The sequence below is a fragment of the Cibotium barometz genome, chromosome 30, assembly GCF_041138505.1.
Source record: "Cibotium barometz isolate CiBa-2024 chromosome 30, ASM4113850v1, whole genome shotgun sequence".
NCBI lineage: Eukaryota > Viridiplantae > Streptophyta > Polypodiopsida > Cyatheales > Cibotiaceae > Cibotium > Cibotium barometz.
Window position 1 is genome coordinate 10764877 of NC_141075.1, and position 68560 is coordinate 10833436.

The following is a 68560-nucleotide window of genomic DNA, read 5'->3' on the forward strand; positions in this document are numbered from 1 at the left end:
TCCATAGCACCAAAGGATCAACACAAGACAACTTTCAATACAATGTGGGGGAGATTTGCATACAAGGTTATGCCCTTCGGCCTCACCAATGCCCTAGCAACATTTCAACGGTTGATGCAAGGACTATCTGTGTGCACACTCTCGATGGGTGACAGCGTGGAGGTGGAGCTTAACAAGCGAGCTTGGAGGCCTCAAGGCACTTAAGTTCGAAGCATTGGTAAGTGCCCTATGACAGTTGTGATCTATTGCTCATCCTTTAGGTGAATGCATTGAGTTCCCTCTTGGAGGTGTGGTAGCCCATAACAGACACCCACATGCACATACATGGCTACATAAGGTACTCCTACATGGCGTGAAGTCGTCGATGATTCCTCTCCCATAGCATGGAGATTTATCCTCTTAGACACAAGTTATTGTTTGAGCACATGTGGGGATTCCAAGACATATGGGATGGTTGTCTTTTTTGCATAGGCATTCTCGGTACGAGCCAAGTATGCACGTGCTGCATCCCTCGGTCTCATGTGCAACTCTTGAGCAATCATTGCCATTGCATGATTCCAAGACATATGGGATGGTTGCCTTTTTTTCATAGGCATCCTCGGTACAAGCCAACAAGTATGCACGTGCTGCATCCCTCGGTCTCATGTGCAACTCTTGAGCAATCATTGCCATTGCATGATCCATATAAGATTTAGCTTTCTTGGCTTTCAAACGGTCATGTACCAATGGATCCTCGCAGCGGTAGAGATTCAATTCTTCTTGTTGTACATGGAGAAGAGCTTGCATACGAGGAAGTTTAGTCCTCAAGACTATGGACTTTTCTTCTTGCATCTTCTCTTTGCCATGGGACGACTGTCCCACATATTCATGTTTCCTATTGTGCAGCACGAGTTTACTCATCCTATAAAGCATTGGAGGCATGCATTTCATTGTCCCCGCCTCTTGTGCTAGCTTCTCCACAATTCACTGTATGTCTATCCATAGTGTTCACGCTAATCGTTGGAGGCATGCATTTCATTGTCCCCGCCTCTTGTGCTAGCTTCTCCACAATTCACTGTATGTCTATCCATAGTGTTGTAAGTGTAGAGATAGCTAGTGTCCATGCTAATCGTCTTTCATGATAGAAGTGAAAGAGAACCGTATGTCTATCCATAGTGTTCACGCTAATCGTCTTTCATGATAGAAGTGAAAGAGAACCGTATGCTCTGATACCAATGTAACTTGGTTGAACACAATGCTAATCAATACTCTTAAATACACTAAGATTTGATGGACACATGCTCAATACAAGGAGTAATTTTCTGAATTGACAAGAGACACACAATGAGCCGGAACAATCAGACCCTCCCTCAAATAAAGTATATGGATCTTGGGAGAATCAAGTACATAGTATCATGGGAATTTCTGACCAGATTTCCATACCAATGCATATGAATACGATATTGCAAATAAGTGGTTGTCGGTGTAGACTTGCAACTCACACTACCCTCTTAAGTGCCCATGTTCCCTACCATCTACTCTCTATTGTTCCACCAACACATGGTAGCAACAATTTGCAAGAGAGCACAGACAAGAGAAAAAACTACACAGGGTATGTGATCTTGTAATCCGGTTCCTCCCTCCTGCTACTTGCTTCCATATTTAAGCAGTCTTCACAATGGAAGTGCTTGGAGTGTTGAAATCTTCGATTTGTCACAATTCTTCGTGTCTTCAAGAGGATGAAGAGAACCCTGGGAAAGATTCTCCTATGGTTCAACTTAAGAAAGGAGGGTTGAAATTAGGATTTTCAGTAAAAGACCAAAAATTACAGCAAGAAAGAGAACTGTTTTGCTGAATTTCAGTCTCATTGGGAGTGTGTACAAGAGTGATTAGCACCTGGAAACACTCTTGGAAGCTTGGGAAACACCTTAGCAAACTTGGATATGGAGTTAGGAAGGAGAAAGTCCAAAAAATACAGCCCAAAAGTCCTCATGAAGGAGGCGCCTTCTTTTAGAGAGAGGGAAGAGTGAGATGGTGAGTTGTCCACTCTTGGTGGTAGCAGGCAGGTGCTTTGTGGAGCAAGCTAGAACAGACACATGGTTGGTTACTTCCTTTGTACAAAGGGAATAAGGTATGGGCGGTGGACATTGGGTTTTGTCCACCTCCGGACATCAGTGTGTGAACACCGGGCTGGTCATAATTTATAACTAGATTTTGGTCGCTCAAAACTTAATGAAGTTATAAATTAATGCTAACTCACTAATAAATTAGTGATTACACACTCACTTATAAATTAGTGCTAACTTCTAAGGCTAGGTTTATAACTAATACTTACCACCTGTCACATGCCACATAACCATGTCAACAGACAGTTTCATACGCACGGCTCACGGGTGGGCGTCCCCTTACCCAAAACTACACATAGGTTGCGTCAAGCAAGCATGAAAATAGCATGCAATTTCAATTGCAAGCAAGCACATAAAGATACTATGCAATGTAGCATTAGTATGGACAATCCCCGTTCATGAGACTATAGCAAAATAGATGTGCTCCAGGCAAGTACATGAGGTACTAAACCCAATGGAACACCAATCCACCAAGCATTTCTGGCATGTACACAGAGGCACAACTCCTAATGGAAAGCCAAGTCCACAGTATCACATGAGTGGCATCAAACCCGGGCATATACAATTGCCATGGACACTAGTCCAATGTACATACATGATGAGAAAGCACGGGTGGACCAATTAGGTGGCTAAATGGTGACATTGGCCGTTCCGGCTGAGTGTGGTGTTTTTTTAATATTCTTCTTCTGTTGTGTCTTCATGCTCTGTTTGGTATTTGAAGTGTTGGTCTATTATTGTTTCGGGTCTCCCTTAGCTTGTGATAGTGGTATCAGAGCAAAGGCTTTCTTGAAAGCAAGAGGCTTCCTTTCAACAATGAGAAAGAGGAAGGATCAGAAGTGGGGACCACACTAACCAACAATTTTGCTACTGAGCTTATGGAAGCAATCATCAGCATGAGGAGTAGAGCTTGTGACAATGGTATCATAGCAAAGGCTTTCTCGGAAGCAAGAGGCTTTCTTCCAGCAAGAGAAAGAGGAAAGATTAGAAGTGGGGACCACACTGACCAACAGTTTTGCTATTGAGCTTATGGCAGCAGTCATGAGCTTGAGGAGTAGACAGTTTGGTCTAAGGATTTATGGATTCACATATTTTATCCTCAGAATATGGAGTTGGTGTTATGTGCCCGAGGTCAGCACTCTTTCTGTATGGATTATTGTGGATTGTAAATCAAGTTTACGAGCAAGCTATATGGAGCTATATCTCAAGATACCTTATGTGTATGCTAAGATAATATTTCTTTTGGCTTCACGACGAACCTGGAAAAGATAAAAGCTAAGTATACTTTTGAGTTTTTCAAAGTTGGTGCTTTTTGCAAATTTTTGTTAGTGTTTTTGGACACTTAACCTTTGTATACCCATACAAGGAGAATTGTGTAGTAGAGTGAACTTGAGCCCACCTCTCCTCCAAGTTGTGCGGTCAGAGTACCAACACGGAGCGCATGTGGTAGAGTGAACTTGAACCCACCTCTTCTCCAAAGTGTATGCTCTGTGAGTACGAACACGGAGTGCATGTGGTAGAGTGGACATGACGCCTTGTTGGTAGGGGATTGATGTTTATGCCCAAGAATCATGTGATCTAACATCTCGTTGGCACGGGACTGTGTCTGCGCCAACTGTGGATGGATGCATTCATGGAAGGGTGGTAACCCTGGTGAGTGAATTCTGTGCATTCATGGAAGGGTGGTAACCCTGGTGAGTGAATTCTGTGAACTCATGGAAGGGTGGTAACCTTGGTGAGTGTCACATGAACTCATGCAAGGGTAGTTGCCTCGTTGAGTGAAGCCTTGTGGAAGGGGAAACCCTGGCAAGGATGTATGGTTTCATGGAAGGGTTGTTGCCTTGGTGAACCATATGGCTTGGGCATGCGTATGAAACATAGGGGGGTGGTGCCCTTATGCAGTCCAATGGCATGGCAAGATGTGGTAACCTTGGTGAGTGTCACATGAACTCATGCAAGGGTAGTTGCCTCGTTGAGTGAAGCCTTGTGGAAGGGGAAACCCTGGCAAGGATGTATGGTTTCATGGAAGGGTTGTTGCCTTGGTGAACCATATGGCTTGGGCATGCGTATGAAACATAGGGGGGTGGTGCCCTTATGCAGTCCAATGGCATGGCAAGATGTTTTGTGGCTATGTATTCCGCTTACTTTTTTCTTTTGCAGGTACTTAAAGCTATTTATGGATTTATGCATAGTTGTTAGGTACGAAATGAAGGTACGAAAAAATGGTACCGGTACGGGACTTTTAAATTTTGAAAAATAAGTTTGATTGAGGTACGATCCACTTGAAAAAACACTTGAAAAAAAGATATTTATACACATTTAGAGATGCAAAGTCTAGAGAAGTTGTAATTTGTCATATGACATAAACTAGTATAAAAACTCAAGATTCATGAACAATAAACACTGAACATGCCATAAATAAGAGTCGTGGCCCACGGCCTACAATAGGAAATACAAAAAAGTGTGTTGTGACCACTGACTAGTCACAAGTCTAGACTCTAGAGTCTAAAGTATAGACTCTAGTCCTCCTCCTTAGAGAAATGACTAAGAGAAGGAATGCCCTCGCTAGAGGTGCTTCCATCATCAGAGGCCAACCCAAAACTGCCCTCGCTAAGGACATTGCTCTTATCATCGTACTCGGGCTCTCTGATGCCTGCAATAGGAGCATCCTCTTCTTCAGCAAAACAAGTGCTAAAGTGCTCCTCGAAATCGAGCCAGAGCAACGTCTCACATATGTAGCCACCGGGGTCGAAGTAGGGCGCCGAATAGTGCACCCGCGACCTCCTACTTGTGTGCCACCTCTAGCTACGTGACCTCTACGAGTACGAGAAACTCGACGGTCAAATCTCCTCTAGCTCCCTATAGAGATCGGCATATATAGCCTCCTCATCTGGATCTCGCCCCTTGTGGAGTGTCCACACTCTCAAAGCAATGGTGTGCATCTCATGGTAGGTGATACCATGCCATTCACCATGGGATGGCCCCACCTCCGCAATGGCCTTCACCATTTTGTGCCATTGTGGAACCTTGAGCACATTGATGAAGGAGAGATTGCAATCTATCACCGTGCGTGCAATCTCCTCATTCGCGGCTTTCATCTTCGCCTTCACATAGGTGAGGTTGTTAATGTTTGCACCGATGGCGGTTTGCCTCAAAACCGGAGAGCTCTCCTCCCTTGGTTTGTTTGATTGGAAGTTGGAACCACCTGAGACAGAGCCGGAGCCGGATGGGATGGGCAAAGGAGTCACGGATGCGGAGGTACCGAACATGAAAGCTCCCCCACGTCCACCCTTGCCTTGGTTGCGGATGAGTGAGTACTTCTTCACTATACCATCTGCAATTTCTTCGGGAATCTCCTTGCACGGCGCCACTTCCCCACCAAGCTTGGACACGTGCAAGGAGCCTTGTGATGCTACTTGTGTAACCCTTCCTGCAAAAGTTACACGTCCATTTCCATGACCCCGAATTACCGGTAGGTTTCTCACCGGTGGTGGTGTATAAGGCAAAAGACTCATGCTTTTCCTTTCCTTCGGACCTCATTGCCAAAGTGGCAAAGTCTAAAGAGAGAGAGCTTGAGAGAGGGAAAGAGAGATTGAGAGAGAGATAGATAGAGCCTAGAGGGAGAGGCTAGAGCCTCAGCTCTAGGTACTAGTAGGTAGTAGGCCTTGAAAGAGAGAGAGAGCTTGGGAGATAGATAGAGCCTTGGGAGATAGATATCTTGGCAACATTGCAAGCTTGCCACTTGTCAGCCTCTGGTTGGTTACACTTACTAAACAAAGGATCACATCTCAAATCACTCCTTTTGCTTCGTCCATTTTAGTTTGTGCTTCTTTCATGTTAATGTGTTTGTTGTGCTAGTTGAATGTGCTACCTCTTGATCTTCACACCCGATTTTCGGGTGGGGAACCATCTTGGATATCATTATGGGGGGAGGGATCGGTTGCGACCCTTGGCATTGAGATTTATTGAAGGCATGTCATCCACTCGAAGAGTCTTGGGCAAGGGTTTAGACGGGGAATAATCACAATCCATCCTGGGACGAAGGCGCGCCAAGTGAGCGCGTATCTTGTCATCCATTTGATGCACTCTGTCCGAGCGCGAGAGTATGCATACTTTGAACTCCATCGATCACAATGGAGGTACTTGTAAGAAGGGGGAGAGGTACTGCGACTAAATTATGCATGAACACAAAAAGCGGCACCTCTAGGCTGGAGACCACCTCCTCGTCCTGGTCTTTGTGGCCTGAGCCTCCAAGCTCCATCCTAGCCAATGACCATAGATGGGTGAGTATGTCGGTGATGCGAATGTCGTGAAGATGGTGGGAGAGCTCAACTGTGGTGGCAGCCATCGACTCCGAGTCCCACTCCGTCTCTGGGACTGCACTCAAGGGGAAAGAGAAGATCATTGCGCCATTCTCTGGTGTAGAGCGTCTGGAGTGGTGAAAAACCACACATCCAAATAGGAGCTACTGTCTCCTCAAACATCCCTTCCGCTGGAAGACATCAGAAGAAACTATAATCCATAGGCTCCCTCTCCTTCCTACACGACGCCTCTTTTCATCCTTAAATCCCTCCCGATTCATGATGTGTCATTAGTCCCGTGGCTAAGCTCCCCCCCTGTCGGTTCGCCCTTCCCCCCTCTCCGCCAACCCTTCCCTCCCCCCTCTCCGCCTACGTGTGCACATCATGAATCAAGAGATCCCTCCTGATTCATGATGTGTCATTTAGTCCCGTGGCTCCCCTCCACCCCTACCCCCCCGGACTATGGCCTACCTGCGCAATTCCTTGCGCTCTCAACTCTCACGTCTCCCTTTCTTCACTCCCTCTCCTTCCTATGCGACGCCTATTTTCATCCTTGGATCCCTCCTGATTCATGATGTGTCATTTAGTCCCGTGGCTAAGCTACTACCGGTTCGCCCTTCCCCCCTCACTCCCTCTCCGATGCCCTTTTTCATCCTTAGATCCCTCCTGATTCATGATGTGTCATTTAGTCCCGTGGCTAAGCTCCCCCCCATTCTGCCGATTCGCCCTTCCCCCCTCTCCGCCTACGTGTGCACCTCCCCTCCTATCCCTACTTGCCTGTGCAATTCCTTGTGCTCTCAACTCCTGCCTCCCCCTTTCTTCACTCCCTCTCCTTCCTGCGCTGCTACGCCACCCCCCCTTCTTCGCTGCGTTTTCCCCACCTCTTTCTCTCCACCTACGCATCCCCCCATTGCCCCCCCCCTCGCTACTGGTTCGCCCTTCCCCCCTCTCCTCCAACCCTTCCCTCCCCACTCTCCGCCTACGTGTGCACCTCCCCTGCCTGCGCGCACCCCCACTTTCTACCAACATGCTCCCCCTCCCGTTACCTCTCCTCCATAGTCTTCAGGCAGATATCTCAGTTCCTCTAACCCATTTCCTTCTTCCCCTCCATAGTCTTCAGGCAGATATCTCAGTTCTTGGGGTTGGTTGTTCTCTCGGCAAGTCTCGGCTTTTTTTGACCCCAAAAGGACTCCATGGCAGCCACTCTGTCATCCCCGACCGAGGCCAGTGTTACTTGCTTATCCTTTTCGGAAGTGGACCTTCAGCTCCTCGCTACAACTATTGCATCATTTAGAGGCCTCTACTCTGGTAGGCAAGCTTGTCGGTAGCCGCCCAGCGCGAGGACAACTCAGAGATCTTTTGCAGGTGAGTCTCATTGGTGGGCCTGTGAAGATCATAGACATTCATCCTCTGGTACGCGGTTACTATCAGGTTGAGTTCGACTTGCCCGTGCCATCAGATCGAGTCATGCACTTTTGAGCCTGATGCACTACGTACGGCCCAAGCCTTCTTTGCATGATGGCAGCATGGCTTCGACCCTGTGTCTGACCCTCTGGCTAGTGTGTTGGGCTTCCCAACAATGACAGTCTACTTACCAAGCCCTCGAAAGGAATACCTTCCTCTTCTCCTGGTGATTGGTGGCGCTATCGAGAGAGTGATGGAATGCCCCCCCCCAACTGCTACCTCCTCGACCCTCGCACAGACAACCCTTTGCATTTGTGTTGCCTCGCCAGATTCAATGCCTCATGTTATATCTATTCCATGCCTTCAGGGCAACCCCATCATTCAGCGTGTGGGGTATTCAGGCCTTCCAAGCCAATGCTTCATGGGAGATCTAACGAGAGCTTGCCCTAAGCATTAGTTTAGGAGACTGCCTCATGTGGTTCCCTCCCCTAGTTTCTCATTCAGATCCTCACTATGAGGTAGAGAAAGGCAGGTTCTCACCAGTGGAGCACCAGGTCCCGCGACTGCGCACAACCCAGCTACCAAAGAGTGGCAGACAGTTGGCCCACACCTGGGCCGCTAGCCAACCACCAAAGCTGAGCGCCGCCACTGCGTGCGCCAGGCTAGCAGAGTTCAGGAGGATTCCGTTCTGCTGCTGTCAGAGAACCGTTTTGAGCGTTTATCACAGCACTGTAACACGCGGAAGCTCTGGAAGTCTTCTTTGAGCCCTAAACACTCTTGGAAAACCATTTGATGCAAAAATGCAGATATAGAGAGAGAGTAGAGAGAGAGAGAGAGATGTGGTGGAAATTCAGTATATTGATATGGTACAAAAAGGTACCCCTACTACAGCCATAGGCTGCCTTGTACAAAAGGTGGTGAACACCCAAAATCCTGTCCTAAACTAGGACCCTAAAGATCCACTCCATAAAGGAATGAATGACTCAATCTATGAGCACCCTTGCCTTTTTATATGGGTCTTGGACACCACTTATGCTGGTCGACTGCTGGTCGGCCAGTCATAAGTGCATTAAATGCTTTAACGCAGCCCCGATTGGATCTCCTCCTTGAGCATGATGCGCCTGCTGCTACCCCTGTTTTCTGGTTCAGCCGACCACTTCCATGAGCAGCCGACAGCCTTGTGTGCAGCCAGCAACACCTGTCCTGCAAAAACAGTCGACAGCCATCTGATCTTCAGCTTGCTCTCCACGCCTGTCTCCAGTCTACACTACCAAAAGTGCTCTGTGCTCTATCATCCTGGTTCTACTTGGTTCATACTCTTTATCTGGCTGCCTCTTCTGGATTTAGCCCTGAAAATGTCCATGGCATCTATGATGCACATGACAAGCACCCACCTGTTGGACGACACCCCCCCAGTCTCACGAAGTGAGTCCCTTTGGCCCCTCTGGTTTGGCAATCGATTCCCCGTCGTGATTCGTCTCCCAGCTCTCAGTGTCCAATGAGGTCGATAGACCCCACTGAGCCCTTGGCGAGCCTCTCCCAATAGCTTTCCTCTCCAATGGATCACTCCTAGTCGCGCCCCTCTCTGGCCTCTCTGCGTCCCTGCCTCCTCCCTCGCCTCCTTAATCCTTATCCTCGGCTCTTCCCACAGCAATTCCTTCTGCCCCGTCGTCCTCATCAAAGCCCCTCCTCCCTCCGCCTCTCTAGAGCACTCCATTCGACCCCCAGCAATCCCAACCCGGAGAGGAGATAGCCGGCAAGTTCTATTCGCCGTTTGATACACCGTTTTTCTAAGCCGGGACGCGAGAGTTGAGAGCGCAAGGAATTGCGCAGGTAGGCCACAGTCCGTGGGGGGTGGGGGGGAGCTCAGCCACGGGACTAAATGACACATCATGAATCAGGAGGGATCTAAGGCTGAAAAGAGGCGTCACGATCTTGCCTAATTTGGACCGTCGGATTTCCGTCGGGCAAGTGAACTAGGGGTGAACTCAGGGTGAACTAAGAGTGAACTTAGGAGGGGTGAACTCAGGGTATACCATGGGGATTTTTGGGACGTAGGAAATTTTCGAGGGGTTGAGCTCAATGCAAAAGAGGATTCAAACTTGAAACTAGCTGCTCTTTGTCGGTGGAGAACAAGCAACAGCGTTTGCTACTATTCACCTTACTGCTCCATTGTTCAAAGTAGTGGCTTGGAAAAAATAGAGGAATCTGCAACCTAGGAGAAGAGTCAAGAGTTTACATATGATATTGTAGTACCACGGTTAAAGGACAGTCACGTTTCTGCAATGAACTCCTCATCTTGCAGAATTGCTTGAAGGGCTTGGTTCGGATGTAGATGCTCGAAGGTACTTTAAGATGCGCTTCTTACTCACACGTGTAGTATCAACATCCCACTGGCTAAAAAGTTAGCTCCAAGATGGTAGTTTCTATGCAAACCTCAGATAGAGGTACGGGTCCACTGAAGGGACTCTAACTTCGGTACGCAAGGAACTCCTCATCTTGCAGAATTGCTTGAAGGGCTGTGTTCAGATGTAGATGCTCAGAGGTACATTTTAAGATGGGGTTAGAGTCTCTCTTACTGACACGTGTAGTATTAGCATCCCACTGGCTAAAAAGTCAGCTGCAAGATGGTAGTTTCTATGCAAACCTCAGGTAGAGGAGGTACGGGTCCACTGAAGGGGCTCTAATTCAGTATGCAAGGAGCTAAGGAGCGGAAGAACATGACAGCAAGCCCCCTCAAGATTCTCAGGGTTTTTAGGAAGCTAACAGCATAGTCAAGCATGCACAAGCTTCTCCCTTTGTACACCTTTGAAGATCACTTGCTCTAATACGTAAAAGATGGGCTGTTTTTACTGTGTTCATCGACACCCATCGTACAGTGTCCAATTTCTAAGTGTACACTAGAAAGCAGATTTTAGTGAACATGCGAGCCTTCAAGGTAAATTCTTGTTCCCACCCTTGAATTTGATAGGCATGAAAGATGTTATAGCAAACCAGAAAGGCAATTTGCTTCGTAATGTTTGGAGTCATGGTAGGCCTTTGTGGGGTGTCTTCATTTCTAGGGAAGAGCAAGATGATTTGAACATAGAAAGAGTTGTACAACTTGTTCAATGAAAAGCTCTTGGGAGCGGGGCCCTCTGTTCATTTCTAGGGAAGAGCAAGATGATTCGAACATAGAAAGAGTTGTACGACTTGTTCAATGAAAAGCTCTTGGGAGTGGGCTCTGTTGTTAATAACCTCACTAAGAATCCAAGTCAGATGACACAGGAGCAAGCCTTAGGCACTGTTGGTGCTCATGCTGCAGTGGACATAGTCCCTCACTCATAGCTAGCAGAAGATTTTGAGACAGGCTACCTTAAAACTTTGGTGTTTATCATTGAGGATTGCCACAATCTATACATGAACCACATTGTTGAGTCGATGCTAGATTGATGACTTGGGATGATTTTTATTTGTGAATGCTACAAAGGGTGTAAGAAACACTCTCCGGATTGGCTCTGATTGCATTTGTAAATAAAAATCATCCTGAGCCATCAATCTAGTGGCACCTTTTGCTAGCATCGACTCGGCAATGTGGTGCATGTAGAGATTGCGGTGATCCTCACTGATAAACACCAAAGTTCTGAGGTAGCCTACCACAAGATCTTCTGCTAGTTGTTAGTGAGGGGCTATGTCCACTGTAGCATGAGTACCCACAATGCCTAAGGCTTGCTGCTGTGTCATCTGACTTGGATTCTTAGTGAGGTTATGAACAAGAGAGCCCCCTCCCAAGAGCTTTTCACTGAGCAAGTTGTACAACTCTTTCTATGTTGGAATCATCTTGCTCTGCCCTATAGAAATGAAGGCACCCCACAAAGGCCTACCATGACTGAAAACATTATGAAGCAAATTGCCTTTTTGGTTTGCTATAACATCTTTCATGCCTATCAATCCTCTCTCTAGACTGACTCTGAAGGGGAGAGAAGAGAGCTCGTCGCTCAGATTATAATTCTACTGGCTATGGATTCTCTTGTCCAGATTGAGAGATCTTTCACGTACACCAGGATTGTTTATGTGAAACACTATCTGACCTCCCTTTTTGGCGATCGACAATGCTTTGGTGATCTACCAATTGAACTTTGCAAGGGATTGCTATTTTTCAATAGCTTTGTCGCTGTTGTTCCATCACAGTTAGATCTTGCTTTACTATTTGAAAGGGCTGCTGAGATTATCTACAAAAATAATGCAGAAGGGGTGGATTTGGTACTACCTATTTTGTTGCCCTCTACCCTAGAAAACTGTGAATTGACAGAGAAGAAGATGTCAGCTTTAACATTTCAAAAAATCATGAATTGGGCATCTGACAATGATCCAACAATTATGGGTGTAATGCTCAAGGCACATAAGGCAACCCGAATTTTGCTTGATTATGCTTTGATGTCTTTGTATAACATGTATCATGTAGCTAGGCTCAAAAAGCCATCATTTGGACAGGAGGCAAAGAAAAAAGAGTCCAAGAGTGCTCACATTATTGAAATGAGATTGCACTCTAATGTCTTTCCTCACATTATTGAAATGAGATTGCACTCTAATGTCTTTCCATGCATTTCTTCTATAGACATAATGGGTGTATTAAAGCAAATGTTGCAAGAAAGGTCGACCCAATTAAATTCTCAGGTGACTCCAATGATTAGAAATACCTAAAGGAGAAAGGGAAAACATAAAAGGCGAAGAGGTCAGTGAGTATGAGATTCACTACAGTTCAAAAAGTGTGTATTTGAGGCAAACAACGTCATGTGCTTTGGAAAGGCACCACTTTTTGGTTTGTGCGAGTTCAACATGCTGAGTTGAGGATTGCAGTCTGCAGAGCAGAGACAACGGAATGAAGTTTGTTGTGATCTTCTTCATACGTTGTTTAATGCATCAGATATGGAATGAGAGTACCGATCAGACTGGTTGGGGTCAAGGAAAAAGTGGATATAAATGTTTTTGGCCAAGCAATCAAATGATCCGATCAACAAGACTTGATATTTTATTCATGAAAGAAGTTATATTACATCTGCGTGACAAACTCTTACAGTTGTGATACCACCACAGAACCAACTCGTCAATTAAAGACCAAAAATCCCAGTAACCAACGAACCCTTTTTTCAAAGTTTACAAGGTTTATACTTTTCTAAGGTCTTGGCAACATTGCAAGCTTGCCACTTGTCAGCCTGTGGTTGGTTACACTTACTAAACAAAGGATCACATCTCGAATCACTCCTTTTGCTGCTTCCATTTTAGTTTTTGATTTCATCTTTAGAGAGGTCAAGCATCAGGAAGGCCACATGTATGGTTTCAATGGTAACTTATCCAGTGGTGAGGGCTTGCTCAAGGGATCGGTACACGAGTTGGAGCATTTTGTCTGGTTGTTTTGGGTGTTGACCATGTGGCATAGCCAAGGATTTGTTGCCAACACTCCATGCTAGATGAGGGTCTCCATTGCTTGTAAGCCCTAGTGGATAAGAGCTTATGTGAGAGTAGGCGAGGCTTGGAGGCACCCTGAGTTCGAGGAAGTGTTCCTCCTTGGTAGAGTTCCGAGTTGGCATTTAAATGGCACTGTGTGGCAGATTGGAGACTACAAGGTGGTAGTCGATGGCATAGACAAAGGTGGGATCCAAGAAAGAGATGTTTTGGTCATAGAAGACGAGGGAGCGACCTGAGAGATGTCAATGTGTGAGCGAGGATGGTAAGGTTGGAGTTTAGATATTCATGGACAAAAATATGTTGAATTGGAGGAGGTAGAGGGAAAGGGTGCAAGTGATAAGGGTAAGAGTATGCGGGTGATAAGGATAAGGGTATCTATGGGGGAACAACTCCTTGTTGGGTGTCAAGATCGGCCACCAAAGAGAGGAGTGTTAGAGTTGCACAATGCAGAAGCAAAACATAAGAGAGAGGGAGAGATAGCAAAGAGAGAGAGATGTTAGAAAACGATCAACTTGAATTATAGCAAGAGGTTTACACAAGGCTTGTACACTCGCCAATAGATGGGTGGAGACAATCATGTGCTGAGAATGAATGTATACAACAAGAGGGGAGAGGAGCCGTTATATAGGGAAGCCTTTAATAAAGTGCCAACTCTTATAGAAGACCTAGTTCCCACAGAGCACATAAGAATTGGAGTCACTTTCTTGATCTTTGTCCTTGCTCTTCTTCTATGATGATGAAGAATTGTCCTTGACCGTGGCTTTGTCCTTCTTCTTGGACAAACAATCCTTTGCCAAGTGATCTTTTTTCCACAAGCACCGGCTCTGAAATTTGTTCTTCATTGTAGCAAGTGCCTGGTCCTGACCATTAAGAGACACCTTGACTTTACCTTCCTGTTAGACGAGGATGGACTCTTCTTCCGAGAGAAGGGAGTTGAGGTCATCAAAACTCAGCTTGCCTTCTGTGACCTTGCACTGCAAAGCCCGAGAAACCACATAGTACTCCAGAGAGGATTAGTGCAGCTAACTGAGTAGAGGATAAAGCAACATCCATTGCTAGTAAATCTGGTCATGGATGACCTTGGTCATCATAAGAAACGACTACATAGAACTGCCGGTTGAAAACACAAGACTAAAGAGCTGACATATCCAAAGCAATAGTCTACCTTCCGCAAGCAAGCCTTTGAACTCTTTGAATCTCAGTACTCCAGGACCAATCTCCAACACTCTCCAATAGCACGAACCACTAAAACCTTTAAGCACCCCCTCAGAAATCTGAGGTAGAAAAGGGACTGGACAGTAGCAAGCAGGACCACAATCCACTGGGAAGCACCTAACGGGAGGGAGGGTAGTCGGGGAAGAAGCGGAACCAACAATGCCACTTATCAAGCAACACCACACGTAAACAAAACACCTTCCACTGCTGTCCTTTTTGTTCCAAGAAACAGCCCAAGCATTTTCAGTTGCCCGCCTGCCGCTACTCTGCTGCTCAGAGAGGTTGGCACTTTATTAAAGGCTTCCCTGTATAAAGGCTCCTCTCTCCCGTTCATTCTCAATGCATGATTGTCTCCACCCATCTGTTCGTGCTAAAATTCAAGTTGATTCTCTCCCCTTATATAAGATCCAGTTCCCACATAACACGAGTGCACATATTTTAAGGAGGTTGAGCTTCTTTTCGTCCGATCCTTTCAAGGGGGTTTCATCCAAGGCGGTGGTCTCTAGCTGTGTGACTTCCATGTGGGCCTCAAAAATAGTGTGGTCCTGGCGAATGAGCTCTTGGTAAGCTGTATCCTTGTTGGTCCATTTGGCGAGGGCATCCGGTAGAGGCCTTCGTTACTTCTTTGATTGGGGCAGCTTCCTCTATTCTGGCTTTCTGGACTGCATTTATGAGCTTTGTCTTTTTTGCTGCATGGGCTGACTCCTTGGCTTTTTCTAACTCTTTGTAGTGGAGCAGAAGGGCATCCATTTCTTGGCGACGGGAGGTGGTGAGTGCTTCTTTAGCGCTCTTGGATAGCTTCAGTGGCTATAAGTTGGAGCTCAAGCTTATGAGCTCCCCCCTTGGCATGTTGGAGTTCATCTTCCAACTGGGCAATCTTGGCTTGCACCTCATGAAATAGTTGCTGAAGGCGGTGATGGTCCCAAGCACTCTTGGATGCGGTCATTGCCGCTTTCGAGTTCCTCATGTTGGCAGGGCATGTACTAGTTGGAGGTGTTGGCCACATGGTTGAGGAGCTCAACCCAGTGGTGAGCTTCCAACATCGGCATCTTATGCGGTGAGGTCGGAGAGGAACCAATCAATGACTTGTTTGAGGGTTTGGTGAATATAATCTTGGGAGGGGCCATGAGAGAGAGAGGGCTTCCTGATGCAGAAGCAGTTGAAGAAGGTAGAATGTTGCAGAAGGTGTGTAAGGAGGGTGAAGCTTGCTCATGGGCACCTTGTGTGATCTCGGGTTGGGCTTTAGGAGCTTCAATTGAGGGTGTTCTAATGTGAAGAGGGGACTCCCACCCATGAACTGGTATCATTTCTACCCGTGTTGTTGTTTCGTGTGTTTATAACTTTGCACGTCCACACTCATTAAAAGTGGGTGGATATTTTATCAGTGTGCCCATGGCCCTTAAAGAAGGGAGTCTCTTTTTGTTTGGTGGGAGTGTGATGGGCACCCTACACCTAGACACAAGCCACTTATGGAAGTTGCCAAGTGTTTGGGTGGATGCCAGCCATGTGTCACATGGTTGGTGCATGGGCCCAACGACCCCACACGTCCCCCCCTCTCTCTCTGAACAAGTGATCTATAGTCAACCGTCTCTTGCACATGTGAAGCTCTCAGTTGCTAGCATCAACACCTCATTTGGGGTCGTACTCCAACTGGATCACAAATCCATCGATGCTGTCATCATCGCCATCGCTTGGCCGCCCTGCTGTGTTGCCCACTATACGGACAGCCATATATTGCGGCTAGCTGTCGTACAGGCCATACAGTGCACGTTATCGTCTCACGCTTGCCATTGCTACCTGTTGGGGATCAAGAGCATTGCCAGCCTCAACACTAAAGGGCACGGGACACTGGGGAAGCCAAAGATTTGGGATCGAGGGTGGGAAAGTGGGGGGACGCTGGCGGCTTCAATCTGGGCCGTCGGATGCAGTGAACTCGGGTAGCAACTGGTGAACTCGGGTTTCGGCTGAGCTGGCGCCCCAAATCGAAATTTAAAATAAACTCAATAGCCACGTTGGCTTGACGTGGAGGGCAGGCTTCTCCAGCGTGGCTTGCAAAAGGACGCCACGGGGGAAAGCCCTGCATGCAGGGGTACCCGTATACCAGAAACCTTCTCAAAGATTTGATTTTGCCCAGGCTTCTCTCTGCGTTTTTCTCTACACGCTTTGCTGCGATTGCAGGCTTGGCTCCGCGACGACGCTGTGCTTTTGCATGGGTGATCTTCTAAGCTAGAATCAAAGGCTCTTCATCAAGCTAGCCATCAAGCTGTAAAGGTTTTTCCTGCTTGTTGGTATTGCAACAAGCACCCAGCAACGCCTTCTAAGGTGTATGGTTCTTCATCAAGCCTGCAACACAATTTTATAGAAGCATGGCACCAAGTGCAAGCCGAGTGCATAGGAGGAAGAAGGCTGCCATAGGAAGCAAAACAGGTGGCAACGAAGGTCAAGCAATGGAGTTTCTAGAGTCTACACAACTTGACAAACGAAGAAGTCCTCGACTAAAGGAAAAGCAAGCATCACCGCAATCGCCCTCCCCACAAAACTTGGATGCTGCATCAGGGGAAATCTTGCCCCCACATAGCCTCAATAAGAGGCCCAAAAAAAAGTTGGAAACCATGCTCATGAAGCCTACAACCTCAATGCAGGAAAACGCGGGCCCATCTAATGTTAAAGGGGAAGGGATGGCTGAGGGGACAGATCAGATTTTGCCATATGCCATTGTACGATTGCCAGATGGGAGGGTTGGGCGCCAATGTCGTGCAAGTGACACTTGCCCCCTTGCTAAATCTTTCATAGAAAAGAGAAAGAGTATGATTGGGCACTTAAAGCTTGCTCATGGGTTAGATGTTGATATTCCCAAGCTGCCACTTGGTCGTCCTCCGAAGAGCAACTTAGTAGCTCGTGGTTTCCCACACCCGTATGCTCAGAGGTGGAAGAGACAGGCATACGAAAGATCGCAAGATAAAGAAAGAAAGTTTCAGATCAATCGACAAAAGTATGAGCATTCTCAATACATGCAGGCTGAGCGCGCATGGGATAACCTTTGTAGTCAGTTCAAGAACAAATCAAAAGAGGACTTCATAGCAAGCTGGGTGAAAGATAAGATGGACAAGTACATGTCAACAGCAGAGGCTCGAGTTGCCAAAATCCAGGCTCGGATAGATGAGAATATCTCCAAAGAGGTAAGCTTTGCTGCATCTAGAAGCTAAAAGGTTTAATTTTGAAGTGTTTTCATCTCATGAAGATGTGTTTTCAACTAAAGGATACCCATCATGTGTGCCCTTCTCGCTCTACTCTCAAGGATGCATTTATTAAATGCTTGCGTTAGGCCTTATGGTTAGTTATGGATGGGCCTGGGGGTGGAGAGCTATCACCAAGGAGTTGGTTTCCCCTTTTTGAGTCTCCTAGATGTACTTAAGAGAAGTTAATGCCCTGATTTTTTTAGGTTCTTTTGTTGTCAACAAAATGTAAGAATGTATGATAGTGGAGTAGCTGGGACGATCTTACAAGGCAAACACACACATAAGACTCTTTGTTTATGAAAGGCATAAGTATCGAACAGTTGGAGCAGAAAGGAAAGGTGCAATGTGCTCAAATATCGTGCGAGTTCTCGCTTGAATGTGGATCAGTGGTGTGCCGTTGCTCACACAATTTCTGCTTCAAGTTTTTGAGCCGTCTTTTACCTTGCCAATCTGCCCAAGAATGGGTTTTAGAGATTTAGCCTACCCAACAGTTGTGCAATGCACGATCTATAAGCTCTACTCCTTAAGTCAGAATGTAACGTAGCTTTGTATTCAGGATTGTATCTAGTGGAAAGTGTAGCAACCTTAAAAGAGTGCCACCTGAAGCTCGTTAACTTGTTTTCCATCTTATGAATCATGCTTCTTGAACATGTGTTTTTATCTTATGAAGAATTTACGCTTTCTTATACTGAGAATGATTTGTGTAACTACAATTTATCATTTCTTCAATTCACAAGTCATGACTTTCTTGCAAATATTAGAGCTCATTTGATGTGTTAATTTGACATGTTGTGCAATGTTCTCTTGTGGGCTTATCCATTTCAAAAGGCTGAACTGAGTTGTTGGGCTGCTTTCGTTAATTTGCCTTCTTCTTTCTTCAGCTGGCAGTAGGGCAAGGGGTAGAATGAAAGCCAAATAAAGTGTATCCATAAATTGGGCAAGCTGGACAAAATCCACTGTGAAACAAAGTATGTTTGAGTTGCATGTATGCGTGTGAGCGAGTGTGTGTGTGTGTGTGGGGGGGGGGAGGGGGGGGCGGGGTGGGGGGGGTTGAGTCAAACTTATATGTCAAGAACAACCCAAGTTGCTCCTACACTCTGAGCTTCCATGCCAGTTGCCCCCTTGGTAGCAGATGAAGTCATGATGTGCAATGTGTTTACTCTTGAATTAATTGTTCTTGAATTAGATTACAATTTATATGTATTCTTGGTCATATACACGGTCGAAGTCTATGGCTATTTCCCAAGTTCACATACAACACGCATGGTTTCCTTGCTGCAGGCCAAGTTTATTCACCACATGTCAACTTCACTTCTTACATTTTTGAGATCACTTGGCATGGCTGTATTTGCAGGATTTCGTAACCCATGAGGTTGTTGGGCTTACAACTATGGATGGCTATTATTTATTGCAGGATTTTGGAACCCATGAGGGTGTTGGGCCGTGTGCGGATACAACAAAGAAGCACAACACTAAGAAGAACGTAAGCTTTGTCATATTTTTCATTCATCCCCTCGTTCTGATTCATATCTCTATTTCACTAACATGGCTGCCTTGAAAGTGCCTAGCCATTCTCTCACGGTCTTCCCCTACAATATGTTCAAGTCCTTTCCATTGCCTAATTTCCATGGTCTACTCGCAGCATGCCAAGTTTATTAACCTGATGCAGGTTTACTTGTTGCATGCAGAGTTCACTCACAGCTTGCTAAGTTTATTAACTAGATGCATGTTTTCTTGTTCAATGCAAAGTTCACTCACAGCTTGCCAAGTTCTCTCCCTGCAGCACTAACATGACTCCATAGTTGCATGCAAGGGTTGGTAAGCAAATTGCAATGAATGCACATGCAATGTGTCTACTAGTCATTGCCCAAGTTGACATACACCTCACACCTTTTGTTTGTTGCAGGATTCTGGAACCCATGAGAGTGTTGGACCATGCGCGAATACAAGAAAGAAGGACAACACTCAAAAGAACGTAAGCTTTCCAATATCCTTCACTCATCCCCTCGTTTTGAGTCATGTTTGTGATGTTGAAAGTGCCTAGCGATGCTCATGTGGGCTTCTTGGCATAAGTAAGTATGCGAATTCACGAGTGCAAAGATTGTTTGTAACTATGCATGGATATTATTTGTTGCAGGATTCTGAAACCCATGAGAGTGTTGGGCCATGTGTGGATACAAAAAAGGAGGACAACACTAAAAACAATGTAAGCTTTCAAAGTTTGCTAAGTTCTCTCTCTACATCACTAACATGGCTCCATAGTTGCATGCAAGGGTTGGTGAATAGTTTGCATGCAATCAATGCACGTGTAATGTGTCTACTAGCTCACACCTTGCTAATTTCATTCACATCATGCCAAGTTTATTCACATCATGCCAAGTTTCTTTGCTGCTGCCAAGTTCACATACAACTCACATGCCCTATAGTTTGAGATCATTTGGGCATGCTGCAGGATTCTGGAACACATGAGGGTGTTGGGTCACGTGTGGATACAGAAAAGAACACCACCACTAAGAATGTAAGCCTTCTAATCTTGCTAAGTTCTCTATCTACTTCATTAACATGGCTCCATGGTTGCATGCAACGGTTGGTGAACAGTTTGCATGCAATCAATGCACGTGCAATGTTTCTACTAGCTCACAACATTATCGTCTTCCTTAGTGTCCTCACACTTATCCCTTCCTTGCTAGTTCATTCACATCATGCCAAGTTCATTCACATCATGCCAAGTTTCTTTGGTACTGCCAAGTTCACATACAAATCACTACATGCCCTTTAGTTTGAGAACAACACTAAGAAGAACGTAAGTCTTCTAATCTAACATGGCTTCATAGTTGCATGTAAGGGTCGGTGAACAGTTGGCAATGTGTCTACTAGCCATTGTCCACGACTCACACCTTGCCAAGTTCATTCACATCATGCCAAGTTCATTCACATCATGCCAAGTTTCTTTGCTGATGTCAAGTTCACATACATAACACTACATGCCCTACAGCTTGAGATCATTTGGACATGCTTCTTGTTTGTTGCAGGATTCTAATTCTGGAACCCATGAGGTTAAGCCATGCGCGAATACAAGAAAGAAGAACAACACTCAAAATAACGTAAGCTTTTCAATCTCCTTCACTTATGCCCTCGTTCCGAGTCATGTTTGTGGTGCAAAGATTGCATACAACTATGCATGGCTATTGCATGGAGGGTGTTGGGCTATGCATGGATACAAAAAAGAACAACACTAAGATTAACGTAAGCTTACATTCTTCTTAGTTTGCTGCCAAGTTTGCTTACATTCAATCTTAGTGTTGTGTAGTTGTTGCATGCAAAGTTTAGTCACAGCTTACCAAGTTTATTAACTTGATGCATGTTTTCTTGCTGCATGCAAAGTTCACTCATAGCTTGTCAAGTTTCTTTGCTGTTGCCAAGTTCACAAGTTCACTCACTACATGCGTGGCCTTTGAGATCATTTGGCCCATGCTTCTTGTTTGCCGCAGGATTTTGATTCCGAAACCCATGAGGTTGGGCCATGCACGAATACAAGAAAGAAGAGTAACACTCAAAATAAGGTAAGATTTCTAATCTCCTTCACTTATCCCCTCGTTTCGAGTCATGTTTGTGGTGCAAAGATTGCATACAACTATGCATGGCTATTACTTGCTGCAGGATTCTGGAACCGGTGAGGGTGTTGGGCCATGTGTGGATATAAAAAAGAAGAATACTAAGAAGAACGTAAGCTTACATTCTTCTTAGTTTGCTGCCAAGTTTGCTTACATTCAATCTTAGTGTTGTCTAGTTGTTGCATGCAAAGTTCAGTCATCACAGCTTACCAAGTTTATTAACTTGATGCATGTTTTCTTGCTGCATGCAAAGTTCACTCATAGCTTGTCAAGTTTCTTTGCTGTTGCCAAGTTCACAAGTTCACTCACTACATGCCCACACTTTGAGATCATTTGGCCCATGCTTCTTGTTTGCTGCAGGATTTTGATTCCGGAACCCATGAGGTTGGGCCATGCACGAATACAAGAAAGAAGAGTAACACTCAAAATAAGGTAAGATTTCTAATCTCCTTCACTTATCCCCTCATTTCGAGTCATGTTTGTGGTGCAAAGATTGCATACAACTATGCATGGCTATTACTTGCTGCAGGATTCTGGAACCGGTGAGGGTGTTGGGCCATGTGTGGATATAAAAAAGAAGAACACTAAGAAGAACGTAAGCTTTCTAATATTTTTCATTCATCTCCTTGCTCTGAGTCACATCATCTTGGTTTCCCACTAGTTTGTTCAAGTCCTTGCCGCTGCCTAACATGGCTCCATACACCTCACACTTTGAGATCATTTGGGCCATGGCCATCTTCTTGTTTGTTGCAGGATTCCGGAACCCATGAGAGTGTTAGGCCATGCGTGAATACAAGAAAGAAGGACAACACTCAAAAGAACGTAAGAGATTCTAATATCCTTTATGCCGAGTTGTTAAAGCTTTTCATGTTCTTCTACATTGTTGGTTCACTCTTCTCTTTACTTGCATGGGCCCTGTTCTTGTTTGTTGCAGGATTCCGGAGCCCATGAGGGTGTTGGGCCATGCGTGAATACAAGAAAGAAGGACAACACTCAAAAGAACGTAAGAGATTCCAATATCCTTTATGCCGAGTTGTTAAAGCTTTTCATGTTGCTGCCTACATTGTTAGTTCACTCTTCTCTTTACTTGCATGGGCCAGGTAAGTGCAGCTAATTCAACCCTGGAGTTTGTTATGTCCTAAAGGGACTCAATGGGTGAATGCATTGTTTTCTTGCCATTGTGTAGGTGTTTGAGGTTTCAAGGAAAAAGTTGCCTATTAGGACTTCTCGTGCAAAGCAAAGTAGCAATGAAGAAACACCGATTATTGTATCATCGCCGACTTTTTCTGAAGCATACAACAATATGGAATTTATATTCGAGATCTCCAACATGCAGGTTATTGTTACAGAGAAAGGGGAGGGGAGGTTGGTAGCAACAAGGGGCAATGTTGCGAGATCTAGGTAAGAGGCTCTACACGATTGACAGTTTATCAAAACCATGTATTGTCATGATAGTCTCAGCTTGTGTGGTTTGCTGCATTTTTTTTTGTTTGGCTTTTGCCTTGCAGGTTAGCTTCCGGGGCTGACATTGACTTTGTTTCCATGAGATCCAAAACCTTTGTGCGCGTAGATGATAGCTTTTTGAGGGAAATGTTTGTTAATGAGGCATCCACTAGGACCATGACCTTGTTTGGGATGTAAGTGTATCACTTTAAACATTTTAGTGCACTTACATGGATGCACTTTCATTCCCTCCTTGCATGCACAGGTTGATGGAGAACAAGTTGCCATTGGACATTCTTGAGAAGGTGTTTTGGGCTGATTCTTTGTGGTATTCTATGTCACGTAAGTGCGTGGAGAATTTCCTCACCCGCTTCTTCGAGAAAATGGATATGTCAGCCATTCAATTATGTTTCTTTCCCGTTGTATGCAGGTGTGTGTGGTCACTTCATTGGTAAAGAATTTTGGCTATGCTTTTTTACATACCACTTGGCACTCAAATTTGTGCGCTTTTAATGGCTGGCTATTGTGTGCAATAGGAATCATTGGTCTCTCTTTACCCTGTATGTTAACAAGAACGAGGAGGTGCCCCTTTTAAAAGGGAACAAAAGCTATTTGTTATACATGGATTCATTGGGACTAATAAATCCAGAGGAGTGCTTGGATAGTTTGTTCATGTAAATTGAAATTCTCTTCCATGTTGGTTTTGTTCATGTATACTCATACAATGCATGACACATGACATGGTTCTGGTTTGGATTGATTACAGTGCTCTAAAATGCTTGGCACCGCATGTGGCTGATTCAACCCTTCAAGGTGCTTTGTTCAACCCCGAGACAGAGCTGAAACTAAAAATCGTTAAGGTGAAGGTGACGTTGATTTGTTGGTAGCAGCAAGTTGAATTTGTTATGAATGTTCTACATGCTGAATGTTGGTGTTACATGTGCATCATTTGGGGCAGGTACCGCAATAGGACAATAGCACAGATTGTGGCTTCTATGTGATGGCGTTTATGAGATACCTCATTGCCGGTATATTGCAAAACAATGTAGACAAGAATTGGGTAAGTGCTTGCTTCGTGTTACGTCTTTGCTGCTTCAAGAAGAACATGCAAGCTCATTTACGCTTACAGCTTTGCTTTTTTTCAGCTCACAGATCAGTGGTTTCAACATGAAGATGTATGCACGCTTAGGATGGAGCTTCACACATGGTGCATGAGTGTTTTGGAAGAACTGTGACACGTCTACTATCTTGAGCAGCAGTGACATCCGAGCAAGAAGCATGTAGATGCAGGACCAGCCATGTGATTTTGGAGCACTGTAGGAGCGACAACCTCGCACCAGCGATGTGATTTTGGAGCAGTGTAACATGGCTTATCGGTGGGTGGCAAACTTATGACGCGGAGTCCTGCACGAGCGACAAGCATGTAGATGCTTTTTGGAGCAGCAACCTCTATTTTTGGCACCAGCTATGCGATTTGAAGCGGTGTTTTTGGCTTGTCGTGGGCAACACACTTCTTATGAACATCTTTATAAACATATTTGGCATCTAAGGATGTTTTGTATCAGCCAATTCACATGAAATACATGATATTTTTTAGCTTCTCAATATAATTTGTTTTGGTTCCGATGTAAATTGTCTATCAACAAATATGCTTCCGTTGGTTCCTTTTTCAACTTTGCTATTTGGTGTTTAGTTTAGTTCCGCAACATGATGGTTCTTGTTGATGCTCTTGTACTGGAAGCTCTTCATGTTGAATTTGAATCAGATTCTCCGCTGCTCTAGATAAGCCCCATATCTTGGCCCAAGTAGCGAGAAGATCGAGTATAATGACACTCCAACATGCATTGTAAGGAGCCAAAGTGCTTCCACGTTTTGGATATGGTCTCTGTTTGTAGATTGTGTGGGACGTGTAAACTCTCAAGCTAGTCCTGGTGCACATAGAGAGAGAGAGAGAGAGAGAGAGAGAGAGATATAGAGAGAGATCTTGCTCTACCGATGCAGCCATAAAAGTATATGATGAGAGAGAGAGAGAGAGAGAGAGAGAGAGAGAGAGATCTTGCTCTACCGATGCAGCCATAAAAGTATATGATCACTTTTTTACCTTCTAATATCAAGCTATTAGTAAAATGATCTTAATCTTTTTATAGTATTGAAAGTGTTCATAATTTGGGTGACAAAAAGATTAACATGGGACCAAATAACTTCTGCTCTTGGGACCAAATAACTTCTCTAGTTAGGTCAAAAGTTGGAATCCCATCAGCAAGTTTAGCAAAAGGGAACGTCGTGTGCATGCACATGGACATGCTAATCCCTATGCTTATCCTTGATTTGCAGCAGCAGATAAAAGACTTGATTCTAGAGCTTCATTAGCTGTCATAGGCATGGAAGGTATTGTGGTGGACCAGGTCTCTGTCGGCCAGCAGATGGAACATTGACATGATGGGATACCACCGGAGATTATTGCTAGTATCACGTCGTTGCATATCCGGAAGACTAGATGCTCAGAGGCCTTTAAGGGTATTTGTTTATGACACTCAATGTATTTGCAGTATATGGAGTGACATCGTTTATACTCTTTTGGCCACCTGGGCCCGTATACAGGGACATGGTGTCACGTGCACCCCGCACTTGGGTGGCATGGTGACATGACAGTTCCAGAAATTGCATGTTTTGGTTAGTGATGTGAACTGTGCATTTTGTGATCTCCAGTCCAGGGACAAGTCGCCACTTGCCATCAGGGTAGGCCAGGCTAAGTACATGCAGTAACCGCGCACAGTTGTTAGCCCACTTGGAGTTGATGCATGTAGAATGTTTAGGATGCTTATTATGTAGAATGTTTAGGATGCTTATTAGGCAAGTGCCATGCACCAGACACAGGTAAATGGGCCACAGGCAATCACAGCTGGGCAGCCCATCTGGGACAGATTTGGAGGTGTTTGGACAGGTCTGGAGCAGTCGGGCAGGTCGTACAGCAGGGAAACCAGGCGGACCAGCAGAAGGGGCAGAAAATTTACCTATTTAAAGGCCACACCTCTTCTCAACCAAGGCATCTGATTCTTAGCTTGGAGACAGGTCCAGAGAGCAATAGCAGCAACATCTAGTCTAGGTATACATGCTTATTTTCAGCTCGGCAGGGAGGAAGTTATCTCAGGTCAAGGATATTTCAGCTTCATAATAAAGCTCCATACAATGAAAGGTGGGGGCCCTTCAGCGGGTATTGGGACCCAATGTTGTCTGGTTTTTACACACCACAGTATGCACAATCCAGCTATGTATGTATAATGCTTCCACATGTGACATTGTATCAGAGCAGAGGAAGCTATGTTGCATGAGAAATGAGTATCAAGGCTTCTGCGTGTGAAATTGTAGAGCAAGGCCATGTTGCACAAGACATTAGTATCAAAATATCAAAGCATCAGGTTCGCCCTAAGGCACATCAAAGCTAGGATTCGTCCTAAGACATGCTAGAGCCATGGGCCGCCTGGAATACAGTTCATCCCAAGGCAGTTCGGAGCTAAGGTCAGCTCAAAGCAAGGGATCTTCTTCGGACAGTCAAGAGCAAAGGATATCAGTCAAGCTCAGTAACATTGGGTGCATCAACATTGGTATCAACAGATGTGTGTAGTCCAGTCAGTATCAAGAAGACGAAATTTTGTTGGAGAAGCATCATTGATGCCTTGATGGAGCTCCAGAGGTTGCAGATGAAAGGGATGGTACTTTGGACGCATTTTAACTAGTCTGCAGCAGTTGAGCAGCTTGAAGGTTGGTAACAGGTCATACAGCAGGCTGGCCAGGCTGATAAGCAGAAGGGTGCAGAAAATTGCCCTATTTAAAGGCCCTGCCTCTTCCCAGCCAAGGCATTAGATTTCCAGCCACCCAACATTAGCAAGAGCATCGGCATGGCATCAATCCAAGACATTAGCACTCTTCTTCAAGTTAGATGGACGCAGGCAAGTGTTTTGCCTGAGACCCCGAAAAAATAGGCTATTCTAGAGCCCTGCCTTGTACACAAACTCTGCACAGTCTTGTAACCCACTTGGAGTCGACATACGTATAGATGCTTAGGATGCTTACTAGGCCAAGTGTCAAGCATTGGACATTGCAAGTAGATAGCACACATGCAAGACACCTAAGCCTGGCAGTTGGGCAGCCTTGTGGACAGATCTGGACGCATTTTGACTAGTCTGGAGCAGTTGAGCAACTGGTCAGGCAGCTGTAGATTGGTAACAGGTCGTACAGCAGGCAGGCCAAGCTGATAAGTAGGGTGCAGAAAATTGCCCTACTTAAAGGCCCTGCCTCTTCCCAGCCAAGGCATTAGATTTCCAGCCACCAAGCATCAGCAGGAGCATCAGCATGGCATCAATCCAAGACATTAGCACTCTTCTTCAAGGTAGATGGACGCAGGCAAGTGTTTTGCCTGAGACCCCAAAAAAATAGGGTATTCTAGAGCCCTGCCTTGTACACAGCTGTTCTGGCAAGACCTATTCCGAGCAGCAAGATCCAGCCTATTGTACATGCTAACTCCACACAGTCTTGTAACCCACTTGGAGTTGACATACGTATAGATGTTTAGGACGCTTTCTAGGTCAAGTGTAAAGCATTGGACATTGCAAGTAGATAGCACACAGGATTGTAACCCACTTGGAGTTGACATATGTATAGATGTTTAGGATGCTTACTAGGCCAAGTGTAAAGCATTGGACTATGCAAGTAGATAGCACACAGGCAAGACACCTAAGCTTGGCAGTTGGGCAGCCTTGTAGGGACAGATTTGGACGCATTTTGACTAGCCTATTGTACATGTGCAAACTCCAAACAGTCTTGGTGTCAAGCATTGGACATTGCAAGTAGATAGCACACAGGCAAGACACCTAAGCCTGGCAGTTGGGAAGCCGTGTAGGGACAGATCTGGATGCATTTTGACTAGTCTGGAGGGTTGAGCAGCTGGTCGGGCAGCTGTAGGTTGGGTAACGTGTCATACAGCCGGCTGGCCATCCCCTACAATAGCATAACAACTGAACAGTTGGAACTACTACCTCTTGACATGTCAGTCATGAAATGAGTTGATGTGACAGATCAATACAGTGACCATGCGACATAATATGCAGGGAAAGCCACAACACTCATACGCCAAGCATAAAAGTTTCATAGCTGATTATCAAAACTCCCTCTTCCATCCACCCTCTCCCAACGAGAACCAGGCCTCCCGCTCTTGATCCCACCTGTTGCAAATAAACTGACTTCTGCTGCAGGGTCTCGTGGTACCAAAACCACCAGCTTTTGAAATAACTAATGTCTGTCTGTCAACCCAAGTAAAACTAAGTTCTAACCCACATTGTGTACCCATGCAAAAAGTATATACAGTTTTAAGAGCACACAAAAAAAGAGAGAAGCTCGGACAAGATTGCATGAATCTAGTCTTGCATTACATGCCCAAGGGCTGTATAAATCAGCTATGGTCAAAAAACATAACACAAATTGAGCGTCGTTTTCTTGACTGATCCATAATGAGCAGACACATATGGTTTTTGGAGCAGCAAGTTATATCAAGCTATACTGAACATGAATTCCCTTCACAGAAACAACATACATACAAATTTACAAAACATTGAGTCTCCAGCTGATCCAAAATAAGCATATACATTTGGTTTTTAGAGCAGCAGGTTATACCAAAATGGACAAAAAATCTCCTCACTCGTTCCAAAATGATATAATGTACAAGTTGAATACATCTGCATTATTAATATACAAGTATTATCCTTTGCTCGGATGCAAGGACCTTCTCGAGTACTGAACCATTAGATAAATGCATAGTGAAGTGCCTCTCCTCATCTTCAAGTGACCCATACATACATGAGATGAGTAGTCCCTTTTCAATGCAAAGGTTGTTGTAGAGGTTAACAGCTCGGTTAATAAGAGGAGCCTCTGAACCAACTGGGGCATGTCTACTTGAAAGGGGAAGGAGCGCGTGGCATGTATGGCACGAGTGACTTTGTATAGGATCAACTAGGAGAGTTTTACTACAGCAATGGTGACAAAATATGCGAGGTCTCTTGTCAAACCGCACCCGACTCCTGCCACGTTGATGCTTACGTCTCAAGACCCCTGTCATACAAGCACGTTTTGTTGGAGGCGAGCAGGCTATCTCTTGATCACATACGGTTGTAGCTACTTCATGCGGTCTCCCGTGACCAAGCCGAGTAAGCGTAACATGAGCTTGGATTTGTTTGATGGACCCCCTCATTGGCAAATCAATCTCCTTTGGGATAATCAAAGCTGAAATATTATTCTGTGAGATGCTCAATTGCTGGAGTATTGCTTCTTTCAACTTGGTGTCACATGCTGATAGATTCTCTTCCAAAACATGTAGAACCCTTTTCATGTCTTGAATTGTTACCATATTATAGTAGTGATGTGTGTGAACACACTTAGGACCGCCGGGGCACTTTTTCCCTCACTAGGAGGTTTTTTCCCCCGTGCATTGTATATACGCCCATTATCTTCTAGGGCTTGTTATCTTTCATTTTTGGCACTCATAATACACTACTGTGTTGTGCTCAAGCTTCCTCATCTTCTTGAAGTCGTGTGTGCATTCCTGCAACCCTAATTCCAACAATTGGTATCAGAGCAGGCTTCCTCCTCCCGGGCAGCATCACCGGCACCTGCCGCTTCATCTCCTCCGATTGCAACGAGGTTTCACGAGCGTCTGCAGGTTAGTATATGCTGTGGGCGAGCCCGTAGGGCTCGGTCGTTTCAGAATTTTGATCTGAAGTCATTTCGCCCTCCGTTTTTGCATTCCAAGTACTGCGCAGGCAAAATCGTCCTGCTGTGCAGATTTTCTGTCAAGATTAAAATCTGCAGGACAGGTGCCCATTCGTCTGTTTTGGGCTGTGCTATATAGCACAGGTCGATTTTATACAGGTTTACCTCTTGCAGACAGCATTTACATCTAGTAGTACAGTCATTGGCCATGGCTGACAACAATGATGTATTCCGCATGTTGGCTGCTGAGGATAAGTTGGATGGCACCAACTATCCATTGTGGGCATATATGATGCGACATGTATTGGTAGCAAAGGGGTTATGGAATATTGTGCAGGGTATTGATGCACGTCCTATTGTGGCTGGGAATGCTGCAAACACATCAGAAACAGGTACTGTTGATGATGGTGCAGGCACAAGTGCTGTAGCAGCTGTTCGAGAACCACCACTTTCAGCAGAGCAGATTCGTTGGGATGGTAGAGATGCGCAGGCTCATGCCTTGATTGCGCTGTCTGTCAAACGTACCATTATCCCACATATTCGCTCCTGCAGGACTTCTAAGGATGCTTGGGATGTACTTGCCACATTGTATCAGGCAAGAAATGAGGCTCGTGTTGCTTACCTCCGAAAACAGTTGGAGAATGAGCATATGAACGAAGGTGATTCTATGGATAGCTTTTTGACAAAGATCAAGGATTTCAAAGAGCAGCTCATTTCTGCAGATGAAATCCTGTCAGACAGTTCACTTGTGCAGACTGTTTTGAATGGTCTACCAGATTCTTATCAGGGTTTTGCTTCCACTCTTCGCTTGATGATGAAAGGCAATCCCAATGCCTTATCATTTGAGGAGTTAGTTTCTGTTTTGCTGCAAGAAGACCAGTCAAGGCAAAACAGGAATAATATGCGTGTCGCAGATCAAGCTTTCGGTGCTAGTCAGAGAAGCGGGAAAGGTAAAGCTGGCTTTTCTTCTAGTAAGCAGAAATCTGCAAATGCTGCGCAACCAAAGAAGGAAGACAAAGATGAGAAGAAGGGTGACAAACAGAAGACATTTTGCAAGTACTGTAAGGGAAATGATCATGTCATCAAAGCGTGTCCTAAGCTGGCTGCGAAAGAGGCTAAGAAGAAAGAGGCTGGTATGGCTGTTGCAGATGCCTCTCCTTCTAACAATGAATCTGCTAATGTTGTGCTAGATACAGAATGGGCATTCAATGCGCAGTGCAGTTATGACCCATCTTTGCATGACACATGTATGTCTGCAGTAGATTCAGATGTATGGTACTTTGACAGTGGTGCCACTAAGCATATCACCTCGCAGCGCAGTTTATTCACTTTCCTTGAGTCTGCTCCCACAGGGAATACTGTCACTTGTGCCAATAACTCCTCTTATCCCGTTAAAGGAGTTGGACAGATTGTGCTGAATGTTGCAAATGGCAACACCTTTACACTTTTTGATGCATTGTATGTGCCAGGGATCAAAAAGAATCTGCTGTCAGTCTCCGCATTTGCCAAAACAGGTTTGGTTGTAAAATTTGTGGATGACAGATGTACTGTTCATGATCTCTCTTGTGGTGACATCATTGTAGCATCTGGTTCACTATGTCGAGGGCTGTATAAGCTCAATATGGATGGCAAATGTGTAGAGGATTCAGCATGTGCTATTATGGATACGCAGGCTATTTCAAATGCAAAACTGTGGCATGCACGTTTTGGTCATCTGAATTTTGCAAGTTTGCTGCGCCTGCAGAAATCTGAAATGGTGTCTTCTTTGCCTAAGCTTGAGGCACCTGTCAAGCATGTTTGTGAGGGCTGCATATTGGGTAAAATGCAGCGTGCTTCCTTTCCCAAAGATGGATCAGTGAGAGCTGAACGCAGATTGCAGCTTGTTCACAGTGATGTTTGTGGACCCATGCAAACTCCATCATTTGGAAACTACCTTTACTTCGTGACTTTCATTGATGATTTTACCAGGCATGCATGGGTATATCCTTTGAAGGCAAAGTCCGAAGTGTTTTTGTGCTTCAAACAGTTTTTGGTTATGGCTGAAAATGTGTCAGAAAGTAAGATGGGCACCCTCCGTTCAGATCGAGGGGGGGAGTATATGTCTTCAGAATTTAATGCATTTCTGGCTGAGCGTGGGATAAAACACCAATGTACAGTGCCGTATACACCACAGCAAAATGGTGTGGCTGAGAGAAAAAACAGGTCTCTCATGGAAATGGCAAGATGTATGGTTAAGAGTCAAAGTCTACCACATGGTTTTTGGCTTGAGGCTGTCATGTGTGCCACTTATGTACTAAACAGGTGTCCCACCAAAGCATTACAGGTTGTCACTCCATATGAGGCTTGGCATGGCCGCAAGCCATCTGTTGGCCATTTACGTGTTTTTGGTTGCCTGGCATATGCATTAGTGCCTGTGCAACATCGCAGAAAATTGGATGACAAAGCTGTCAAATGTATTTTTGTTGGATATAGTGCTGAGAGCAAAGGCTATCGTTTGTATCATCCACAGACAAAGCGCATTTTGGTTAGCCGTGATGTTGTATTTGTGGAAGATGCAGTTCAGCCCTTGGTTTCATGTACTAAGGAGACAGATATCAGCTCACGTGATGTCTATGATACATTGTTGCCTCTTTTCAGTGGTGCACAGTCAAGTGCAATACCTCATGAGGCAGTTTTTCAGCCTATGCAGGTTTTAAATGATGGCACAGATCAGCCTATATCTGATGCAGATGTGCATGATGCACTTGAGGATGAGAGACAAGAGATTGAGGGCTCTAGGAATATGCCTAGATGGCTGGTGCAGACTTTGCGTGACAGCAAGTTGGATGCCCCTTTGTCTAGTCGCACTCGTTCTGGCTCTCATGGTGCCTCTTATGCGTCAGATTGTTATGCATTGGCTGTTTCTAGTATGTGCGATGAAAGTGAGCCTGTTTCATTTGATGAGGCACAAAGTTCAGAAAATTGGATGGCTGCTATGCAAGCAGAATACGATGCTATTATGAAGAATGGTACATGGTCTTTATGTGACTTGCCCCCTGGCAAGAAGGCCATTGGCACTAAGTGGGTATACAAATTGAAGCGTAAGCCTGATGGCACAGTGGATCGCCATAAGGCTAGGCTTGTTGCAAAAGGTTATGCTCAAGAGAAGGGCATTGATTTTGATGAGACTTTTGCTCCCACATGTCGTATGACCACTGTTCGTGGCATCTGTGCATTAGCAGCTCATAACGTGTGGATGGTGTACATCTAATCATTGCTCTCTATGTCGATGACATGCTGCTCACAGGACCAAATGAGAGTCATATTGCTGATTTTAAGGCTGATTTGAATGCCTCTTTTGAGATGTCAGATTTGGGGCATTTGCATCATTATTTGGGGATACAATTTAAGCAGTGTGATGGAGGTATTGCTTTGTGTCAGACAAAGTATATTGAAACATTGTTGCGGAGATTTGGCCTTGAAGACTGCAAGCCTATTGCTACTCCAATGGAGACAGGTTTGAAGTTGAGTCTTCATGATGCTGGAGATCACTTTGATGTCACACTCTATCAGACAGCTGTTGGTTGCCTCATTTATGTATGCATTACGAGGCCAGACATTCAGTTTGCAGTCTCACAGGTGAGCAGATTTATGCATAGCCCAGGCATTAAGCATTGGCAGGCAGTGAAGCGTATCTTTCGCTATTTGAGTGGTACTCGGCATCTTGGGTTGTTTTATCCCAAGGGGGGATCATTGCCGCCAGATTTACATGCTTTTTCAGATTCTGACTGGGCTGGTTGTTATGACACACGCGTGTCCACGAGTGGTTTTTGCTTCATGCTTGGAAGCTCATGCATATCATGGTTGAGCAAGAAGCAGCCTACTGTGGCCACTTCTAGTTGTGAAGCTGAGTACAGGGCAGCTTTCACAGCTACGGTTGAGTGTGTGTGGCTCAGACGCCTTATGGCTGATTTGGGTGTTGGGCAGCCATCTGCCACCACCATCTTCACTGACAGTCAGAGCGCATTGGCAGTTGCGCGGAACCCAGTGTTCCATGCTCGTACGAAGCACATTGAGGTGCACTACCATTATGTCAGGGAGAGACTCTCTGCAGGAGAGATCAGTTTGGCTTATGTGCCAACACAGGATAACCTTGCAGACCTTTTCACAAAGGCTCTGCCTCGTGAGAAGTTCGAAGCTTTTCGCAAAGCTTTGGGCTTACTCCCTTTTGTGGATTCGTCCACATAGCTAGACACTTCCCTATACATGAGTGCTAGCTCTTGTTCACCGCATCACTCCAGGGGGGATTTGTTACCATATTATAGTAGTGATGTGTGTGAACACACTTAGGACCGCCGGGGCACTTTTTCCCTCACTAGGAGGTTTTTTCCCCCGTGCATTGTATATACGCCCATTATCTTCTAGGGCTTGTTATCTTTCATTTTTGGCACTCATAATACACTACTGTGTTGTGCTCAAGCTTCCTCATCTTCTTGAAGTCGTGTGTGCATTCCTGCAACCCTAATTCCAACATGAATGCAGCAAGCTATCTGCTCATTGATGTTGACAACCTTGCACTCACCACTCTTTATGTTATCTGGCATGTCCTGCTCACTTAGCCCAACATCAATGTCCTCGTCCATTTGACTTAGAGAATGAAGACTATCAAGGACAGGGAAAATGGCATGTAGATGTGGAAAATGATGTTGAATTATTAGGCGGATTCCATAAAGATGCTTACAATCAGATCCCCAACTTGGACAATCGCAATAGTTGGACTGAACACTGACATGATACCATTGCGAAGATGAAGACATACTCAAGATTTTGAATAGCAAAGTGGACTCATCAATCACTTGAAGGGTGGACGAACTAGCCTCAAATCTTCTCAAGATTTCTTCACCTGCTGCTAATCTGGACGTATGACTCTTGCTTGATCCATGAATACTAAAACGTTGAGAATCAGCTGAAAAGTACGTAAAGCTGGTTAGTATCACGACACCTTTTCTTCATGAGTGTCAAGCAACAAAGGGGGGACAAGCCACAAGAGAAAAAAAGAGGTCATTACCTATTTCTTGTTTGTTCTTAAAGAACTCAAGTAGCGTTCCGCCGATGTAAGTGCCCGTTAGAGAATCCCCTGCAATAGCATGTAACAGAACTAGAATTGATCTATTTATCTTTGCATCAAGAAGAGTGTACTTGATGTATTGCCAGAGCCTCTCGACCAAGTTTGTTGTATCCACATTTCCATGTGAAAATAGACGCCCAAACTTTGGCCACCTTCTCCGCCACATGCATGTGGTGGCACACCATCCATTCGAGATGTATCGTTGAACATTGATATACGCTGAATATCTCTGCAAGAGCTCTTGGTATCTCTCTTCAAATGCCTCTTCACTTGCCATTTGCATTAGATTTGACAAGGAACTATACACATCATCTCGCTTCTCTTTTGGAACCTACACAGCCAAAATAAAATGAATATACATACCACCTGATAATGATATGCACAATAGAATGGATCTAGCTTTTAAAAGGTGACTTACTTGCGGTAGGAGGTTCTCTACCCATGCCTTCTTAACATGAAACCAGCATAGCAAGACATGGCATGCAATTTGGTGTCGTCTCCCTTCTTCATCTTGTGTCCAGCAATAGGGGTCTACATCAACAATCTTCATAATGGCTTCCAACTCTTGCTGGTTTTTGTCGATGATAATAGCCGTCGGACGAACTCCATGCAACCTTGTGAAGATCATCTTGAAGGTCAACTCCAAGGCTACACTTTCTTGGTTAGTGCCGATGTCATTAGTGCATAGCATGAGCCATATTGGAATACCCATGCCATTTTGGTTGGGCAAAACTGCAGCATACAGGGGCAAACCAAAGACATTTGTCTTGAATGTGCTATCTACTGCCCAAGTGTTGTGTCGTGAGAAACGAAGAGCAATTTGTAGCATCCACTCATCTTGAATGATGAGGACAAAGGGTCGTTTACTTTCATCAGAGGCTTGTGGGTTATAAGGTTGAACATAAAGAACCTACAAAGAAATCATGATGAATAAAGAGGCAAGAATAGGGGAAAGAGCTTCAAACATAAAGAACGTTGGCTGTAAGGTTGAACATAAAGAACCTTGTTCTGTTCTTGCAAACGAAGAGCCTCTCCAAACATCGCAACCCAATCATTGTTTGTACATCTTCCTACAAGGATAGAGAGGCAGATTAGAAGTATAAAACAACCAAAAGTTACAAGGAGAATTGTTGGTAAAGCAAAGCAAAGTACCTTGTGTGCGCATTTGATATGACATCATTTGCACCTCTTTTGGTATCATGAAGAAGCGAAAGATTACACGATCTAATGGCAAGGCATTCTGTATGTGAAATCTTTCTTTTGATGTAGACATTTTTGCCACATGACGACATGTCCCTACGTCGAACAAGTCATCCATGCAACAAGCAATCACACGTGGGTGCACGGGCAAGTAATAGAGGTCAACACGTGAGCCTGGTATATGTCCCTCGTGAACATCATGAACTAGCATGGTCACCTTCTCTGTGTCATGAGAGTGCTGCAAGACCACCTTAAAGGGACACCCACACCTCTTGGACCTCCGCAATCTTCTCTTGTTAGCACCTCTCCGAGCAATACTTCCTGCCCTATGGCACATGTACTCTTGCACCCACTTGGATGGTCCATGCTTCTTTGTGGATCGAAGTAATACTAGCTTTGTTTGGTGCTTGATCATGATGTTGGTCAACTCTTGATTGACTTGAGACTTAGTTGTGACAATTGTTGATGCTGGAGCTATGGTCTTTTTGCTCGTAGGGGTCTGTTCCCCGACCTCAGTAAGCAGGCAGCCGCAAGCGATAATCCTATCTTTCACATAGTCAAGAGAAATTCCATGCCTCCTCTTGTCGGTGCACCATTCTGCCTTGATTGCATTGATAGTGGCATTCACACCATGATGAACACCATGCTCAAGAGGACGATGGGCTGCCATGACAATACGCTCCCAATCTTCAATGTATGCTATTTTCAATCCTGTTGATTTCGAACATAGGCAAAGGTGAAGCGGGCTGAAACAAAGCTCTTCTCTTATTCTTTTCCACCTCTTCAAATCCAACAAGTCTCTTGCATCGTGTGCTTTTAATGTTGGAAGCGTCACTGTGAGAGCTCCTCTAAGATCTTTCTCCATTAAGGAGAAGCTCTTCTCATCGAAAGAGAAAAAAAAGCTTGATGTATATGTAAATGGATCCAATGCCCCCCATGAATCAAGCCTAGGTGTACTCCATGAACTTGGAAAAACACCCTCATTATCATCTTGGAAGAGGTCACATACATCTGCGTCGTCACTTGATGTAGTGTCACTACTTGTTGTATTATCTAAATACTCATCCAATATGAACTGATTTGTGTCATTGGATGCATTCCAATCAGCCTCATTTGATGCATTCCAATTAGCCTGCCATGGCACCGCGAAGTCACTTGTGTCACTCGTTGGATTCCAATCAACCTGCTATTGAAGTCCAAGTTAGATAGGCAGAGAGAGGTAGGACATGTTCTTAAAACAAGTTTTTGCATCGTTTGCTAATTTTATTATGGCTATGAAAACAATGTAGGGCACTAGGAAGGGCAAACCTTTCTATAACTAATGCCACTTCAAAGGTAATGTCACCCTCCGCTCTACGAATGTCCACAAAGCCAATGACAAGCTATGGGGGGTCTGCTAGTCCTAGAAGTAATCAAACATTGGATGATGAATGAAGCGCTACGGCTAGAAGTATCCCCTACAAGGCTTTGCTCAAGACACAGTGTTGCAATCAATGTATGCATTTTTCCCTCCATGAGCGCTTCTTTCTTATCTGTTCTCGCAAAGATGAGGTGGTCTCTGTTTTAGATGGCTTGATTGACCCATGTTTTCAATATTCATTGAGCATCCATTTAGCTTCAATGCAAAAACCTCTTCAAAGAGAGAGAGAGAAAAGCTGATTTCAAGTGGCAAAATTGTGTGTGTGTGTGTGCGTGCATGCGCGCACGCATGCGTGGTTTAAATCCAGTGTGTGTGTGCATGGTTTAAATCCAAAATCAACCTAAGTAAGGGGCTCTTCACATAGAGAGAGAGAGAGAGAGAGAGAGCGCCTGTTGATTGGCAAGTGTGAGTTTTTGTGTGTGTGTGTACCTGGTTTAAATCTGGAATCAATCTGAGTGATTCCTGAGAAGAGCTTTCCATAGCCGTGGTGATTTTACAGAACACATGCAACACATGCTCTACGACGTCATCATACAAATTTGAAATTCTGCCCTTTTGCAAGCCACGCTGGAGAAGCCTGCCCTCCACGTCAAGCCAACGTGGCTATTGAGTTTATTTTAAATTTCGATTTGGGGCGCCAGCTCAGCCGAAACCCGAGTTCACCAGTTGCTACCCGAGTTCACTGCATCCGACGGCCCAGATTGAAGCCGCCAGCGTCCCCCCACTTTCCCACCCTCGATCCCAAATCTTTGGCTTCCCCAGTGTCCCGTGCCCTTTAGTGTTGAGGCATTGCCAGTGCTTATAACTGCTACTACTGGAATTTTGAATCGTTATTCTCTTCCCAATTGCTGACTTTCTTGTGCTGGGCAGCTCTTTCTTAAAAAGAAAAAAGAAAGACTTCTATTCAGTCTGGGGAGTGTACTTTTAGGAAACCAACATACAATGTGCGTTCAAAGGGTGTTAAAAAAAACTTTTTTTTTTGAATTTTGACTTAATAAAATGACCCCTTTTGAATTTATGGTTTTTTTAAAAATGCTATTTAAAACACCCTATGTAAGTAGATTTTTGTCTCACTTCCTAGGTAACTCGCATGATTATATCTCTGTCATTCCCTTCAAACCTGCTGATTTAAGGGTTGGGTTGTGTCAGCCAAACAATAGCACCAAAACAAATGTAGGCATCTCTCCTCATCTTTCCAAAAAGGTGTGGTATTGCAATCCAAATCCTCTGTGTCTCCCTACTCTCCCCTAAGTAATGGTAGACCGTCTCTGAAACTCCTCCACATCTTAGACAAGCTGGGGTAGCACCACCAAATGACCGATCTCCACTAGTTGGTGGCAAGGTCGCCATGTAGAGAAAGCCAAATAAAAGAGGAAATCTTTGTATCCTTGTACGAGTGCCACAACCTCTGGCAAAAAGCTCTCTGAATGTTAAGGGTGATCCCACAAGCTTCCCAATGCAGTCTAAAAGTAGGGACTCTCTGGATTTGTTTTAGAACCAAGTGCCTGGCATTTCGCACAATGTAATCGAAGAAGGGCATGCTTTTCATGGGTTAAAAGCATCCCTCCACTCCCACTCACCAGATTCCTAGTGTGCAGGTATCTAATAGGACATCCATCATATAGCCAAGAGTCTATAATCATCCCTTGGGGGGGGGGATCAATATAGACTCTCACTAGCCGGATCACCAGGCCCTCAATGCCCAAGGCTTCTCTCCAAGACCCATCTATCTTGAATGGAGTAAAAAAACGGTACATTGTCCTCACCTGAAAAATACCCCAAACCATAAGTACTGAGGCCCTTCCACAAAGTTCCATAGGATCTAGTAGAGTTGGGTATGGATACATTCATCTGGATAATCCTCTGACTAGTGCCTCTCAGGTGTTGGGTGCGAACCATTCTCTCATCCTTCGTGAGACTCATGAACCTCTTCCAATCCAACACTATGGGGAGAAGAGTCGCCTAGGCAGCCCACTAGATATGCATGGCTATTCCAAGAGGTCTACCATATTCATCCAAAATCAAGTCATTCCACACAATTGGATTCCTGTAAGCCTCCTTAACTGACCAAGGAGAAATATGAACCAAGAAGCTCCTCATGCAATCCCACGCTCGCACAAGAAATCTCACCAAGGGCGAAGAAGGTGGTCGGTGCTTTGCGTTCGAGAAGATAAAATGTGGGTTGTAGATCCAATCACCTCCCCTAATCGGAGTGCACCTCGTACTCTGTTGTTGCAGAAGAAAGTCCATCCAAGGCTCAATGCCAAGAAGAAATCCTCTAACTACTAGCTTACAAAATAAAGCCTTACAGTGCACCTCCAGGTCAATCATGTTCAATCCTCCCTCTTGCTTAGGCATGATAATGGTATCCCAAGCCACTCTCACCCTAGTGTGCCATCTAATCCTGAGCAAAGGAAGTTCCATATAAGCCGACGACGCTAACCCACCACAATGTGACAAACCAGGCAGTAGCTACTAGTAGCATTTGGTTAGCTACCAAGGCTCAAGAGGCCAAATCAAGCTTTCCAATGTTGTGAGAAACCCATCCGTGTCATTGAGCCTTCCAAGAAGATTCCCAATCGACTTTGTCATAAGCTTTTTCGAAGTCTAGCAGCAAGAGAATGGAAAGGGGTTGTTGGCTAGATATAGCCCAATCCACAGTTTCACAGATTGAAAAGATGTTATCAAAAATACTTCTTCCTTGGAGAAAGCCATTCTCTGTATCATGAATAACTCTCTGAAGAACTGGTTGAAGCCAGTTTAGCTAAAAACTATCGAGCGTCCTCATCAATACTGAGCCAGCGACTAGGCTACAGTTCTCTGTTGATTGTCAAGACTTGCTGCAGCATTAGTGTTGCTGAAGAAGTCGGTGTCGACAACCCGCACTGTAGAATTGGAGGGCAGGTCGAGTACTAGATTGGGTAGGGCTTAGCGGTAGCTTGTAGAAGAGCTGGGCATGGCATAGGAGGAGCGTCGGGAGTGCTGAGTGAACATGATGCTTGGTGGCTCATGCAGCCCACGGCTAGGTGCCGTCACAGTGAGCTTTAGCCCTGGAATAGACTCGGCACTAACAGCAGATGGTAGGGTTGTATCGCTCAAAAATCTGGCTCGATACCAATGAAGGGATGAAGCTAAGGAGGATCATAATTACCTAGCTTAGGTAGCATTAATACTAAGCAAGCTTAGGTAGCATTAATACTAAGCAAGCTTAGGTAGCATTAATACTAAGCAAGAGGGATTAAGATTGTGAACTAAACTGAGAGCATAATCAAGAGAGGCGAGTACGATTTGACGAAAAGAGACACATTTTCTTCATTGAATTGAGCCTTTAAATAGGCTACTTGCATACATGGTTTGCTCCCCTTGATTTGGGGTAATTACCTTTTAATTAAGGGTATGGTGGAGATGATCGAGGAGAGTTGGCCGCCTTCATTTATAGCCAAGGTTTTATTTAACCTTTTTAGAGTAAATGTAATGGTAATGAATTCACGCCAATGTACACTGCAACCATTGGGATTCAAGGTTCTGTTCAGCAGTTTGTGGGCAGAAATCGAGGAGCACGATTCACTTGTAGATCTTCTTTCTCTTTGGGAAGCTCCGACAGAAGGATCTTCTACAAGGCCTTGCGCTAATTAGGGCAGCCCGCCACCCATTAGTAGAGTAGCAGCGCCGCCTCCTCTGCCCATAGCTCGAACATTACGCCTACAGAATAGGACTCGCTCAGACCTTAATTAAAGAAGCTCCGAATCAATTTTTCGATTTGGCCAACTCCACCCCCTCCACCCTGGTAGCACCGATTGAGCCACTAGTTCTGCCCACCGTCGTTACACCGCCACCATTGCAGAGCTCATTTTCAAAACTCAAAATTTTTTGGTTGTTTTACACGGGTGTATTTCTCATCATTTTCAGAGTCTCTTGAAGCCTAAAAACTCTATAATTGGAGCAGTTTAGGCCATCATAACCCTTCGAAACTCTTCTGCAAATTTTTACCTTTTTCAAAAACAAAGTTGAATCAAGGCATCTGTTGAATCTAGCATTCCTCGTGCTCTCTTTTGATGCAAACAGCATCAACATACGACTTCGTGACACACATTACTGGGGTCCTTTTTGGTTGTCAAGCCTCTATTTAGATAACTTTTCTATCCCTACACTGTCATTTCAATACACTTACAGGTCCTGGTCATCTATGGGTCATTGGGCATCTCAAAAGGCTACCTTTTAGTGGACATAAAGTGTATGCAATGCATTGTGCAATGACATTTACTTGGGACAAATTGTTTGTTTGCTTTGAGTCATGGCTAATAATGATGTATTCGGGATATTCTCTGCCAATTGTGGGCCTACATGATGAGGCATCACCTGGTAGCCAAAAGGCTTTGGGGTATTGTCTCACAAGCGATGATGCTCGTCCAGTGGTTGCTACATAGTAGCCTACTCCTGGAGCATCTACTGCAGAAGTTGTAGTCACTTCAGTGATACAGGCACAGGCACCTTCTAATGTAGATTAGAGATGATGGGATGCACAGTCACATGCCCTCATTGCTCTCTCTCTCAAGAGGAGTATCATACCACACATCCATTCATGTGTCACCTCTAAGTTAGCATGGGATGCCCTTGCAGCACTATATTAGGTGCGCAATGAGGCTCGTGTGGCCTAGCTGGACCTTTCGCATATGAATGAGGGCGTCTATATGGATGAGTTTCTCACAATGGCTAAAGACTTTTGAGAAGAGCTTGCAAACATCGATGAGCTTATTTCGAATAGTTCTCTTGTCACGACCATTCTCAATGCATTGCTTGACACCTTTCACGGCTTTGCTACTACACTTTGGCTGCTCATGACAGGCAATGCAAATGCCTTTTCTTTTGATGAGCTAGTTTGCTTCTGCAAGAGAAGCAATCCCAAACGAACAGGTTAGGAATGACGGTTGGTTATGAGGCTTTTTTCGCTCAAAGCAAAGGTAAAGGCAAGGCATCCAATGCCAATGGCTACAAAGCTAAAGATGAGACAACTCTCTCTTTTGGAAAGGATGTAGACAAGCGTGATAGTGAGAAGCCCAAGAAGAAGGGTAAATGTAATTACTGTCGGAAGCCAAGGCACTACATAAATGAATGCAAGACGAGGCTTGCAAAAGAGAAGGAGAAGAAAGACTGTGGCATGTCTATGGCCAAAGCATCGTACTGTCTAGACAAAATCCTTCATTATTGGCTAAAAAAAAGTCCTAACCAAAGCCAAGATATGTTGTATGCATGGATGTCCTGTCGATAGTGCATCATGGCACTCAAACAAGATCCTCAGTTTAGTTCTGGCACATCCGATATGCAAACATTATCATATCGGAATAAAAGACCATTTCAAAAAAAAAATGGTTGGCTTTTCCTTCATTCACCAAGTTTTGATCTACCCCAGATTTGGACCCTGATTTTGTCAAATTTGAATATTTTCCAAAGAAAATATCTGTACTGCATTTTTCCCCCGTGAATCTAAGTTCATTAACTTCACCAATTTGACTCAACGCATCAGCAATGCTATTCAAGCTACCTTTCTATATTTAATCATGAAATCAAAGTCCTGCATCAATTCGGCCCATCTGGCCTTTCTACCTTTCAAGTCCGGTTGATCACAAATGAACTACAAAGATTGATGATCTGTCAAGACCATAAACTTAGACCCATAGAGATATTGTCTATGTCTTTAAAGCATAAATCATCGCATACAACTCTTTCTCCTAAACTAGGTACCTAGTCTGTGAATCATTGAGTTTCTTACTCTCGAAGGTAACAGGCTTCCTATCATGGAACAAAGCTGTGCTTACCGCAAAAATCACTAACATCAGTGTCTCAACAATATAAGACCAGCTAATATCAGATAAGACTAACACAGAAGCATCTTGAACTTTATATTTCAAAGCATTGAAAGTTTCCTGTAGCTCTCATTCCACTCAATCGGAGAATTAGACTTCTTATTTTTACCCTTTAGAAGGTTGGTAAAAACACTGTCAACTTCGAATAATCCTTAATAGATTTTTGAAGAAATACTACGAAACCTAAGAAAGATCTTAACTGCTTGACCGTATGCAGAACTGGCCATTCGAAAACCTTTTGGATCCGATCCAAATCTATACTTAAGCCATCTCGAGAGATCTTATGTCCCAAGCTTGTATAACAATTCTTTTTTGAAGAAATCACACTTAGATAACAACTTGCAATATAGTTTCTCCTTCATGAGCCTTCCTAGAACCTCTTTAAGATCATCCTCATGCTCAACCAAAAGTTTTGTTGTATATCAAAATATCATCTAAGAAAACCACCACGCATTTTCTTAACAGATCTCTCGAAATATATCATTCATCATCATCTATTGGAAAGTTGTTGGTGCATTAGTGAGAGCAAAGGGTAACACAAAAAATTCATAATGGCCATAGCGTGTCTTAAAAGCAGTTTTAGGAACATCTTCCTCTATAATACATATCTGATGATAGCCGTTTCGCAAATCAAGCTTTGTGAAATACTTACCTCATTGCCATCTATCAATAAGATTGTTTGATCTAGGCAATGGGTATTTGTTCTTAATTGTAACCTTGTTAAGACGTTTGTAATCAATACACATTCACCAGGTACCTTGATCTTTTTTCTTATCTAAGAGAACTGGTGTACCCCAAGGAAACTTACTTGGTCTAATCTGACCCATCCTCAAATATCCAGCTAGTTGCTCTAATACCACTGTTAAAATCCTAAAGATCTCTCTAGCATAATCACTATGCATAAACTAGGCATATACTCATACACCTGATCACCCCAGAGTCCAAGGGTGCACACATAAATACAATGAAGTACTACATACCTTACCTTGGTGTCCCATACTACCAAGAGATATGACTTCACTCCAACAGCACATAGCTCTAGCATGAAAAGACTAGAGAGTAGATACAATGCTCTACACAAGAGAACATCCCTTGAGAGTGTCCCATGCCCCTATTATATAGGAGGGCCCTTAAGTGACTCTTGACTCTCCATTTCCATGTGTGACTCTTGGTTGCCTGACCCTAACCTCAACCCAAGGTTAGACCTAACCCTTGCGTCACTAGAGCATATTCCCATGCTGCCATGCTCACATGCCTAGGGTAAGTTAGCCTCCTAGTATATGCACATATAATGTGCACATAACAAGTTCCATGCATTAAAGGAAATTAAATTGTGACTAGCCTCTCTGTATCAAGAAATGTATTATAGAGCACTTTACCATAAGGGCTAGGTAATTGAATGGATTTTCATATAGATGTTATGTGCTAATTTAATCTCCTTTAGCTTCTCCAACAAAGACCATTACCTACAAACTTCAGTAGTTGTGTTGGATTGGAAAAAGGAGGAGTGGAGTTTGTGATTGGGCATTTGGGATAGATATTTCCATCACACCATAAGTTGATATGGTGTGATTGCTTGGATACATATCTAAGCTAATCTGCTATTGCTAATATGTATAGGTGTCTATACCAACAAGAGGCAGATAACAAAGCTCAGAAGTTTGCTGAGTGCTCACAACTAAAAGAACAACTTCAAAAAGAGATTGACAAACTTAGGAAGACCCAACAGAAGCTGAAGAAAGCAAGGACAAAAGCTACCCCATTGGGAGACAAATAGAGAAGTAAAAAAATTGCTATATTGCTCAACTGAAACTTGGTAGTGGAGGGTGCAAGCAGAGGGTCAATCAAGCAAGGTAAGATTGCTAATGCCTTTATTACTTTGAATGCAATGATAATATAGATTTAAACTAGCAATTGAGGAAACCACTCTTATTGTATTTTAAATCTTGACAAAGAGAATGTCAATCCTAATATCCTTTCAATCAAACAAATGAAAGGTTTGCTTTTATCGAGCAGCATTGGAAAAAACATGATTGAAGAGAAGAAGTACAAGACAGTCAAACGGAATGTTGTGCAACAATTTGTGGACACCAACAAAATGTTATTCAAGAGGCACTAGATGAGAGTGGAGTTAGCAAAAAAGGCTACACCTCTATCTTCAAGGCTGTGTCATCGACTTTGAAAGATCAAATAATCAAACGTGTGCTTTTGCCTACACCTGCAGAAGTATGGAATCTAAGAGACCTATTAAATCAACAAGTGGATGAGTACATTGGCCAATGATTCTATATTGAAGGACTATTTGAGCGTGAGAAGGAGAGTACTATGTATAATCCTTGGAACAACATTTTTTTAAATCTCCATGGTTGAGTTCTATGGTATCACTTTCGGAGAGTGCCAAGGTTGTCTGAAGTTTATTATAAAACTGAATGAATGTGAAATTGTTAATGAGAAAAAGATTGAGCGTGTGACAATCACACTTGTGAATAAAGCATTGGACCCATCAATTACAGAAGGTAACCCAAAATATTAATGAGAAAAAGATTGAGCGTGTGACAATCACACTTGTGAATAAAGCATTGGACCCATCAATTACAGAAGGTAACCCAAAATATTTCAGTGTACAATCAGAAAAGCACATTTGGTGGTTAGGGGCATCTGAGGTTAGTAAACACTTGTAATTGACACACTATTGTTGTGATGTCTATGTTAGATACTAACACAAGCTTACATTTGTCAATGACAGGTTAAGACATAGCACCATGAGACAAAACATAAATACCAACTATAATTAAAAATCAAGTGCAAGGAGAGAATCTTCATGTGGAAGGCAAAGGTGATTTTAAAGTCGAGTGGCATATCGCAGGTGACCTTAAAACCCTCAAATGCATGTACAACATGATCAAAGGAGGAAACTCAAGGACTCCATGCTTGTACTTTAACGAATTAGCATATGTCTTAGACCCTAAGTGGTGGAAGAGAGAATCTAATAGAGACAAGAAGGATTCCAAGTTCAAAGCTGTGCTGGATATCTCTTTGTAGAATGTTCATATATGCACATTGCATGCCTTATATCAGATTGTCGAAAAGTTGTTTCTATATATGCACATTGCATGCCTTATATCAGATTGTCGAAAAGTTGTTTCTATATATTGGATTTGCTTGGAAGCTTCGTGCAGAGAGAAACAAAAGAAACAGGCTATTCAAGAATTAGAGAGGGTCTTGTCTTACATTGGTCTTCATGGAGGAGATGTTCACATAACAAAGGATTTAAAATAATCAACAAATGGCAAAGAAGTTCTTGTCAAGCCATCTATCGGTGAGGTCAAAGGCAAAAGGTTTTTATCAAAACCTAAGCGCAAAAGAAGACTTAAAAGACAGTCAAGGTATGTTTTCAACGTAAAGTATGAAGCTGGTACTCAATGCAGTAAAAGACCATGAAGCGGATGGTCTTGAAAGAAATGTGAAGTCACAAGTGTAGGAGGCTCTCAACAAACTTTTCATACTTTGCGACAAGCACACTTGGAGCAAGGATGACAATCGGTCATTTGAAGAAGAGCTAAAGACTTTTGGAAAATCCGTTAAACAAGCTTGGACAGACCGTAACATTACACATTACATGGTAATAAATTTAAGAAACTTTCCTTAGGCCACATACTATAAACAATTCACACTACAAAGTAACACATTTTGTATTGTTTGTGCAGCATTTAATCTACAACCACATGCCCTTTTTGCCAAAAAAATATGGATGTCCTATAGTTTGGTCTACACAAGGGATGGAAAAGTCTCATTACACAGCACATAATGCTTTCTTCAAACATACATAGCATTTTGGGAGAGCTCAAAAAGAAAATAGCATGAAGCAAGTTTTCCAATGGTACTACTGAGGAATCTTGCAAAGATTGCACATCAAGAGGAGACTTAAAAGCTCACAATTGCAATTGGCATTCAAAACTATCCAAAAGCAAAGAAAAAGGCAAATTCTTGACAATTTAACAGCTGCACAGAAGCATGCAAACGGGAGACAAACAAAAATATACTTCAACCCATCGATGGGTCGATAGATAGGTAGCTGAACATTTAGCTGCATATTAAAGTGAAATGTACAAGCATATTCAAGTTTTTATTTGTCTCTAATTACAAGCTTTTTTGATAATTATCTACCGAGTTATTACATGTGCAATTTTACTACATTTGCCTCCATAGCCTATGAGTGGGTGCTTTTCTTATTATTTTGATTGGTGACCTCTTTTTTTTAAAGGCCTTAATCTCCTGCTTTTGTGTAGCTGCTTCTCTATACCTGATTAGATGATGCTCACCATGACCATCCAGCATTAAAGGGTCTTTTATGCCACTTGATAGTGCATAGGCAATGCAGCTCAGATAATATCTAGCTCTAGAGCACTGCTTGCCTGGATAATGGCCAAAAATATTGAGAGCGTAGAGCTTCTCAATTAGTATAATCTTATCCTTTTGGCTATTGATCGGATGTCCTCCAAGAAATTGAAATAAACTTTTCAAGAAGAAAACAACTTCCCCACCATTGCTGAAATGCCGGTGATAAATTAGCATCTTTGTAGATGATAGCTTGCTGATGTAGTGTGACAAACTAGATGATTGACCAAGGCCTCAGTCTGTACTCACAGATGATCTCAAAAGGAAGCTTTCATCTTCAATTAGCAAATGAAATGAAGAAAAGAAAGCTTTAATGAACAAATATAGTAGCATGACAACCTGACACTTCGAATATAAAAAGACAAACCTTCATATCCTCATCTACTTCCAATTGCTTGTCTGACCATATAAAAATGCTTCTTTCAGAAGAGTCCTCTACTGGTTCCTCAATCTTGCCAAGCATGTCATATTTGAGATCCTTTTGCACTTGCTTAAATGTTGCATCTTCCATCTCTTAACTCTTCTCAAACTTGGTAGCCTCCTCAAAACAGAAAGCTAATGACTCTTGCGAGTTAAAGTTGTCCTCCAAACAGATGTAGGGATCATCCTCATCAGTGAATCCAGAATCCAGAGTGCAAGACTGAGAAATCATTGCAAGTGCATAGTCCTCGCCTCAAATTCAATATACATTGTATATCATATAGCAAAACATACTCCACATCTCCAATCCTAAAAGTTGGAAGTAGTGGAACAACATGATTAGAGTTGTCAATGTCGAGAGCTTGATCATCAACTGTTGCTGTCTTCAATGTCTGTGATGCTTTTTCTATCGCTTTTTGTGCTTACATCATCATGATTTCAAATTGAACAGACGCCATTATTCTCCCATGTAGCTATTGCGTAGAACACACTCCTAGGAGAGATTTATACTCTCCTCTTGGGAGAGTTAGACCTCCTTTGGAAATCATCCTCTGTAGGAGTACGAATTGGATATTTTTCAATGTGGTAAAACTGGTAAGATCCTATCTAGACACACTTTTTGGTCTTGTGCATAGGGGACCAAAGGTGGACTATGCATCTCAGTGTCAACATCACTTTTGCCTCATGTTATTGGCCATGGTGTTATCATACTAGCTACTACAGGACAATGGATTATGGTTATGCAAGAGGGTCAGAAGCTAGGTATCTTGAATATCTATGCGCCTAATGTATGTGGAGAGAGGCAAAGGGCCACCGTCTCACAGAACTGTTGCCCAGGCTGATCATTGGGTTATTGGATGAGACTTCAACATGGTTGAGCAACCATTGGACAAAAAGGGTAGCTGGTAGAACACATCCATTGGAGAGAGCCTCTTGGGAGAGATTTATACTCTCGTTCTACGGAAGGATTGTTGGACAGAGGGTGATTTCCACATGAGGCCTAACTCTTTATCTTCTTCATGGATGTATCTTTGCACTATTGGATAGATTTTATGTGGATGACTAGGGTTTGGATAGAGGAGGCACTATTGCTATCTTGCCTAGTACTACCAAATCAGATCATTTCCATGTTGTCTTGTGCTTGAGGGAACTTGGGAGGTAGAAGGGTGTACCCCATGCTCGCATCCCAAACTATATCTATTAGGATGAGAGACCCCCCTTGAGGTTAGAGAGATTTAAAGCCTTTGTGATGATCCTAACCCCAGGAAGAGGCTTTCCTTGGCCCTGCAGAGGACTAGCTAGCACTATCATTCTATTGCCTTGGCCAAGAAAGAAGAAGCTCTGGACACAAGGAGCGAGCTACCAGACGCAGGTTGGCTATGCTTGAGAGGGAACCATCGTGAGTCCCCTTGGATCCTAGATCTCTTGTCCACTGTTAGAGCCGAGTTATAGGTGGCCATGGATAGATGGCTAAGTTTGCATTTCATAATAATTAGGCATTTTGGACACAGATGCAATAAATCCTTTTTCTCAGCACTTGGAACTATGCACAGTAGGGACAGTTTGAGATGCTTGTAAGATTCTCAAGGATAATTTCATACTGATCCAAATAAGTGTTGGGTAGAGAGGGAAGCATGAGCAACACTCACACTCACACACACACACACACACACACACACAAAGAAGCAAGTACAGAGTTTGTGAGAAGAAAAGATGTAACTTAATAATGTTGGTTGTACCAAAATGAAAATACAATAACATGATAAGGTAACACACTAAGTGGCTGAGTGTGTGCTCCTGTGTACGGGGAAAAAACCCCTCCTAAGGGAGCTTGCTTAAGGCCATTATAAGGCTTTCTTTTGCGTGCATACTCTGCTTTCCTACCCTTTTTATACAAAACCATGAGGTTGAGATACATATACCACCTCGTGCAAGTCACCATTCAAGAAAACCATTTTGATGTCGAACTATTGTACATGCCATCCATGATGTGCTACCAATGTAATAATGGACCGAATGGTACAAAACGTGGGTGCAAAAGTCTCATCATAAGCGATGCCCATTTGCTGAGCATAACCTTGGACAACAAGCTGTGCTTTGTAGTCATGGTCTGTGCTACCATCTATTTCTCTTCAACTTGTAAGCCCCACTTCGCAACAATTGCCTTTTTGCCATGTGGCAAATCTACCAAATACCATGTATCATTCTTGAGTATTGAGTCATACTCATTTTGCATAGCATGCATCCAATGATCATCTTCATGTGCTTCCTCAAATGAAATAGGCTCCTTTTCATTACACAAGGTGCTCATGAGAGCATGATTAACCAAGTGTCTAGATGCATGGCAAGAACTAGCATGTGTTTTTCCTGGCAAGGGAGCTTGAACATGGCTATCCCATAAGGTTTGCAACAACCAACAAGGTGTGACTTTTACTTCATGCATGGATGTCCTTTCCTCTGCCACTACATCATCAGCATCTGTCTGACTAATGAGGCATGTCTAACTGTTGATTTTTAGCATGCATGGCCTGATTTCCAGCCATAGGATGAGTGTCCAAATGTCCAATAGAAGGCAAGGATGCACTATACAAAGGAAGAAGAGTATCAAGGAGATCCTGTGAGCCTATATGTCGTTTTTTTCACTCAAGCAAGGGAAGAGAAGAATTCTCTACAAAACATCATCTTTGCTAACCATAATCGTTGTGAGGCAGGATGGTAGAGACGGTACCCTTTGCTCTCTGAACTATGACCCACAAAAATGCATTTCACTGCCTTAACATCAAGCTTCGTGCGACGCTAATGAGGCACAAGAGCATAAGCCAAGCATCGCAATACATGCATATGAGCCACTCATGGCTTCGTTTCATGCCAAGATTCATAAGGAGTGATGTTCTACAAAGCCTTGGTCGAACATGTGTTAAGAACATAGGTTGCATACATGACAACCTCCATGAAAAACTTGTGAGGAAAGCTTTGTCCTTTGACCATACATCTTTGACCATACATCGTACCATTTGGTGTTGTGATGTGATGTGCTTACTAGCACCATTATCAAAGTACCATACATCAACATCTTTAGCTGCCATGCATAGAGGGAGATCATAGCGACATTGTACCTACTAGAATGCCAATTCATCTTGAGCATAGCTAGCTGAATCCTTGGTCAAGTGTCATTAGTGTCAGATTAATAAGGCAAAGCGTCTTAAATCTGCTGGGTTATTACATCCTTTGGATATTCCTTTGGAATATCCTTTGGATATTCCATCTCAAAAGTGGAAAAGAATTTCCATAGATTTCATTATGGGACTTCCATGTACCAACTGTGGTGGCCCTCCCTCTTGGGATTCCTATCCGAGCCACCTTGGTGCTTTGGTGGTGTGCTTGACTGCCCCAAAAATGTTGCCTCTATGTGGGGGACCAAGCAGTCATACAAGCAATCAACGCACTCAAGCAACCTTCAAGCGCTCAACTCTCTCCCTCTCTCCCCTCGAATCACGGTTGGGGCTCCCCCACCCCTGTGACGGCCGTGACTCGCGTCCCTCTCTCAAGCGACCCTCTTTCTTGTAATTATTCTCTTAGTTAATAGCAATCTCGACTCCTCCGCGAGTCTTTTATTCAAGCAATCTTCTCTCTCTCATTCTTAGCAAGTAAAACGTGAGTTCCCCGTTGCCGTTGGCTCCGTGCGAGCCGCAAGGGACGTTGGCCGGTCCCATCATTTCTAGTGCCGTTTGGCACGTCGGGCGGCAAGATGAAGTGAGCCCTGTTGGGGTCCCATGGGGACTGGGCCATCACACTTGGTATCAGAGCAGGAATTCGCTTTGTTGAGCAAGCGTCCCATGCCAAAAAGGCACGACGTGGTTTGTGAACAAATTCTTCAAGAAGCCGGCTACGAAAGTAGCGAAGCCCCATTGTCCGAAGCGGAAGCGTGGCGGATTGAGGAGGAGGAAGCTCTCTCGATCGAAATCTGACGGTGGGTCAATCATGCCGAACGCCAAGAAAGGCATGAAGAACGGCCAAGGCCCTTGCTGGTGAGGAACATGGATGAGGAAGGGGACTACCGGGGTAGTTCTGAGGTGCAAGCCCAAATGACACAGCAAGACGAGCGCTTAGGCTGTCTGGAGGACATGTTGACCACCTTGATGGAGCGGTTGCCGCTGGCACCCGAGAGGAGAGACCGTGGGTCCTCCCCCGACTCCGAAAGGGAGTTTGCTCAACCTAGCCGCCGGCGTCATGAAAGGCGTAGGGGGCAAGAAGATGATTGGTTTGGGAGATACAAACCTCAACCACCCGAAAAATACTCAGGACAACGGGACTCTCTAATTTTGCAGAAGTGGGTCCGTGAAGTGGAAGAGTACTTGGAAATGAATCAAGTGGCAGATTGGCATTGGCTAAAGATTGCGTCCCGTTTTCTCACACGGGGAACGCTTTCAACTGGATCCTAGTCGCGCGGAGAAATGCGGCGAGGGGAGCGGTTGGAGGTCATGGGATTATTTCAAAAAGGACATCACAGAGTACTTTGTTCCCCGAAATGAAGTTTTTAAGAGAAGGGATGAACGGCGGAATCTATCTCAACGATCTATCTCAAGGGGATAGCAAGCTGTCTGAGTACATAAGCAAGTATCGGCAAATCATGCTTCAAATTGCCAAGATGACTTCAGTGGATAGATTGCACGGATTCTCATTTGGGCTAAAGAATTGGGCCCGAAGAGTAGAGAAGCAGAATCCGCAGGACTATGAAGAGGCCATGGTTATGGCTGAAAGACTGGCAGATGCAGACAGTCGTCGCAGGGTGAATGCCCAAGCACGGCAGTTAACAATGCCAATGCACCTAAGGTGCAAGGGAAGCAAGAGAATGCAACCCGAGACACGAAGAATGAGTCCTCAAGAACACAGTTAGTGGGTAACCGAGGTGGAGGATATGCAAACCCTCGCAGAGGTGGCTATGGCAATCAAGCAAGTAACAATTGGCGGAGTAACAATCAATCCATGGCACAAAACACAAGTAACAGCGGCTATCGAAGACCCCTCACTTGGAGGAATTGCCGCTGGTGCAGTGGGGATCACTATGATAATGAATGCCCAAAACCCAAAACGGCCTGCCCAATCTAGGGTGAACACAGTGGATGCCCAAGATTCAGCAGATGGCATGGAATACCATGGGGGGTATTACCACCATGGGGGAGTACGAATCACAGAGATTGATGAACCGGAGTGCTCCCAATCAAGAGGCAGTGCACCAAATACGCCCCGTGTGGGGGCCGTGCAGGCAGCTTCGAGATGTATGGTGGCACAGCTGCAAACCATTCCACATTTGTATCAAGTAGAAATGAATAGAGTAAAGCAGAACATGATGTTGGACACGAGAGCAACACACAATTTCATGACACCCGAATGTGCTAAGGTTGGGGGTGCGGTTAACTCGTACGACCACGGCCATGGAGGTGTCTTTTGCTCAAGGCACTGATTCCAATGTGCTTATGGCGCGTACTCCGTGCCGGTTCAAGTAGGTGCATGGAGGGCCAAGCTGGACTTCCTTGTGGTTTCGATGATGGACTTTGAAGCCATTGTGGGACGCTCATGGATGGACAAGTACATGCTGGCTCTGTTGGGCAAAGGAGTCAATAACCTCCTACTGGACATGCAAGGGACTAGGGTGTTGGTGTCATGCTTAAGGACCACCCCTCCCCAAGAAGGCCCCGCAAAAGACAAGGGAAACAACAAGGCAATGGCCCACGGATAGAATGGCCCCAGTCAGACAAGTGCCAAGGGAAACAACAAGGCAGTGGCCCAGGGACAGAAGGGCCCCAATCAGTCAGGCAAACCCTGCAATTAGCGACAAAGGAAAAAAGGTGATCCTAGTAGAGAGCCTCAAGCCAGTAAACACCACCATGCAAAGTCAAGGAGCTGCCAAGTCGAACGTGAAGGGTCCGGGTGTGCTGGGCACTAAACCAAGAAATGTAGCAGGACAGAGTCAAGACGGGCAGAAACAGAAGTTATCGTGGGACGACGTGACACCAGATTGGTATTGGTATAGTGCCAAGCAAGTAGAACGAGACATGAGACATGGAGCCCAAGCACACATATGCATCATGCGGGTGGACATTGGACGAGGGCAGAAGTCAAGTGGTGATTAGGGATCCAGAGATTAAAGGGGTCCTTGATCAATTCAAAGACATCTTGCTGGACCAGTTGCCGCCAGGGTTACCGCTGCAACGGTTAATGGATCACAAAATTGAGTTGGTGGTCTCGAGGCACACCCCGCCGGCAAAGGCACCATACAGAATGTGTGGGATCCCTGTTCCCACCGCGCAACGGATTCGGGATGCTAGCAGCGGAAGTAGCACATCATGCGCGGGTCAGGGTCCCACACTCGGGGCCTCGTCCACGGATATCCGGACAAGAGACTAATCCGTCGGTTTTTCCAAAACCGAACCTAGAAAAACTTCCTTTACCCGGAAAGCACAGACGATTCCACCAGGACAACTTTTTACTCTAACGTAGTCAAGACCATTACTGATAAAACTGATCCGATTGCACCTGTAAAGGTACTCGATCATCAGATCAAGGAAGAAACTTGCACTTGGATCATTGGGATCAACGCTTTTTTCCCCATCAAGAGGCACAGCCGTTGATTCCTATCCATAGAACAATTACTATCCGGGATTTACTTCATCTATCATAATAACAGAAATTGAGTCTCGGTTTACGGATCCATCAGTCCAGCCTAACCCCATCTAGTCCCATGGGTTAGCCAACCTCCCAACCAGTGTAGTGATGGGATCCAATTAAGAATTTGGTTAGGTTTTGTCCCGGGTACCAAGGAAAAGAGTTCCAAGGCCCCCTAGTCGGAAGTTCATGCAAACATAAAACTAGTCACACCACTTACACACCCAATATGAAATTGCCTTTTCTTAGCATCACCTAACTTTAAAACAATCCTTTAATGAAACCATTATGTCACTGATGACAATCCTCATAGTCTCTGGTTGAATCCTTATTTCCAGTCATTCATTCATCGGTATACTTATGGCATCATTGGCAACCAAAACGCTCACCACCTGTTCACTCAGGGGTCTTTTCCATAGTTCCTAGCTCATAGTAACCGGCAATATATTCATATAACAGAATGGAATCTCCGTGGAAGATCAGCAAGATCAACCCACAGATCCATATAAAAGAGCCATGGACTCATCCGTTGAGGACCAGCAAGGTCAATCAACCAGATCCATGCCCGGTTTCAGAAAACAACTCTTACTCCTTGTTCCAATATCTTCCTCGACGCACGTGTGGGTATCTTCGGCAACCCAGAGCCCGGTAGCACCCTCTAGGATCCTTCGCAGGTGACCTAGCGCTTCACTCATAGGCCGCTTCCTTGGTCCCTAATCCACCGTACCGGAAGCTCACCATTTAAATCGAACCGAGGCTGGTCAAGACCTCGGCCGACCTTGCTACGCGAGACGTCCTCTATTGACTCTCCGTCGGCAGTTGCAACTTTATCAGTTCGGTCTTCATGACCTTAATCCTCAAGACGGTCAAAATGCTTCCCCAGCATTCTTGACATAAAACAGTCATTTACAAACAGTCACAAAATACAGTTTCTATAACGAACTCTCGTCTTTCCACATTATCCACTCTCGGACCACATTACTTATTCCCTATTCCATTCAATGTGTACTCATTCTCATCCATTCACTCATATAGACTACACATTGTTTCACATACACATTCACATTCATTATTCTACATACATATCCATGTTCGTACGTCCACATCATACATCTAATTTCACATTCATACATACGCATCTACATGCATACATCTATTTTCACATCCTCATTCATACATCCACATTATACATACATCCAATTTCACATTCATACATACGCATCTACATGCATACATCTATTTTCACATCCTCATTCATACATCCACATTCACATACATACATCTACATCCGAATCTACATCCATACATCCACATCCACATCTTCATTCACATTCACATCCATACATCCACATCTACATACATACATCCATTTTCACATCCTCATTCATACATCCACATCCACATACATACATACATCCGTATCTACATCCATACATCCATTCTCGCCCTAACACATCCCATATACATCTTATCCCATCAGATACACTCTCTACCTCATCCCATACACATCTTAACACATCCTAACTCATCTTAACACATTCTATCACATCTCATACACTTCTTATCATATCCTATCACATCTCATACACATCTTATCACATCTTTTCACATCTCATACACCTCTTATCACATCCTATCACTTTCCATACGCATCTTATCACATCTCATACACCTCTTATCACATCCTATCACTTCCTATACGCATCTTATCACATATTATCACATCTCATTTAAAAATCAATCTTTTATGCATCTTCCTATGCATAAATTCATTTTAAATGAAAATGACACTTTTGAATTAAAATTCCATCTCTTATGCATCTTCCTATGCATAAACTCAATTTAGATGAGAATTGACACTTTTGAATTAAAAATCCATCTTTTATGCATCTTCTTATGCATAAATTCAATTTGGATGAGAATAACACTTTTGAATTGAAATTCCATTCTTTTATGCATCTTCCTATGCATAAATTCAATTTAGATGAGAATGACACTTTGAATTTAAAAATCAATCTTTTATGCATCTTCTTATGCATAAATTCAATTTGGTAGGAATTACACTTTTAGAATAAAAGAATTTCTCTTATGCATCTAAGTTATGCATAAAATCCATTTATGATGAAAATCACACTTTTGGTATAAAAAGAATATCTTTTATGCATACCTCTATACATGAAATCCAATATGATAAAAGTCACACTTTTACAATAAAATAATCAACTTTTATGCATACCTCTATGCATGAACTCCAAATATGATAAAAGTCACACTTTTACAATAAAATAATCAACTTTTATGCATACCTCTATGCATGAAATCCAAATATGATAAAAGTCACACTTTTATAATAAAATAATCAACTTTTCATGCATACCTCTATGCATGAAATCCAAATATGATAAAAGTCACACTTTTATAATAAAGTAATCAACTTTTATGCATACCTCTATGCATGAAATCCAAATATGATAAAAGTTACACTTTTATAATAAAATAATCAACTTTTATGCATACCTCTATGCATGAAATCCAAATATGATAAAAGAAACACTTTTATAATAAAATAATCAACTTTTATGCATGCCTCTATGCATGAAATCCAAATATGATAAAAGAAATACTTTTATAATAAAATAATCAACTTTTATGCATGCCTCTATGCATGAAATCCAAATATGATAAAAGAAACACTTTTATATTAAAATAATAATTCTTTTATGCATACCTCTATGCATGACATCCAAATATGATAAAAGAAACACTTTTATATTAAAATAATAATTCTTTTATGCATACCTCTATGCATGAAATCCAAATATGATAAAAGTAACACTTTTACAATAAAATAATCATCAATTATGCATAACATAAAAATCAATTTCTCCATGATTACAATAAAATTCTTTCAATTAATCTAGGATGATAATTCCTAGAATATGGTAGGAAGTTCTCTTTTCATGCTTTGAATAAAATTATTTTATGTGTAATTTTTATAAAAATTTTGCCATAGCTCCGCTACTATGACTTATAAATCTCAATTTATTTTGAAGGATAAATCTTATCATTAAGAAAATGATTAGAATGATCCTTAATTGGATCATTAACCCAATAATGGATTGAATCATCAATATTCATGAAATACATAAACTAAAAGCATAGAAAAAAGGCATTAATTTGACCTCAAGTATAGATTAATCTTGGATTAAGGAAAAGCTTTATGTAAAGCTTCATTTGGATTGAGAATGGGTCATGAGTATGACCATTTCTTGCGTGAAAGAGAGAAATTACATAAAAATCATTAGAATTAAGCATAAATGAAAATTTATGTAATTCTTAACTATCATTAATCAATTAACTTCAATAGCATTCATCAAATTATGTAACTCTTTACTACCATTCATCAATTAACTTCAATAGCATTCAAAAACCATTCCAATTAAGCTTCTCAAGCTTGAGAGGGGTTGAGAAGAGAGAAACATTGAGAAATTATAGAAAATGATCAAAATTCACTAATTACCTTACAAATTGGTTGATTCTTTGTTCACGGTAGAGACCCCCAACCAATCAATTGGTTAAGTATGTTGATGGAGCCACTAATGGGGATTGAAGAAAGAGGGAAGCTCCAAAAACTAGTGAATTATTAATGAATTCACAGTTCTTGGCTTAGGTGGAGTAGAGTAACGATGCATAAACACTATATATTTTTCAACAAGGGGGAGGCTTCTATTTATAGGAAAAATTGAGCTCCTAACCAAACAAACTGATTCTAGAATTTTCTAAATCAGTTTGGTCAATTTTTGACCATTTTTAGGTCAATTAAGCTAACTTTTTAGAACTAGACTTGAATGAGGAGAGAGGAGAGATGAAATATCTTAATTTTTATGAGTTTAAAACTCATTCAAGCATGTGAAATATGCACCTCCTTTAAAGAACTCCCCTTCCTTACATATGTGTCAAAATGGAATCATTATACCCAAAATATCTCATATTTTTAATATTGCTCATAGTTTTTTACTAATAAACCTTGTACATTTTCAACTCTTCATCTTATGTGAAATATGCACCTCCTTTAAAGAACTCCCCTTCCTTACATATGTGTCATTTGAAATGGGATCATTATACTCAAAATATCTCATATTTTTAATATTACTCATAGTTTTTTACTAATAAACCTTGCACATTTTCAACTCTTCATCTTATGTGAGCATTTACTCATTTTTGGATATCCAAAATATCTCATATTTTTGATATTACTCATAGTTTCTTACTAATAAACCTTGTACATAGTCAACTCTTCATCTTATGTGAGCATTTACTCATTTTTGGGTATCTTCTTTTACAAATTGGATTTATCTCCTCCCTACACATGGATTGATGCTATTGGCCCAAAGGAACCTTAATTGGACCATAATCTAAAATTTCTAAAAATCTAGACCCTTAGGCTAAGGTCCTTTATACCCATTTCCAATTAATTCCAATTGCACATTGAAAAATTCTTTCTGAATTTCTGTTTCAGGGGAATTCATTTTAATAAGATGAGATATTTTTCTATCCAAAAATATTCAAAATTTGAATATTCTCTCTCTAGAATATTTTCTCTCTCTATGCCAAAAGGCAGAGACAAGATCTCTTATATTTTTGAAGAGGGAATTGATTACAGGGGAATATGCTGGACATTTTGAGAGGCTGGGGAGGAATCTTACATTCTCTCCCACTTGAAAAACGCGAGATGTCCTCATCTCGCAAACTTGGGATAATTTCGCAAGATGCACGAATATGAGACTTAGAGAAAAATTTAATTACGATTAACCACCAAAAAAAAAGTCTCAAGGAGAGTAAGATTCAAGACAAGAACAAGATTTAAACTTTATTCATTCTTGGAACATATACAGTAAAGATAGAAGAACTCTTTACACTTCCATAAGCCCGTCCATCATATGATCACAAAAGCAGCACTCACAAGCTGCGCACGTATAAGGTAACTCATCTATGGGAATAATTCTATTGGTTATTGCCGCACCTATCTTAGTGGTATGAGGTGATCTAACAAAAGGACCTCTGAGAGGCAAACCAAAAACGGGGTAAAGGCATATCTTCTGATGAGGAAGAAAACACGCCAGTAAGAAGACCCGCTCAGAAAACCCAAGATGTCTTGATCTCATGATGCAGTAGTATCGGGGACCCAAACCCAAGGCTTCGATAACCATGGCCAAGTGGACATTGTTATGAAAGTGCTGCTGACCCCAGGGTATTACCCTAGTTATGTCTTGATAGGTCCGCCATTTGGTCTGAGCTACAGACGTTCCCAAGTGAGGAAAAAGTGAGCGCTCATACTGTTCTATAAAATCCTTCTTCACAGACTCGCTTGCGTCTTGAAGGTGAGAAATCATCATGGATAAAACTAATTCCTGTTGCCAAGCCATGAAGGAGACTAAGAAGAAGGGAGATCGATGGAAGTAAGATTACTGTGAGCGACAAGTAAAAGTTACGACTTATATAAAGGAAGGAGCTAGCGTAACCTAGAAGCCAACGGTATCCACTGAAGTTTTACCATCTTTCCATGATTTGGGTTTGGCACATTTTTCTATAGAAGGCATTAAGAACTTTGAGATGAAGAGATAAAAGAAGTTCGTAGGCTAAATCACCTACTTTCTTTGGTCCACAATATCTGGAGGGATAACTGCTTATACTCCCCTAGAGATAAAGAAATTCTATTGGTCCGTATTCAAATGAAGACTATAACTGCTTCTTTGAATTCTCTGATTATCCACTTCTTATCTGTATATTGTCTCTGTCGATCCTGGGCAGCGTTTATATCTTTATGAATTGCCTGCATCTGTTGCTCTAAGTCACCAAGCATTTGACTGGTCATCTCGACCCTAATCAATGGGTCGGACCTAGTTAATAGAGTTAAGTAATCTTGTCCGAGACGGACCCTGATTAGATTGGTATGAAGGAATTGGTCTCTGAATTTGGGTTCTAGACTTCCCTGTGCCCTTTTCATGGTAGGAGTCGGGCAGTCTTTTTAACTGATGACCAAAACCTTGGTATCCAAAACATCGGTTCTCACTTCTGAACTCATCGTTTTGAATCCTCAAAACAGGTGGGCTCCTGAGAAGGTATTCTAGGGAAAGTGTCTTCCCTTTTTAAATAGAATCTTTCTTTTATTTTAGAGAGGGAATAATTATAAGATCAGAAAGGGAGATTCTTACTCCTGTATACCTCTAAGGCTGGGGGAGGAATCTTACATTCTACCCCACTTAAAAGGTGCAAGATGTCCTCATCTCGCAAGTAGAGGACAACTCTTTTGCTTAAGATCCAATTTATTCTGGGTTTCCTTATATTCCGGTCAACCCAACAGAATATGGGGATAAATATCCCTTATATAGAACTCATCATTAAATAACAATTCATTCAGATTCATATCTTTAACACGATAATGGTCCATTAGACCGAAAAATTTCCTTCTGAACATTCCTCCACGGGAATTTTAGTTAAGCAAGTTCTCAATTTGTCATCCCTTAACTTGATCTACCATCTCAAGTATTAACAGTAGCAATTTGACAGCACAATCCACTAATCTCATAGTGATTTGCTGAATCATTTTCATCATTTATCATTACAGGGACTCGTCCCAATCATCCACATTGTGGTTTCGCTCAATTGATTACATTTCATTCCATTTTCAGGGATCATCCTTTTTCAATCAGAATCCAAATCAACTCATCAGTTCTCAAACAGAATTAAGAAATCATATCAACCACATTCGAAATCATCATCTGGATAGCATTAATGCTTATAGTTTCAAGTCTGGGATTTACTCGTATATACTGCCAGTAAAGAGCTACAGTTATACCCTCTGTATATACAGATAGTCATGAAACTCGAAACTATAAGGTAAATACCATCATGTCTAGGCCTCAAGCAAGTCAGGGTTCCATATAATTGCGGTACTTCCATTTGAAGACCCAATTACTAATTTATGAAATTAGTTTGAATATCAATTTGTATGAATTATATTACATAATTATAACCTTTTTGTGCTACTTGATAAATTTTTGACATATTTGGCTTTTCAGTTGATCTTTATTAGCCAATTCGCTCTGATACCAACTGTGGGATCCCTGTTCCCACCGCGCAACCGATTCGGGATGCTAGCAGCGGAAGTAGCACATCATGCGCGCGGGTCAGGGTCCCACACTCGGGGCCTTTTCCACGGATATCTGGACAAGAGACTAATCCGTCGGTTTTTCCAAAACCGAACCTGGAAAAACTTCCTTTACCCGGAAAGCACGAACGATTCCACCAGGACAACTTTTTACTCTAACGTAGTCAAGACCATTACTGATCAAACTGATCCGACTGCACCTATAAAGGTACTCGATCAGATCAAGGAAGAAACTTGCACTTGGATTATTGGGATCAACGCTTTTTTCCCCATCAAGAGGCACAGCCGTTGATTCCTATCCATAGAACAATTACTATCCGGGATTTACTTCATCTATCATAATAACAGAAATTGAGTCTCGGTTTACGGATCCATCAGTCCAGCCTAACCCCATCTAGTCCCATGGGTTAGCCAACCTCCTAACCAGTGTAGTGATGGGATCCAATTAAGAATTTGGTTAGGTTTTGTCCCGGGTACCAAGGAAAAGAGTTCCAAGGCCCCCTAGTCGGAAGTTCATGCAAACATAAAACTAGTCACACCACTTACACACCCAATATGAAATTGCCTTTTCTTAGCATCACCTAACTTTAAAACAATCCTTTAATGAAACCATTATGTCACTGATGACAATCCTCATAGTCTCTGGTTGAATCCTTATTTCCAGTCATTCATTCATCGGTATACTTATGGCATCATTGGCAACCAAAACGCTCACCACCTATTCACTCAGGGGTCTTTTCCATAGTTCCTAGCTCATAGTAACCGGCAATATATTCATATAACAGAATGGAATCTCCGTGGAAGATCAACAAGATCAACCCACAGATCCATATAAAAGAGCCATGGACTCATCCGTTGAGGACCAGTAAGGTTAATCAACCAGATCCATGCCCGGTTTCAGAAAACAACTCTTACTCCTTGTTCCAATATCTTCCTCGACGCACGTGTGGGTATCTTCGGCGACCCAGAGCCCGAGCACCATATGGTCAGCACCCTCTAGGATCCTTCACAGGTGACCTAGCGCTTCACTCATAGGCCGCTTCCTTGGTCCCTAATCCACCGTACCGGAAGCTCACCATTTAAATCGAACCGAGGCTAGTCAAGACCTCGGCCGACCTTGCTACGCGAGACGTCCTCTATTGACTCTCCGTCGGCAGTTGCAACTTTATCAGTTCGGTCTTCATGACCTTAATCCTCAAGACGGTCAAAATGCTTCCCCAGCATTCTTGACATAAAACAGTCATTTACAAACAGTCACAAAATACAGTTTCTATAACGAACTCTCGTCTTTCCACATTATCCACTCTCGGACCACATTACTTATTCCCTATTCCATTCAATGTGTACTCATTCTCATCCATTCACTCATATAGACTACACATTGTTTCACATACACATTCACATTCATTATTCTACATACATATCCATGTTCGTACGTCCACATCATACATCTAATTTCACATTCATACATACGCATCTACATGCATACATCTATTTTCACATCCTCATTCATACATCCACATTATACATACATCCAATTTCACATTCATACATACGCATCTACATGCATACATCTATTTTCACATCCTCATTCATACATCCACATTCACATACATACATCTACATCCGAATCTACATCCATACATCCACATCCACATCTTCATTCACATTCACATCCATACATCCACATCTACATACATACATCCATTTTCACATCCTCATTCATACATCCACATCCACATACATACATACATCCGTATCTACATCCATACATCCATTCTCGCCCTAACACATCCCATATACATCTTATCCCATCAGATACACTCTCTACCTCATCCCATACACATCTTAACACATCCTAACTCATCTTAACACATTCTATCACATCTCATACACTTCTTATCATATCTTATCACATCTCATACACATCTTATCACATCTTTTCACATCTCATACACCTCTTATCACATCCTATCACTTTCCATACGCATCTTATCACATCTCATACACCTCTTATCACATCCTATCACTTCCCATACGCATCTTATCACATATTATCACATCTCATTTAAAAATCAATCTTTTATGCATCTTCCTATGCATAAATTCATTTTAAATGAAAATGACACTTTTGAATTAAAATTCCATCTCTTATGCATCTTCCTATGCATAAACTCAATTTAGATGAGAATTGACACTTTTGAATTAAAAATCCATCTTTTATGCATCTTCTTATGCATAAATTCAATTTGGATGAGAATAACACTTTTGAATTGAAATTCCATTCTTTTATGCATCTTCCTATGCATAAATTCAATTTAGATGAGAATGACACTTTGAATTTAAAAATCAATCTTTTATGCATCTTCTTATGCATAAATTCAATTTGGTAGGAATTACACTTTTAGAATAAAAGAATTTCTCTTATGCATCTAAGTTATGCATAAAATCCATTTATGATGAAAATCACACTTTTGGTATAAAAAGAATATCTTTTATGCATACCTCTATACATGAAATCCAATATGATAAAAGTCACACTTTTACAATAAAATAATCAACTTTTATGCATACCTCTATGCATGAAATCCAAATATGATAAAAGTCACACTTTTACAATAAAATAATCAACTTTTATGCATACCTCTATGCATGAAATCCAAATATGATAAAAGTCACACTTTTATAATAAAATAATCAACTTTTATGCATACCTCTATACATGAAATCCAAATATGATAAAAGTCACACTTTTATAATAAAATAATCAACTTTTGTGCATACCTCTATGCATGAAATCCAAATATGATAAAAGTCACCCTTTTATAATAAAATAATCAACTTTTATGCATACCTCTATGCATGAAATCCAAATATGATAAAAGTCACGCTTTTATAATAAAATAATCAACTTTTATGCAGACCTCTATGCATGAAATCCAAATATGATAAAAGAAACACTTTTATAATAAAATAATCAACTTTTATGCATGCCTCTATGCATGAAATCCAAATATGATAAAAGAAACACTTTTATAATAAAATAATCAACTTTTATGCATGCCTCTATGCATGAAATCCAAATATGATAAAAGAAACACTTTTATATTAAAATAATAATTCTTTTATGTATACCTCTATGCATGAAATCCAAATATGATAAAAGAAACACTTTTATATTAAAATAATAATTCTTTTATGCATACCTCTATGCATGAAATCCAAATATGATAAAAGTAACACTTTTACAATAAAATAATCATCAATTATGCATAACATAAAAATTAATTTCTCCATGAGTACAATAAAATTCTTTCAATTAATCTAGGATGATAATTCCTAGAATATGGTAGGAAGTTCTCTTTTCATGCTTTGAATAAAATTATTTTATGTGTAATTTTTATAAAAATTTTGCCATAGCTCCGCTACTATGACTGATAAATCTCAATTTATTTTGAAGGATAAAGCTTATCATCAAGAAAATGATTAGAATGATCCTTAATTGGATCATTAACCCAATAATGGGTTGAATCATCAATATTCATGAAATACATAAACTAAAAGCATAGAAAAAAGCCATTAATTTGACCTCAAGTATAGATTAATCTTGGATTAAGGAAAAGCTTTATGAAAAGCTTCATTTGGATTGAGAATGGGTCATGAGTATGACCATTTCTTGAGTGAAAGAGAGAAATTACATAAAAACCATTAGAATTAAGCATAAATAAAAATTTATGTAATTCTTAACTATCATTAATCAATTAACTTCAATAGCATTCATCAAATTATATAACTCTTCACTACCATTCATCAATTAACTTCAATAGCATTCAAAAACCATTACAATTAAGCTTCTCAAGCTTGAGAGGGGTTGAGAAGAGAGAAACATTGAGAAATTATAGAAAATGATCAAAATTCACTAATTACCTTACAAATTGGTTGATTCTTTGTTCACGGTAGAGGCCCCCAACCAATCAATTGGTTAAGTATGTTGATGGAGCCACTAATGGGGATTGAAGAAAGAGGGAAGCTCCAAAAACTAGTGAATTATTAATGAATTCACAGTTCTTGGCTTAGGTGGAGTAGAGTAACGATGCATAAACACTATATATTTTTCAACAAGGGGGAGGCTTCTATTTATAGGAAAAATTGAGCTCCTAACCAAACAAACTGATTCTAGAATTTTCTAAATCAGTTTGGTCAATTTTTGACCATTTTTAGGTCAATTAAGCTAACTTTTTGGAACTAGACTTGAATGAGGAGAGAGGAGAGATGAAATATCTCAATTTTTATGAGTTTAAAACTCATTCAAGCATGTGAAATATGCACCTCCTTTAAAGAACTCCCCTTCCTTACATATGTGTCAAAATGGAATCATTATACCCAAAATATCTCATATTTTTAATATTGCTCATAGTTTTTTACTAATAAACCTTGTACATTTTCAACTCTTCATCTTATGTGAAATATGCACCTCCTTTAAAGAACTCCCCTTCCTTACATATGTGTCATTTGAAATGGGATCATTATACTCAAAATATCTCATATTTTTAATATTACTCATAGTTTTTTACTAATAAACCTTGTACATTTTCAACTCTTCATCTTATGTGAGCATTTACTCATTTTTGGATACCCAAAATATCTTATATTTTTGATATTACTCATAGTTTCTTACTAATAAACCTTGTACATAGTCAACTCTTCATCTTATGTGAGCATTTACTCATTTTTGGGTATCTTCTTTTACAAATTGGATTTATCTCCTCCCTACACATGGATTGATGCTATTGGCCCAAAGGAACCTTAATTGGACCATAATCTAAAATTTCTAAAAATCTAGACCCTTAGGCTAAGGTCCTTTATACCCATTTCCAATTAATTCCAATTGCACATTGGAAAATTCTTTCTGAATTTCTGTTTCAGGGGAATTCATTTTAATAAGATGAGATATTTTTCTATCCAAAAATGTTCAAAATTTGAATATTCTCTCTCTAGAATATTTTCTCTCTCTATGCCAAAACAGGCAGAGACAAGATCTCTTATATTTATGAAGAGGGAATTGATTACAGGGGAATATGCTGGACATTTTGAGAGGCTGGGGAGGAATCTTACAGAATGGATGCCACCGAATTGAAAGAACTCAAGAAACAGTTAGGTGAACTCATGCAACAAGGGTTGATCAGACCATGCAAATCACCATATGGGACACCTGTGCTCTTTGTGATTAAAAAGGATGGCACAACCAAGCTTTGTATAGATTACCGTGCACTCAACAAAGTGACCATCAAGAACAAATACCCCATTCTTGTGATGGAGGATTTGATGGATAGACTAGCTGGGGCTCAATACTTCACACGTATTGATCTCCAATCAGGTTACCATCAAATTCGAAAGGGGACGTCCATAAGACAGCGTTCAGGACAAGGTATGGTAGCTATGAATGGCTCGTGCTACCGATTCGCCTCACGAACACTCCGGCCACCTTTTGTACCTTGATGAATGATGCCTTCAAAGACTACCTCGATGAGTTTCTCATTATATACATCGATGATCTCTTGATATACAGTAAAACCTAGGCAGAGCATAAGGAACACCTAAGCAAGGTACTGCAGAGATTGAGACAATGCAAGCATTATGCCAAACCAAAAAAATGTGACTTTGCAGCATCAGAGGTGGAGTTTTTGGGATTTGTTGTCAATAACAATGGAATCACGGTAGACCCATGCAAGGTGGAAGCCGTGGTGGTCAGATGGCCAATACCTAAGAATGTTAGGGAAGTTCGGGAGTTTGTGGGCTTCACACATTTTCGCCGCAAACATATTCGTGACTTCTCCAAAATTATAACCCCTTCAACAGATATCACCAAGGGAAGAAGGGCTTTTTGCTGGACAGAAAAGGAAAACAGTGCATTCGAAAAGATGAAAATAGCTATGTGTTGCACTCCCATCTTGAAGCTCCTGTCTTGAAGCTCCCCGAACTCGACAAGGAATTTTGATCCATACCGATGCTTCAAATGGAGCTCTTGACGAGGTGCTCATGTAGGACGGTCATCCCGTCGCCTATGAATCTAAAAAGTTCTTAGATGTTCAACAGCGGTGGCCTACTCATGGGAAAGAGATGTACGCCGTTGTCCATTGCCTAGAGAAATGGCGCCACTATGTGCAGGACAAGCACACCAACATCTACACCGACAACATCTCCCTCAAGTACTTTCAAACACAACCCAAGTTGTCACCCAAGCAAGCTAGGTGGCAAGATCTCCTGGTAGAGTTTGACATAGACATAGTGCACAAACCCGACAAACAGAATGTAATGCCAGATGCATTGGACCGTATGCCAGAAATTAATGCAGTTAGGGCAGTGGACAGTGGGGTCCTAGACGAAATTAGATCAACCATTAAGCAAGATGCTGCAGTTCAGAAGATGTTTAACAATATGCACAAAGGGAAGTCAGCTGTAGGATTGTATGACTTTAAGGATGGACTATTCTATGCCCATGGGAAAGTCTTTGTGCCAGATGTGCCTAGCTTGAAAGCTAAATTGTTGTGGGAAGCTCATGATTGCAAGTTGGCAGGCCATGGTGGCCAGAACGGTCGTTTTGAGAAATTGAGTAGATTTTTCTATTGGCCTAAAGTGCAGGATGATGTGGTGGAATATGTAAGATCATGCCCCATGTGCCAATTGGTGAAGGCGCAACGGGTGAAACCGGTAGGTTTGTTACAAACGATGCTAATACCGTCTCGACCGTGGGACATGGTAAGCATGGATTTCATAGTTGAGTTG

At 42.5% G+C, this 68560-nt stretch overlaps 1 protein-coding gene and 1 pseudogene across 3 annotated transcripts; one reads left to right on the forward strand and one right to left on the reverse strand.

The window, feature by feature from the left end:
• Positions 1-18799: 18799 nt before the first annotated feature.
• Positions 18800-23249, forward strand: LOC147621147 (uncharacterized). Of its 2 annotated transcripts, XM_086824493.1 has the most exons (14): positions 18800-19192; positions 19616-19684; positions 19847-19915; positions 20162-20227; positions 20742-20813; positions 21201-21272; positions 21370-21435; positions 21684-21755; positions 21853-21918; positions 22077-22145; positions 22258-22326; positions 22510-22724; positions 22832-22960; positions 23032-23249. In XM_086824493.1, the coding sequence occupies exons 1-14, from the start codon at positions 19100-19102 to the stop codon at positions 23219-23221; spliced, it is 1317 nt and encodes a 438-aa protein (XP_086680619.1). In that variant the 5' UTR covers positions 18800-19099; the 3' UTR covers positions 23222-23249. The 2 variants fall into 2 exon arrangements, with proteins under 2 accessions (XP_086680619.1, XP_086680620.1); XM_086824494.1 differs by lacking the exon at positions 22258-22326.
• Positions 23250-33982: 10733 nt separating this feature from the next.
• LOC147621148 (uncharacterized) lies at positions 33983-38042 on the reverse strand (annotated as a pseudogene). Its single transcript, XR_015269759.1, has 5 exons — positions 37685-38042; positions 35788-37018; positions 35054-35705; positions 34576-34966; positions 33983-34473 (listed from the first exon to the last, which is right to left on the reverse strand). The product of XR_015269759.1 is annotated as an uncharacterized LOC147621148 (transcript).
• Between the last annotated feature and the right edge of the window lie 30518 nt (positions 38043-68560).

Bases quoted from the DNA above. Each gene is read 5' to 3' on its own strand.
- LOC147621147 (XM_086824493.1), top strand. From the start codon at position 19,100: ATGGATGGCTATTATTTATTGCAGGATTTTGGAACCCATGAGGGTGTT. The intron at 22,327-22,509 runs GTAAGAGATTCC...GCCATTGTGTAG, and splicing joins AGGACAACACTCAAAAGAAC to GTGTTTGAGGTTTCAAGGAA. The intron at 22,725-22,831 runs GTAAGAGGCTCT...TTTGCCTTGCAG, and splicing joins GGCAATGTTGCGAGATCTAG to GTTAGCTTCCGGGGCTGACA.